This window comes from Dendronephthya gigantea, unplaced genomic scaffold (genome assembly GCF_004324835.1).
Source record: "Dendronephthya gigantea isolate DGI-Jeju-01 unplaced genomic scaffold, DenGig_1.0 000287F, whole genome shotgun sequence".
NCBI classification, from domain to species: Eukaryota; Metazoa; Cnidaria; class Anthozoa; order Malacalcyonacea; family Nephtheidae; genus Dendronephthya; species Dendronephthya gigantea.
Window position 1 is genome coordinate 56317 of NW_021163297.1, and position 72089 is coordinate 128405.

At 37.0% G+C, this 72089-nt stretch overlaps 2 protein-coding genes, 7 long non-coding RNA genes and 1 pseudogene across 9 annotated transcripts; 5 read left to right on the forward strand and 5 right to left on the reverse strand.

The window, feature by feature from the left end:
• The first annotated feature begins 6950 nt into the window (after nt 1-6950).
• On the forward strand, nt 6951-20429 carry LOC114541390. The gene is made up of 4 exons (XM_028561322.1): nt 6951-6998; nt 7099-7391; nt 8738-8817; nt 20164-20429. The coding sequence occupies exons 1-4, from the start codon at nt 6996-6998 to the stop codon at nt 20427-20429; spliced, it is 642 nt and encodes a 213-aa protein (XP_028417123.1). The 5' UTR covers nt 6951-6995.
• Nucleotides 10608-11456, reverse strand: LOC114541393. The gene is made up of 4 exons (XR_003689266.1): nt 11373-11456; nt 11124-11267; nt 10859-10985; nt 10608-10740 (listed from the first exon to the last, which is right to left on the reverse strand). It is a non-coding gene; the product is annotated as an uncharacterized LOC114541393 (long non-coding RNA).
• Nucleotides 10878-11841, forward strand: LOC114541392. Its single transcript, XR_003689265.1, has 3 exons — nt 10878-10980; nt 11380-11467; nt 11756-11841. It is a non-coding gene; the product is annotated as an uncharacterized LOC114541392 (long non-coding RNA).
• LOC114541391 lies at nt 11928-14237 on the forward strand. The gene is made up of 4 exons (XR_003689264.1): nt 11928-11986; nt 12402-12458; nt 12802-12862; nt 13015-14237. It is a non-coding gene; the product is annotated as an uncharacterized LOC114541391 (long non-coding RNA).
• LOC114541394 lies at nt 11996-12586 on the reverse strand. The gene is made up of 3 exons (XR_003689267.1): nt 12501-12586; nt 12311-12403; nt 11996-12066 (listed from the first exon to the last, which is right to left on the reverse strand). It is a non-coding gene; the product is annotated as an uncharacterized LOC114541394 (long non-coding RNA).
• An 18501-nt stretch (nt 20430-38930) lies between the features above and the next one.
• LOC114541389 lies at nt 38931-40016 on the reverse strand. Its single transcript, XR_003689263.1, has 3 exons — nt 39982-40016; nt 39507-39612; nt 38931-38947 (listed from the first exon to the last, which is right to left on the reverse strand). It is a non-coding gene; the product is annotated as an uncharacterized LOC114541389 (long non-coding RNA).
• Nucleotides 40017-40271: 255 nt separating this feature from the next.
• Nucleotides 40272-43396, reverse strand: LOC114541387. The gene is made up of 4 exons (XR_003689261.1): nt 43236-43396; nt 42573-42692; nt 40585-40706; nt 40272-40387 (listed from the first exon to the last, which is right to left on the reverse strand). It is a non-coding gene; the product is annotated as an uncharacterized LOC114541387 (long non-coding RNA).
• Nucleotides 43397-46069: 2673 nt separating this feature from the next.
• Nucleotides 46070-47961, forward strand: LOC114541382. The gene is made up of 5 exons (XM_028561315.1): nt 46070-46147; nt 46428-46822; nt 47202-47312; nt 47547-47758; nt 47928-47961. Exons 2-5 carry the CDS (start codon nt 46805-46807, stop codon nt 47959-47961), a joined length of 375 nt encoding a protein of 124 aa, XP_028417116.1. The 5' UTR covers nt 46070-46147; nt 46428-46804.
• Nucleotides 47962-56420: 8459 nt separating this feature from the next.
• On the forward strand, nt 56421-57693 carry LOC114541383 (annotated as a pseudogene).
• An 11280-nt stretch (nt 57694-68973) lies between these two features.
• LOC114541388 lies at nt 68974-71804 on the reverse strand. Its single transcript, XR_003689262.1, has 4 exons — nt 71636-71804; nt 70123-70410; nt 69596-69793; nt 68974-69360 (listed from the first exon to the last, which is right to left on the reverse strand). It is a non-coding gene; the product is annotated as an uncharacterized LOC114541388 (long non-coding RNA).
• Nucleotides 71805-72089: the final 285 nt, after the last annotated feature.

The following is a 72089-nucleotide window of genomic DNA, read 5'->3' on the forward strand; positions in this document are numbered from 1 at the left end:
CTACGTTTCTAAATACATATGCATGCGCAAAAACGAACAGTTTGTAAAGGCTGCTTTCCAGTTACGCGTTTTTTTACACCCGTGCACGCTCGTAAAATTTTAAGTTTTATATAAAGTAATACTAAAACTTGCGGAATGTTAAAGACTTTTGCTTTATTTATTTGATTATAGCACGAGTAACATTTAATTTAAAGTTTTACGTGCATATATGTGCGTAAATAAAACTCGTAACTGGAAAGCAACCTTAACAATTAAGTCAAATATCAACAGGCCATAAATAAGTTGTTGGAACAAGATGTTACAGTAGCGACTTGAACCAAGCTTTTTGAGATTAACAGATTTGTTGCACTTGGCAAAAACGTGTTTTTTACAGGCATGAAGGTTGACAACAGATTGTTATTATATTGTTATATCTGCAGGCTTGTATCGGACAAACAAAGTTGTTAATTCCAAACTGACAACTTGCGACAAGAAGTGGGAAGACAACTTATTGACGGTTTGTTGGCACTTAATTGTTACAAGATGTGAGTTTTTACCTGTGTGTCAAAACGTTGTTACTAGTCTAGCTGTTCATACGCTGTAAACAAGCTGTCTTTTTTGTAGCAATTAAAGATCGTGCTAACAATTGTTGCAACCATAACAATAAAGGATGTTACAAGGCAGCATTTATAGGCATTACAAAGCAATTTTGTTATATATATCAGACTTTCAGAACAACCTCGCAATTTGCAACAAGTCTGCTAATTTTGGCTAATTCCAAACCTGTCAACAACTTGTGAAAAGCAGTGGGAAGACAACTTGTTGACAGCTTTTCAGCAGACTTGTCATAATTAGATGCGAGAGTTTTATGCAGCCGGGTTTTAGTCACATGACAGAACTGAATAGTTTAATTCCCTTCTTTTTATAATTATTTACCTTTGTAGGTAGCTCGAATGTCGAAAGCCACTCTTTGTCTTCCTTAACCACTTCCGTTGTAAACGCCGTTGTTGGTTCACTGGCCGAGATGCAAGACGATATGTTGATGCACGTAGGGGGTGGTGGATTAGCTGTTTCATCGACATGTTCACCATGCGCCGGATTGTCACAAGAAACGAGAGCTCTGTCATTTCTGACAGGTCATCTGCAATGATGGGCGGATCGATAGGAGAGGTCGATGGAAGAGATATTTCCTCAATGGCCTTCCGTAACCTAACAATTTGACCAGCTTTAATGTTACAAGCTTTTAATAAGTCGTCGCTTGTTGCTTGTAACATTTCTAATGTATCCAGCTATAGAAATAAATAATTTGTGCAAAACTAATTTGCCTCATTCGGACTGAGATATTTTGATGACAAAAATTTGTAGCAGGCTTCATGGTGTTTCGTTCAATTGACCTAAGTCGGACTTGGTTGGTAGGTTTAGGGCTCGAACCTATCACGTTTGGAACCTCGAAACGGGAGGGTACGAACCTCTCACTTTGGCTTTGGAACCAAGTCAATCTTCAACTAAGATATATTGTCACGCACATGCCATTTTGCAATTAACCGAGACTGGCAATTTATTAAATATCTATACATATGTTCCTGACGAAAGAGATGGATCGCCAAAGTCGAAGAAAATATTCAATTTGTTTCCAACTTTCTGTTTTATGGTGGGGTTCTTTGCGCGGCTAAGTCGATTTCAGGATTCGTATATGACTCTTGTTTAGCAAGATCCCTTAAATTAAAGAGTATTGAAAGAAGATTCTGTGAATACATTTGATTTGTACATACCATGCATATATATTCATATATTACTACATTATATCGCTGTCAGACGGGCTAAGACTAATTTGAATTTTCCAACAAATCGGCGTATATTTTCAGACCCTTTATCAGGCATTCCTTGAATGTATGTTAGTTAACAGAATTAACTTCCATTTCAAAATAAAATGATTTGCTTCTCCGCGTCAAGTTCCAAAATTCGAAGCGGACAAGCGGGACAACATGCACAAGCTATATATATTACCATAAGCTACGAAACATCGGTACTCGTTTTGACGTCACATCAGCAAACATGGCGGCTATAAAAGTTCGCATTTGATACCGAGGTTTGAGGGCGAAATTAGTCAAATTACTTCACACACAGAAGTCATATATGCATCAAATTGTTTCTAAAAGACTAAATATTTGTTTAGGCTAATAAAAATGAGGTCGAAAATTTCGTTGCAGTAGCACAAAGATCCTGAGAGAATGTACATATTATGTAAATAAAAAAGTGTCCAATATTCCAGGGGCAAATTTAGGATTTTTCATACCTTATTCAAAAAGTTTCAGTCAAGAAATTCGGGGGGGGGAGATGTCGCATTCGTCAGGGGGGTGCAGTTGCAATGTGACCGTTTTCGCCAAATATCAGGGCTTATCAACATGCCTAGGAAACAATCAATGCAATCTCCGACGAAACGTATTTTACGGCAGCATATAGATCGCAAAGTTCTAAATGAATGTTGATATGACGCGATGCTGATGTTCACATCGTAGTTTGTTTTACGGAATTATGCCCCTACGCGGCTACGCAAATAAAGGAAGACAATCTGCGCTGGCTTGCACGGCTGGCTCACATCATGAGAGAATTGTGATTTTCAATAGTTTGTTTGGGCAGTTTGTGTAAATAGACAAAAAATCAATCTGCAAGCAGGCGAAACAGTATTTAAGGCAGTAGATTCTGTAGTTCTATATAGGCACATTTCCAAAGGTAATATGACGCCACGTTATATATAAAACACCTTAGTTCTCATTTTGTTGTCGACTTTAGCCTTTAGTGTAACTCTTCGCCCAGCCGTGCTCGCTGTTCTTATAAGGTTGCACCACACGGTCCAAAGCCTGCTTCCACACAGTATTTGTGCAGTGTAATTGCTCTCGGTATTAAAGCCACTCATATATCGAGCCAAAATAACCGAACAGATTGGATGCTGATGTTTGTCCGAATATTCTTAACCCTCCAAGCAACCTCTAAACCCTCCAAGGTTTTCCGCATTAATTACCATAGGGCTTTACATAGAAATTAGGTGAATTTTGGTTGCTTTTGTAAGGACAACGCGAGTGAAGTCTCTTCGTCGAATCGTCGTCAGAGGCCCCATGGCCATGACTTTGTTTCAATATTAGTACATTACCCGGAATATAGTTATATTCCGAATCATTATCAGGAATATAGTCATATTCAGAGTCAAACGACGTTTAGACATTGTCGATGCAGTGTAGTCAGTGAAAATCAATGATTGTTCAGAATAACCCTAACCCTAACCGTAATTAAGGTACAGCCAGAGATACTATTACATAAGTATATGATCACTCCTATACTGGGTATGAGGGTAACAGACATTTACATTTTCGTGTACATTTATAAATGTATCATCATTCATCGCCATTTTTATTTTATCATTTTTATGAACCAGCTCTAGAAAGACTTCATGTCAGACTTCTGTTATTATACTTCCGTTATTGCAAAATTTATGGCGTCATGTACGTTAGCTGGATATGATCTAACGCCGACCAGGTTCCTCGTACTACGTAACTAGCACCAGTTCACTAACTCACGGTCAACATTTGCAGTTTGCTGGTATTTAGTCATAAAAAAGCTTAAAAATGTACAAAAAATCCTAAAACCAAACCGAATCCTCATTATTAGGCACCTAAACTTTTCATTAAATTGTCAAGTCCAAACTACGTCTTTACTTGATGTTTGTGTGACGTAGTCCTAGGGACGTGTCGCAGTGAAACCTGGTATATATCTTCTGTAGTGCCCGAGTTGGCTTGTCAGAAAAGTTGAAATTTTACGAGGTTATCAATAGGTGAAAAAATCTTTAGTTCGTTGAAATATCCATCCACAGGGTAAAAATGAAACGAAACACAAAACTTAATAACCTTTTTAAGTACTTCCCTTCACTTTTAGCATGTTTTAAAGCGTTTTAGTCACCGGAGAAAATTTTTTTTGCAGTCGTGAAAGGGAAATTCAGACAATGAAAAATAACTTAAAAACAAGAAGAATTACCTCTTCCAAGCGCAGAATTTCGATGATTTCTTCCCTCACACCGTTACTCGTCAGCGCTTGAACAAATTGTTGATCCATTTTATAGGAATAGGACAGAAGAAGACTTTTTTAAACCACTAAACTGAATTTTACTTCGAGCAAAGCAAGCAGCAAGCAAGAAAGGCCGAAGAAAAGCAATCACGTGACCTGTGAATTTGTACTAACCTATACACCCTTAGGATGAATAATTCTCCGATTAGCTCGACTATCAATGATTGTTTCTTAATAAATTTATCGTAAACAATCACAAATACATTATATATTGGAGAAAAAAACCTTTTTCGTTCAGTTTCCTAACTTTCATTGGGTTTGCCCACATATGTTGGTACGGCTGTACTAGCCTACCCTACCCATATACAAGTGTACGATTTCTGAATTGGCGCGAATGTTATAGCTTTGCCTGCTTTGACATTGGCTAGCTAGAGCTCTATATAGTGTTCACTGGCTAGAACTAAATCTGTTCTAGACGAAAAATAAACATGGTCTACCGTTGTAATTTGTGCGTTCACTTCACATCTGTCACTCTTTGCAGATTAATTTCGCACTTGGGTCGTGTCCATCAAAACGACAGCAGCTTCCATGTCCTTTGTGGCATTGATGGATGTCCAAGGACGTATAAAAACTATTATTCCCTTAAGACACACTTTCATACGAAGCATTCCACAATACTGGAGAGGGAAAGGCAAAGAGTGCCCCAACGCAACGAAGATCCAGAAGAAATCAATAACGAGGATCACAACGACGATCATGGTGATAACGACGACGCTGCATTCGACTTTGACCGAGAAGTTGAACAGTGTAGGCGATCCAATGCTTTGGGCATTTTGAAAATAAAGGATGAGGCCAAAATTCCCCAAACGGTGGTGGAGTCAATCGTCAAAAGTACAACACAAGTTGTAAACAACAGTGTCGACGTTATCCAGCATGGGTTACAGCAGTGTTTACAGAATGCTGGTTTACAAATCGACGACATCCCTGGCATTGAAGAGCTGTTTGAAGAGTCCAGTAGCATCCGTGAACCATTTAAGGATTGCCACAATGAAGCATCCCAACTGAAGTACTATAAAGAAAATTTAGGAATGGTGGTGAGTAAAATTATATACAAATACATAATATATACCTCTATAGTGTGTATTAAAAATAATGAATAGCAGAGTAACTTTTTTATGACAGGAAAGAAAAGTATTTGACATGTTGCACACTGTGACAATTTTTATGATAAAATATTCTAGCAAATTAAATAACTCAGTCAATTGATCCCTTATATTTACAGGAGCCTGAAAAGATTGTGTTAGGCAGATACCACAAAAAGGTCAGGAAGGGCAGCAAACTTGTTGATGTTGAAAAAGAAGACAAGGCATACTATGTGCCATTAATAAAGAGCATCCAGCAACTTTTAACCAACGAGGCTGTTGTTGAAGAGGTACATGTTGTGGCAGTGCATGCAATCACTATTGATTCTTAATAAATGTTTCTGGGAGATACATTTTGTCACTTTACCTACAGATTCCTTTTTTGATAATTGAAATTGAAAGCTAATATTTAAACTGATGGCAGATACACCAAAACCTATTTTATAGGCCAGAGCCCTTAAAATTTGAATTTTAAGTGTAAAATTTGAGTAATTATTTCAGTAAATTATTTAGATTAACCATCCTCATAATCGTGATGATGGGTTGATGGCAGATTATTGTGATGGTGAGGAATATCAAGCACATCCATTGTTCAGCCAAAATAGGTATATCACACTGTTGTTGTATTAGTGTTGTACAGAGTGTACAAGTTCATATAGCTTTTCCTAATTTAACCATACATGTAAAAATGGCAAGTGGCTTTATTTGGTAATGTTCAATGTGTGACAATTTTTATGAATATGGGTAACACAAATAACACATAGCCTTAGATCTCAGTGCCTAAATTACTTTTAGTCAGGAATGAAGTCAATCAGTAAAGTACTAAAGATCACAAGTAAAACTTAGAATTTAGTTATTAAAGACAATAGCTCGCGATCAGGCACAGCTGTAAACCTTGACATTGTCTGAAATAAATTACAACTAACCAATTGATTATTTGCAATTTTTATTTTCATGTAGACATACACTTCAAATATTCCTATTCTTTGATGAGTTAGAAGTGTGCAACCCCCTTGGGTCACGAGCAAACACTCACAAAATAGGTAACAGTGACAACATTGGCTAATGTTCATGAAATGTACTTTGTGGGAGAGCATCATTTAATTGTTCACATCAAACAAAATTAAAAAAATTATATTTACTGTACTTACTTATATTTACTGATATTTCCTTAACTCAGGCAACTTCTACTACACACTTGGCAACATATCACCAGATAAACGGTCAAGTCTTGGTGCAATTATGCTGGTAGCCATTGTAAACAGCAAACATCTTAAAGAATACGGTGTTGCAAGTATCCTTAACACAATCATGGAGGACATCAGATTACTTGAGGAGGTACCATACATCTAATATATAATAAAAATTAATAGGTGATGTGCTAGTATGCCCTACAGTATGATTGATGCTTTATGTATAGCAAAATATATATTTTATAATATTTTTAGGTAATGTGCCCCAGTGAATCCTACAGTACTTATTCTTTCCTTTGACAGATGCCAGATTATTTTATTTGTCAATGGGAAAGCTTTGGCACTTTATTGGTTAAATAAATCAATTATACCATCATGATTTATACTGACCACACTGCCACACCACTTTTTTTTCTTGGTAAATTCAAAATTTACAGATATAAATTTACTTATGTAGGGTGTTGAATTTGATGTTTGTGGGGAAAAAAAACAAATCAAGGGAACTATTGCCTATTCATCTGGAGATAACCTTGGCTCCCAACGATTAGGAGGATTTAAGGAAGGATCCCTGGCATACCGAAAATGCAGAGAATGCCTGGGACTTGCTGAGCAAATTCAAACCATGGTACACTTGAAAGTTTTTAATTGACTACGTATACAGTAAAGGATTGACAATTAATTACTGACCTGATCACCTTATTGAAGTGTCAATTGTATAATTTTAGTTCCATGAAGCTGACTTTACTCTTCGAACAAGGGATGGCTATGAGATTCATTGTCGACGCCTTCAACAATCTGAACACTTCAGCGTAACATTTGGTTTAAATAGGAGGTCTGAGCTGAACAACTCCAGATTTTACCATGTTGTCGGTGGATTATCAGCTGATGCAATGCACGATGTTTTGGAGGGTACCCTGCAGTATCATACCAAAGAGATTCTGAAATACTTTATTCTAGAAAAGAAAGCATTCTCTTTGGATGAACTGAATAAGAGAATCACCTCCTTTATTATGGGTATGTGACTAATGTAAAATACTCCAGGTCTGGCATGTTCAAAGGTGGATTAGCCCTAATCCTGGGTTAAAATTTCAAAACCTCAGAGAAGTAAACTCCTATCGATCCAAACAAGATTCTGAAGGAATATTTCCGAATTTATAGACAAGCTGTCAGGAAGTTTGAAGGGAATTTTTAAGTTAACCTCGCTAGTATATTCCACGAGTATGATATTGTTTGGAGACAATCAGAGGTCATTAACCTGCACAGCAATTCGTAAAATTTTGCATTATATCAAGAATTACAACTTTTCATCACGTTACTGCAAGCCAAATGTTGAGCCAAAGGCCTTTTAACAAATATGTCACGATCAAAGGAATTCTTTTCGTGCACGTCATTTTAACGATCCAAATTTGATCAGACTTGTAATGACTATATAGAAATTAGTCTATTTATGAGCATAGTAATGTGAAATTAAATTTTGTAAAAAGTGAATGTTCATTTATACCAATTTTAAGTTTGGGAAAATCAATTTTAATACAATCAACAATAGTCAATATGGCGCGCCGGCGCGTCACGTTCGGTTTCAAATCGGTTTCGGTTTCGGTTTCAAAATTTCTGTAAAACTTAAATGTTTAATATCTAAATACATTTAGCGGACAATATACTGCACAATGTGCATTCGGGAAATAATTTTTAAGCAGTTTGACATTGTAAAAATTGCGTTTGGACAATCGTCCAGCTTGTGATATTTCAATACAAAGACTAAATAAAATTAGATTTTTTGTTACATTTTGTCACAACTTAAGTTGCATCCACCACGTTTAGTTTTCAGCTGCCAAAAAATATACCAGCTGTTACAATGCACATTACTACATTTTTTAAAAGAAATTTCGATTCTTACCTTCTTCTGATGTTTATTTTGCATGTAAATTTGACTGTAAATTCTACGCGAATTACAATAAGCGAGCACATCCGTATAAGCAAAGTACGGCTGTTGAGTGTTGACGTCAGTGACGTGTGCATGAACACGTGGTGCAGTGCACCGGAAAGGTGATCCTGGTAAAATGGAAAAGCCACATTTTAGGCCTGGTTTATACGTCGAAATTCCGTCGGATTTAATTTAAGTCGCATGTTTTCTCCAAAGGGTTGCCCCTCCCAGAATTGAACTTACGCTATGACTTGTAGTATCAAGAAATATTACAGAAGCAACCTTAGCAATATTATGTAACAAACACTACCTAGTATTAACTCAGTATTAAATCTTTTTAGCAACCTGGCATGCATGCATGCAGTAAACTGATCATCGCAGTAAAAACCCCTAGCAGTATAATAGTATTTGGGGAATTAATTGTTCCTACAATGTTTTAGCTACCACAACGATTCTAACAAACCTGCGCCAATTTTGCGGACAAAACTCACATCTGATGATAACAGTCTCAAACAACATGGTAAGATATACAACTTATTATATATTATATCCAACTATTAAATATCCATCTTCGACTCCATATGCATAATACTATAAGCATTTCATTACAAAACATGCAAGAAATATTGTGTAGATTTCAAACTGATTTCAAGAATGTTGATGACATTTGATGTACACGCCTAAAAACGCACGCGTTGATGCACGTTGATATCAACTTGTTCGCGGTTGTTCTCGACAGGATTGAACAATGTTGTGCTGCACCCTGTCAACAAGCTTGTTAACAATATTGTTCGTGCGTGTTAAAACGATGTTGTTCACGGTTGATGGATGAACAAGACCTGAACAAGTTGTTGCAACAGCCCAAATCAATCTGATATCATGCGTGATTTACGATGTCAACAATCGTAAACAATGATGATTCAACATTGCGTAAAACAGCATGATGACAAGCATGTTGAATGATGTTTTAACAGCTCAAAATATGTTGTTCCAACAACATTGTTTTTTCAATCTTTGGCCGGGGGGTGTTCGCCGCCGCCGCTACAGTTCACTGCGCCGCCATGCCTGTGACGGATCGAAAATGAAAAGTATCCGTTTCACCAATGGAATAATGTATTCATTTTAATTTAATAAATACAAAGGTACGACTTTATATTAAACTTTTTAGATAAGCAAAGTAAATTAACTCTAAGTCTCTAACTGCTTGACAAATAAATATTTCTTCCCGTGTATAAAAGCTCCTGCGATTCAAACTTCAAAGTAGTTTATATAAAACAGTTTTTAACTGCTTTAATAAAGTATTAAACAGCTCCATAAAAACAAAGGTCTTATACTCATATGAGTCTGAATTGAGAGATGAAAAAATATTAATTTGAGGATGCATTAGCGGCTTAACTGTCAAATTACTAATTACTGCAATACATTATTTGAAACCACACCCTGTAGTAATAATTCTATATTATGATTACATATATGTTCATACATAGATTCATGAAATATTGAAATATTTAAGGGATTCCCCAAGATAAAACTTGTTCACCAAGTAGTAACAATGATTTGTGTTTGAACAAACTTATATGTTGCTTTACTCACAGCCTCCCTTTCAACTGTCACAGTTGTTTGACTCTCTTTATAACAACATCTTCCTGCAGAGCAATCATGGATGAGGCATACTTGTTCAATAACACACTGAGGTGACAACAATTTCACTTGCCCAGTTAGTTCAACCTTGGGACACTGAAATGCTCCGAATATTTGGTTTTCCAATTCATCTTTGGCGAATCTCACTTCCTCAACTGCCACAACTTCTTGGTCAGGATTTTTGATCTTGATTCCTTTTTTGAAAATACCAATGATGCTGAAATAAGCAGTGATTGATTAATATTTTTTGCGCACATTTTTGGTGAGTTCATTGTTACTTAATTAAGATTATATAAATATGATTGTTGTGAGACATCCACGCATGAGATATCAATGCTTATACTGAACAGGAAAACAATGGTTATAATAAAATTAAAAGTATATATAAGGTGATCGGAATGTAATTACAAAGAATTAAGTCAATTGTAGAGTTTGAGAACGTAAATACATTTGGTTATTCCTATAATATATGTTCAATTATCTTGAATGCATCAGTAAAGCCTTATTGTGGTACTATATAATAACTGCAGGTGTTACTAATGTGTTAACCTTGTAACAATGAATTTGAGGCCTCTAACATTTGTTTCATATACTCATGTTGTATTAATCTTATATGTACCTGATGCTGGTCATCCACATATACAATGGCTGAACCTGAATTAATAAGAGTTTGCCTCTCACTAAGAACAGCTTTAAAGGATGTGACTTCTGTATCATAAGGGAGACCAGCTGCTTCAATTGCGACTTGTTCTAGGCACTCACTCAGAGGCTTTGTCTGCAGTTTCCCTTTGTCATAGTTTCCCTAAAACAAAGAGGCAGTCAATTATTGATGTTTTAAAGTTTTAACTTCATTTCTGTTACAAAATTATAATTTATATATGAACTAAACTACAATATGAAATAAACTACAAATTGTTTACTTTTCTTAAGCATCCAGGGTGATAAATTGCTTTATCTTCCATGCTCTCCTTCTTTGGGATGTTGTCCAAAAATTGTTGCAGCTTTGGTTCTTTTGCCAAGTTTTTGATGCATTCTGATGCTTGTAAGCTAATATGTTATATATAGAGTACATGGAATTAATATTATGCAAGGCACATGGACAAGCTGAAGCAATTCTTGCAAACACATCTGATATCAACTATATATTGCCTATAGCAAACTTGTTTGTTACAAGTATATAGTCACCTGTGGTCTTTTCCCCATGTTCCTCCTCTTAGGACAAAGCGAAGCCTTTCCATCTTAGCAAATTTTGTACATATATCTAAGCTTGATGCATGCCTGTTGCTGTTTATATTTAATCCTCTGATGAAATGATTGAAGGCCTCAAATCTAAAATATCGATTTATTTGGTGTATTAAAAGTTTGTAAACATGTTTATATAATTATATAGGTATACTGTGTTTTTTCAATCTTGTCGTTAATGTGTGGTTTTACCTTTCAGTGCAGAAACCATTTGCTGGCCCCAGGCTTTCAATGTCATCAACAAGATGTAGCAGGAGATGTACTTTAGCCTTCTTTTGAAATTCAGGGTAGGTTCTTGCCACTGCATTTGTAAATTTTTGGACTAGCTGCTTTGCTGCTTCTGAGTTCCTCTTGTCAAATTCACTTGAATATGCTAAGATGAATATCTACAATGAATATTGAACATAGAATAGGTATAAAGATCTTGAGATAGAGAATTTTTGGATTCCATTTTCACAGGATTATGAAGAGTTATCTGCTGCTCAAAAGTGCATTGACAGTCACCAAGGTCTAACAATTAATTCCAAAAGCATATGTTAATTGTTAATATGTTATGTTTCCTATATTCCTTTCAGCACATGTATTATGTATCTGGTGTTATACCTCGCTCAACAATTCCCAGACCAAGAGTTGTTCAAATGGAATGATATCTTGCAGAACAAAGACAGCAACTTGCATCCACAATTTGTAATCTCTTCCAACATATGAGCCATAGTTTCTTGTGATGTTTCCCCTGATTGTGGCTTAAAATGCACTCATGTCAAGTGCTTGAATCTTTGCATGGAGCTGGTTTTTCAATTGCTGAGGTAGGGATTGAATTGTGTTGGATAGCATATACTTAACAGGCCCAAGTAGAATTGTATGCAGTATTTCAATAGGAGTTTTGCTAAATAAAAGCAAAATGTAATTAATAGTACCAATAGAACAGGTGCTATAGAAGTTGCTGCTTATATCCCACAAATTTACAAAAGGGTATTATTACCACCTAAAGAACACCTTCAACTGTAGTATTGTAGACAGTAGTAGTAGTAGACAGTAGTAATGTACTGTCTACAAGTTTTGCAAGGTGAAAATGCCAGTAATCGCACATTTGGGTCGCCACACATTTCGAACCGTATCTGCATACATACTTATTTCCACGAAAGCACTTCAGCTTGTCGAACGCTCCGCCTTGTTCTGTTACTCCGCATTCACTTCTTTTAATTTTTTTCTGGTTTTCAGTTCTAGTGTTGGCAACAAGAATTTTACTGTGGGTAAATACGGTTTCAAATTTCTATGGTAAGTCAAAATTTTAAAATAAACGGGTTTTTATTAACATACGGACAATCTTGTATTTCATGGATCTTCTCTTGAACGTATTCATCACTTCGTATTTCTTGAATTTCTGTTCCATTATCAGATGTTGCCTATGGTGTAATTAAATGTTTTAACCTCGCGCACACATGCATGTATAACATGTAAAATCGTGTATTAAAACGCAAAAGGGCAGAGCCTCTCCCCCATTTATTGCCTCTAGATTTCCGAAACCGCGAATTTCGAGTCACGAATTTGGAAGTTGCTTTTTATCAAGTATATAGAAATTAACGTACCTTTACACTTTCTACAAAATTTGTTTGCACAGCTTCCCAAGTGATGTTCGAATTCTGATGCCCGTGGATTGTCCGCTAACACGCATAATACAGGTGACTTTACCAAAATGTTCTCATTAAAATGCGCGTCGTACATTAATTTACCTTCTTCGAGTTCTGCAACGAAATGAGACAAAAAGACTGAGCATGTAGCACTATTTTTGTCGTTTTAAACCATAATTTGAAATTTTGACTCTACCTTGTAGGTCACAGGCAATGGATTTCCCAAGTGCAACAGACGGAACTACGTTAGATGTGCTAATAAAGTGAATGTTTTCGATTTTTCGAAATTCGTTTCGTGGAAGGCCCGCCAAACTCATCGAGAAACTCTCCAACCGATTCCATTTCTTCGTTGTGTTTCCGCTTGTTTCGTCGCTAAAGACGAGCAACGGAACTGTGGAAGTCGGATTTTTTCCACCGGATTGTATCCTGTCGACGTGTGGTGCAAGAATGTCTTTGGCTTCCTGTGATAAAAAGGTTTTAATAATAAAACGTTATTATACAAAGAACAAGAAACCGCGTATGGATTTACATAAATATATGCTACTGTTTAGGAGTTTATTAGTTGCGCAAACCTGTTCTGATACTTCAGACGCTTGTTCGTTTACATATTTCTGCTTTATTTGACGAGGATGTAGATCAACTTTACATTGGATACTGGAAGTATGGATGGTCACTATCACATCTGGACAAATGCAATAACGTCCATCCCCTTCATCTTGAATATATTCGATTTTTGTCAAAATTTCCGTTTGGTTGCGAATGACCTAAAATTAAACTGACACTATAGAAGTCGCAAGCCGGTTACAAATATAGTTCAGCTGATTCGAGTATGATTATCTTTCCAAAATCGTAGCCCCTTATTCTCTAAAGTTCCTAGGTAAACGTGGAAAGCCAACCTAATATATGGGTCTAAAAAATCGACAACCCATCATCCGTTCCGTGTTCGGAGAGGACTGGAAGCCGGACAATCTTAATGGAATCTGTTTTTAAAGCACTGCACACTTACCTTAGCGAAGAATTTGGTTAGTTTTCCTATATATATATCCCCGTCAGATAAAAATTTCACGATATCTTTCAGATAATACGTCGTTCCGTTCACAGAGATCGATGAGCTTTGAAAGTCTTCGTTTTCCAACCACTTGCGTCCCTGTATCAAAGGGAATACATGTACTGTTCATTCTGCAGTTCAGTGTACGCGTTATCTTGCTTCGTGTGCATGGTATAAAACATTTGGACAAAGTTGTACCCATAGGCGTACGGGAAAGTGAAGCTGGGCTCCCCCTCCTCCTTTTCGGGCAAAACGTGTCTTGTCATTCAGGCAACGACGTTACAACGGTCTATTTAGAGGTATTTCAACAAGTTCAATTTTTACAGGTTTACTACAAATAGCGTAGATTGGATTTGGTTTCGATTCTTACGCATATCCACAGACTGTAAATGATAGCCTTTCAAAGGAAAGTCTGTCACCTGTGGTCTTCTCAGATCATATTTTTATGATGACGTCACGAAATCTATGACGTCATGTCTTCGGACAAATTTAGTCCAGCCCCCGTACGTATGAAAATCTGCCCGTACGCCTATGGTTGTACCTATAAATCTAACCTGTGGCATCTCGTTAATATACGTGTCCGTCTCTTCTGGAAATCTCATAAGCGCACTGGCTCTGGTTGGTATTGCGAGTTGAAGTTGAACGATATCCGAAGGCCGTAACCAGTAATATGGATAGCCGTTGTAATAATCCTAGAAATTGAAATGTTTACCTGTGTTAATAAATGGCCTTAATTGCACTTTGTACATTGGCCTTTTTTTAACGATCTTAGTCGGGCTTTAATCTGTATATAATACAGGAAGACATGGAAACCCAACCGCATCGTGTAATATTTACCTTTTGTGGCTGTAGTAACTCCTCTACTCCCTTAATTTTGAAATTAATCACTGAATTAAGGGAAGGAACATCTACGTGAAGTTTCTTGAATATCATCCACAGAAAATCTAGGTCTGCACGAGACTGAAAGTAGCAATTTAAATAGCAGAATTGACTAGATTATAATGATTACAATTGATGGTATAAATAGCTATTGCATTATTGTTTTCTTTTGCGAACTATTTGGTTATGAAAATGGAGAGCAGTAACTGATGATAAAAAAATGATAAAAAAATTTAACCATGCCAACCAGAAATACGAATATAGTATCGATATTCTAAAAATTTATTTGAAAATTGTTACAAATGTACTTCTTAGCCCCTGTTCTGCCGCCCCTAGAAGCTATGAAATAGGTTCATGTGCAATGCATGCACACTGTTTTAGCATGAAACAAATAATCTTGGAGAGGGAAACCTTGCAACTTATCTGTAGATGAAACTCGCTGCTGTAGTTCGGTGTGTGTTTGACTGGTTGTACGACAAGAATTGATGTTTTACTCCAGACTGAAATAATTAATGGCCGTTTTCAACTACTAAAGACGCATAATACGCCAGGACCAGGGCGCTTATATAGAGGCTTTTATCTATGTGTGCGCCCAACACCAATAACAAGGCGTAAAACACATTATTTTTACATGTGTTTCACGCCTTGTTATTGGTGTTGTTACGCGGCTATTTAGGAAACCTTTCGCGGTGCTGGTGGCTTTTTTTAGTCCTCCATCCGCGGTGGAGCGAATTCAGAAGTACCTGCGATCAGAGTTATGGTAAAGTTAACCCGGCTTTGAAAACTAGAAACACTTCGTCATACACTACATCAGGGCAAAAATCGTCAAATCGCTTTATTCAATTCAATTCTTTGATGATAAATGAAAAATTACCTTCGGTCGGGAAACGTTATGGACGTAGCTGTAAAGCAGAAAAAATATCTCAGACGGAAACGGAAAGTATAAGCCGTTGCCTTGCTCAGATGGTCGTAGCATATTTTCTCTGTCGCTTTCTTCCTCGCTATCGCTTTGCTCCGGCTCAGAGTCGCTCAGGGCGACGTCACTGAAAGTATCGTCGCTTCCACTGTCAGAGTTATTCTCAAAGCTAATATCTTCGCACATTGGTTCTTGCATGAATAAAAATTCCTGTTGACTTGTGGCATATACGTCGGTGGGTTCAAATGTGTCAGAAACCAGCTGGATATTTTGTGTCGTCGTCCTTGTCGCGAGCTGTTTCATACGATGTCCTCTTGAGGTTAAATGGACAGAATACCTATCCCACGACTCAAAATTAACTGCACAGATGTCACAATGATATCGACATGTTCTTTTTTTCATTTTTGCGTTCAAATTAAATCAAGAATTTTTATTTACCAAATTAAATATCCCTTTGTTTTGTTAAATTCCCCGCGACGTGCTTGCCTGGCAAAAAATTTTCCCGCTTCGCATTTAGCGATTTTGATTGGTTGATTTACGTAGGTACTTGTACCTGATTGGTCGAGCCAGTAAAGGACAACAACGCATGGATGCTTTTGCTAAAACATATTTTAAAGCAGAGTTTTTTAAGGCCAAATTTCGCGCCATATTTAATTTGAAAAATGACAACCAATGAATTAAGAGCATTGGGAGCTTCACGCAGGTAAATATAATATTAAATTGACGCGTTTCATCATTATTTCGAATATCTGGTCTTATAATTTCCGAAACACTGTAGGCGAAACAATTTGTTGAACGATGTTGACATTGCCCTCAACGGCAGCACGAGAAACGCACAAAGTCAGAGAGGACCGTATGGCCGTGGGAACTTTCCTGCTAATATATTTGACGGTAAACAATATTACATTTTAATATTTAGTATTTTCTGAAATTGTCTGTACATAGACATAATAGTACTGAATAAACTTTGACATTTTTTTGCCAGATGATTCGAAACGCAAGACCCGAATTTAATGAGAGAGCCGGACACGGAGACGATGATACTAAAGGAATTGAGAGAGCTGAAAGAAATGGTCAAAGACGTGCAGAAACGGCAGGCAACAATGGAGAAGGCAATAAAAATCTGGGCTCCAAGTTTGACAAGCAAGAATTTGACTTGGCCAAATCAAGCCATGCAGTCAGTATTTATTTATAAACAACCATGCATTTTTTGCGTTATATTTGGCACATAAGACTTTATTCTTTTTTTATAATCTACTTACTAAAACTATTATAACAGACAAATGTAACGAAAATATTGGCAAAGGCATACATTCAACTTGGACGGTTTCCCAAGACCAATGAAAGCAAGACTGTAAGTGTGTACATACACACATACATACATATGCATAACAACACTAAATATTTTCAGAAATACACTACATTTTGTTTTATGCAATATTATGATATGATTTTGAATTAAGGAACAACTACGGATTGAGTTCGAGAACTCACCATACGGGCTAAAAATTGAAGAGCTAATGAGCAAGGTTGACAAATTTGAGGGGAAAAAGTTCACATATTGGAGAAGTGAAGAGAGGAGAAGGGTAAAATTTATCAATCCAAAATGCTCTTGATTAAATAAGTGTTTAAATAATAAATTTAGTAAATTAAATGTCTCTCCACCTCAGATACTTGGAATTGGGAACTGGTCAGCCATGGAAAAAGCTTCAATCAAGGAGCTCTCTTCAAAGATTTGTGGGCTGCTAGGTGTGAAGTTCAATGCTACTCTAGAGAGTACAGTGCATCATCACACTGCTCTTGTGGTAAGATTATCACACATAATTTGTACTTCTTGCTTGTTGCAAGATCAAATAATTCCATTCTATATAAAAAGATTATATATGATTAAACAATTACTTTATGGTTTGCATGTTTGGATGGCCTGATCCAATAAAAAAAACTATTAGTTATCTATTTACTAGTATCTAACTACCAGTGCTATAGGATTATGCAATTGGGGAAATAGGTTTGTAAATTAGCATGTAATGGTAACCTTTTTGGCAAAATTTACCATACCATGCAGTGGAGCAAGGTTTTTTGAATTTGACTTTAGAAACTAGGCTTGATGTATGTAGATTAGATTAAATGTACTCAAAAACAACAGCAAAAGAACAGTTTTCTCAACGTTAACTCACCATTATCCTTCCTTTTTTCCAGAAAGTATATGTGGCTGAAACCGGTAGGGATGATTGTGTGAAGGATGATAAGTTTTGGATTAATTTCCAAACATGGAAGGAAAGAAGATATGGTGCAAGAGGGCCTTCTGCATCCGAGTGGGAGGAAATCCTACATGAAGAATGAAGAGGATAAAAACAATTTAAAAAATTTAAAAAATGATGTTTAAGAGTTTCAGAGTTGTAGTTAAAGTCTACAATGTTGATTTGAATTTTGAAAAATATCAGTTATTTAGAAATATAGTAATAATAATAGTAGCAATCAATAGTTGTCAATAAATTTTTCGTTTGCTGCTTAGAGAAGAACATTTTTCATTACCATATTTTAACAATCACTTGCGGCCATCTGACAGTGCGCCATTTGGTCGTCAGAAAAGGATAATTTACAATCCACTATGAGTCTTTGAGAATATTATAAAGTCGGATGTGATAGAATATTATAAAGTGGTAATAAGTCTTGATCGCTACCGCCGTCATCAATATCTCCTTGTAAAGGCTTTGAATTTCAGACTGGCATAGTGGTATACTTGTTTGACGAGGATTCTAATTTCCAACCACGAGGACCTTTTCAAGAGTTTCCAACGATGACATGATTCACATGATCTAAAGTCAATGACCAAGCGACTGATATGAATACATTCTGTTGGATGTTTTAGAATGCGAACGTAAATAGTTTCCAAGTACTCTTAGTTTAAAATAAAACTAAATCTGCCATACAAAGGCGCGTTGAAGTGATTCAAAACAAACTGTCAAATATGATCGAATCAGTACAGTCTCGTCGCGGGTCGCTAACGCCCGCCAAATGCCTGACACATTACACAAGGTCAAGGCGGAAGTCAATAAATATTCAACATTGACAACAATGCTTATAAAGGTTGTTCGAACAGTTGAGAACAACTTGTTGTTTCGTCAATGTTGTTCCCGCTTGTTCGAACATTATTGTTGACGCTTGATGAATAAACAGCGCTGAACAACATTGTTCTGACAGCATTTGTCAAGCATGTTTCATCAACCCTGTTGCAGTTTGTTCCATCATGTTGTTGAACCATTGTTCGTTGATCAAGCGTGAACAAGTTGTTTGAACAATGTTGATAACGATTGTCGGTTGAACAACGTTGTTCAACATTGATAACAGTGTTGTTCAGGCATTGTTCGATAAACAACACCGAACAACCTGATCAATTTTTGGCTGTGTAGCAAGTGATGCGTTTTCACGTTGTACGAAATACTTCATTTAGAGATATTTAGAGATACCTGCCAAAGATCATTGTTACAATGTTGCATTTTCAGGAGTTGTAAGTTCAGTTTTGCGTTTAAAAAATCCGTCAATGCTAGAGAAAAAACGCTCCAATGTCAAATAGCCACAGTCACAAGTATCACATGCATGTACGCTGCATAAACTTACTACCAGGCCTCCTCTTACTTTCGTTTTCTCGGCAAGTAACACGTCTAGGTTCTTCCAATAGGCATGCGTACAGAAAGGTAATGCACTGAACCCACCTTCTTCTCGATATACCGGTTATACCTATAGACCCTTTGCACTGACGTCATAATGATTAAAAGTTGTCCTCCAGAACTTTCCTTGCCTCACCAAAATAATCTTATTGGGGCGGTGAAGGTTGCCAACAACAGCAATTAACAGAGCACAGTTTTCACACAGGGCCGCCGGAAGCAATCAAGGGCGGGGAGGGGGGGGGTGCAAGAGACTCGAAAAAGGGCACTTTAGTTAGGATAGTGCCTCTCTTTTTTATTCTTCAAATAAAGAATGGAAGCTTATGAAATTCAAAGTTGGGCTGCTTTCCGCAATATGAAAAACGAAAATTACGAAATTAAGAACATAGATACGCTAAAATTTACTCAAATTATGAAATTATATGAACATAATTAAATATTTAAAGTTAGACTGATTACATAGATACATTCAATGTCAATTAGTATATAAAAGGCAAGCTGCCCCCGCGGTTTCGGCGCCCCTGCTCGCAAACTAGTCAATATTTCCGTATTTTGCCCAAATTTTACGTTTTTGCAGACATTAATTTGTCATCCAGATAGTGTGACGTCATGTGCAAAGGGTCTTTATACCTATACTCGTCACTGACGTCATGTGCTTAAACCAAAAATCGTAGTAGTTGGAAATGAATATCGCACCCGCCTGGGCTATTATGAATAAACATAAACTAATAAATAAACGCCATGGCTCTGCTAAATGAATAGAAATATCAGAATGTTCCTAATTTATAAATAATTGAAATCGAAGAAGCAGCATAGTTGATTTACATCATTTACTTTTTAGCAAATGAGATGTGGTGTTTAGGTCTATTTTTGCCGCTCCTGGTTGGCGAGTTTATCGACGAAGATGACGACCATTGGACTGCATACTGCACACTACTAGAAATAGTACGTATTGTCTTCTCTCCGCTGGTAAGCAAGGAGCAGATACCGTATCTTCAAGTGCTCATCCAGAATCACCACGAGAGCTTTAAAGCCTTGTATCCTCATGCCTCGATCATTCCAAAAATGCATTACATGATTCACATGCCAAGGACAATGCTACGGTGAGTAAATAATTAACCGTTTCCATTTATATATACGTATAGCCTAAGGAGGTGCATTTATGCATATTCATGTTCGCATACCGTAACAACAGACTGAACAGAGATTCTCTGCTTACGAATCAAATTTGCTTTTGAACGTAAAACATGAATATAAACCCCACCACTAGTCACTACCCCGCTAACTATTGTTCTAGCGATGGTCCAGATGCAGTTGGTGGCCGGTATGCAGCGTGTCATTTCTCACCCTCTCCCCAATTTGTTAAATAAACGTTTTTTTCGTATCCCCCTTTCGTACGTCTTCTTTTCAATCTTGTACCAAAGTGAACTGGAAAATTAAGAATGTAGGACGATTTTTTTAAATTGCAGTTTGGGACCGTTGATACGAATTTGGTGCATGCGATATGAGGCAAAGCACTCATACTTCAAACAGCTGGCAGTCTCGTGTGGCAATTTTATAAACTTGCCCTATCTGTTGGCTAAACGGCACCAAGAGGGCTTGTGTTATCGTCTTAACACACCAGACGGCAGCCACTCAACTTTCCTGGAAAAAGGCAACGAGATTGGTCCAGGTATTTGTGCTAATAGTCACATGCATGCATAACAACACACACTTAATTTTATCACACTAAATTTATCTGTAATCAAAGCGTATGTTGTACAATCATAAAGGAACGAAATGGATTTATATCTTGAAACTAATTTATATGATGAAATTATGTTTAATTACAGGCACTGAAATTCGTGCTGGCAATCTGGAATGCTACAATTTGCTCGAGCAAAGTTATCCTGCTGATCTAGATGATGATACCTTTGTGTATGAGTAAGTATTTTTCATTAGAACAACATTTATTATCCATACCCAACATAGTAAAAATGTATACTTCCATAATGTTATATGCTGCCTGGGTACTAAAATAACTACAATGGCTGTAACCCCAAAAGTAATTAAGACTGTAATTTAACCTCTTGAGTATTGTAAGTCAACCTTACTTCAAATACAGTACGGTATATACTAAATCACAGTATATACAGTATATTAAATCATACTTTTTTGGCGTCTTCGCTGTAGTATTGTGCTCTGGTCACTCAGTTTCATGTCTTTTATCCAAGGGCAAAATGGGTTGTTATTCATGGTACCAAGTACAAAAGAAATGCCATCATACATATCGGTTATGATAATGACGATTTGCCAAAATTTTGGAAAATCCAGAAGATATTAGTTGTTGCCAAAAACCTTGCAGCAATCCAGTTTCTTGTGCAGCCACTGATCACTGTCACGTTTGAAAGCCATCTCCAGTGTTATGAGGTCAACATTCCAGATGATAACGTTGAGATTGAAATTCGACAACACAAGGACTTCACATGCTACATCCCGAAACATCTCTGCCGGCCATATGGTCGCCGAGTTGGCGCCTGGTATGTGTGTATCAGATATGAGCTTGGCACCAACAGTTAGATGAAGAACAACTATGTAAAAATGTAGATAACAATGTAGATATGTAAATAACAATGTAGATATGTAAATAATAATGTAAATATGTAAATAACAATGAAGATATGTAAATAAAAATGTAAATATGTAAATAATAATGTAGATATGTAAATAACAATGTAAATATGTAAATAACAATGAAGATATGTAAATAACAATGAAGATATGTAAATAACAATGTAGATATGTACAATACAGTAAGTGTCAATTGAAAAAACTTAAGCAGGAGTTTGGCCTACTAAGTTGCAATGCACTCCTTACTTATTTTCTTTTTGAGAAATGTCAGACAATTTCACTGTTCAACGAGGAAGCTTTGGAGCTTTAAACAGCTTTGGAGCTTTAAACAGGTTAAACCAATAACCTGAAAAGCTTCCGCCACTAATATAAAATTTGACAACCTCCCCAGTTATTGCCCATTAAGCTAAAATCAGGCGTAGTGTGTCCTATTATCACTTTACTTGTCAGCATCAGACATTTTACTAATCAGTGAGTAAGCTCTTCAGCTTATTGCATCCAATAAGGTTGCATCAAGCCTAAATGTGCTCAATTGTTCACTACTGATTTTTTTTTCTTTGGAGAAATGATGGTAATTTCACTTGTCAACAAGGAAGGTCTGCAGCTTAATATCTTAAATAGCTTTCTGCTAACAAATGAAATCATGTAATCATGAAATCATTTTGGCTGTTCTGGTATGCAACATTTAATATGCAATTGTTGACTGTTGCATGACTAAATGGTTGGGCTGGCCATGCTACTAATGTTAAGTCACTCAGGGTATTATTGTAAAATAGTAGACATAGATATGTAAACAATTGCTCTGCTAATTTTTCAGTATTGAGCACTCTCATTTCTTATATGAAAGGATCATCAGTGTTTGTTATTCATTGGTTCATCATTGATTGCTCCTTCATTATAGGATTTTGTTTGGCCCACTTCGCAGTTGTTTAATATACTAATGTACCAGTTGTTCTAAGAGAGGTTTCTAGAAGTTTCTAGAAGTTTTCAAACTGCTGTTTTAGTTTGTGTATTTCTGCATATCTGTTCATTTAAAACTTCAGTTAAGTAAACTCATGCAGGCAATGCAGGCAAGAAAGATCTCTGAAGAAATACTTCAATATACACACACATAAAAGCTCAGTTTTCTGTGAATTTTAGATTAATTAATGTTAACCCAGTTTTAAAATATAACACAGCTTTGAGCAAACTAAGACCCCAAGGAGTAAATGTGTGGGTTGGAGCAAGTATACAGTATGTTAAACACCTAGAAGGCGGGCTGTATGTGATATACTAGTATACTCTCCTGACAAAGGCCCTCAGATCGAAACGTCGAGAAGTGTTTTGTCTATACCACATTTCATGCTAAGTGTTCGAAGACGCTGCCACGCTGCTCCTTGGTTATATTGGAACTAGATACGAGGTGTTCATACTTAAATCACTATTAAAGAGGTTTATGGGACTTTGTTTTTCCAAGCTAGAAGGTATTTGACACGTGTTTAATAGGGAGTGGTTTTATAATATTGCATATTCCTATAAAAATATTATACGGCATCAATATTAACCAGTTCATAATCAAGAAGATATCTATCTAGTTTACTAGTATAACACAGACCTTCAAATTCTTTGCTTCGATTCTTTCTTGATTCATTCTGTACTTTTATATTATATACAAAAAGATAAAAATGCCTTCTCAACTTCTCAACTGTTCTCAACTATATCACTCAACCAGCAGGATCCAGTGAACTCTATACAACTGGAACGATAACTCCTAACAAACATCTCTATTCAGTTTGTTTACAGTTCAATGGTATGATCATTTTGACACGTCACGTAATTTAACCCCTCAGAAGGTGTTATTTTAATCCCATTTCGCTAAGTCACTATTCGAATTCGCGCACCCAAGATTTAATCCCTCAAATAGTGTTAATTTAATCCCAACGAGGTGTGTTTTTTAACCCCAATATTGGGGTTAAAGTAGTTCAAAATTTTTAATACCCTTAAAAACCCTTTCATAGGGTATTAAAATAACACCTTGAAAATAACAGTGTGTATAGGACATGGAATTACAAGCATAAGAGAGCCTCGGTTGACGAACGAACATCAACTAATCGAGTTTGTTCCGCGTTCATCATGAAACTAGTATATATGTACACAAACATCAGAATCTCAGATTCTGACAAAAGAATAGCGTTGCATAATCGATTTTCGTCGTCTTATGTCTAGAAATTATCATATAAGTCTTTAAACACAAACTTGACCAATCAGAGTCTTAGATTTGGACGTTGCATAAATCAATTTTCGTCGTCGTTTGTCTTGAAATTATCATATAAGTCTTAAGCATATACTTGACAATCAGAGTCTTAGATTCGGACGTGCATAAATGAATATTCGTCTGGTTTCGTCCTTAGATGCAGGTCAACTTTTAGGACAAAGCACTAACTTCACTAACTAAGCACTACTTCAAAATTTTGGCAGCTTACATACCAATAGTTATTAAAAATCGGTTTAGTAAAGCGTATTGATTCATGCGTCCCCGAAGGATATAAAAGCGCATGATTTTAACTTCACTAGTCTTGTCTTTACAGAAATGTGCACGTAGCTGTCAAACTTTCAGTCGTCAGTGCAACGCGCTTTGTCTTAGTCATTCAAATTCCAACGGTAAAAGTCATAGCTTTTCTTTTCATCCAAAAGCGTTTATACTTTATACCCCGCATGATTTGAATGCACCAACTTGAACGATCCGTTCGAACGTAGGATTACTTTGTTTGCTTACTCTGGTCATAAACAACTTGGATTTTGTTTTCAGTCTACATACCTGTACCGTAAAATCCGTAAATGTTCACCATCTGATGCCTCTATATATGTTAGGCTGTGTTTAAACGACAAAATTCAGATGCAACCACATAACAAGCAAAACAAATTCCCATACTCACAGTTTGATGTACAGCGTAAAAAGAAAGCGAACAATTGGGATCCAAGCTATTCACAAACAATCGAAGTTAAAAGTCAAGGTACCCAATGCGAACAAATACCACCAAGTTATGACAGAGCATCGGGAAAATGTAACACTACTCACAATTTGACTTATGACGAATTACTACAGCAATACCTTGTAACACAGAGCACACCCTCGAATGGTTAAAAGATTAAAAGCTTATTTCATCATGCAGATACTGCCCAGTTTGTGATAAGGAAATGAAGTGGACAAAAACATATGATCGCTCTGACGGATACAAGTGGGAATGTAGAAAGCAAACAGCTAAAAAACGGCACAAAATTGAGCGCAGTGTAAGAGAAGAATCTTTGGTTTGAAAAGAGCAAACCTGACGATTCCAGAGATCATAAAGTTAACTTATTGGTGGTGTACTGATTTGACTGAAAATCAGATCAGCAAACAATTAAGGTTAGGATCAGCCACTATAGTCGATTGGTCTAACTTTTGTAGGGAGGTATGCGAAGTTACAATTTTGAAGAACAACCAACCGATAGGAGGACAGGACATTAGAGTGCAAATTGACGAGTCAAAAGTTGGGAAAAGAAAATACCATCGCGGCCATATCGTGGAAGGTCAGTGGGTATTTGGCGGGATTGAAGAGCATTCCAGAAACAGTTTTATGTTTGCTGTGGAAGATCGAAGTGAGAAAACCTTGATACCACTTATAAAAAGGTGGATTAAACCTGGATCGATCATCATATCCGATTGTTGGAAATCGTACACTAACATTGAGAAACACGGTTATTCACATTTAACGGTTAATCACTCGAAACAATTTGTTAACGACCAAGCTAGCTAACACACAACGTAATCCCAACGTTAGCAGAAGGTTGTGGGAATGTCAGGTCAGACCTAACTAAACCACGACATTCCCACGACGTTGTTTTCCCGTCGCGATATTACTATACGTGTTAATAACGTTGTAGCGATGTAGAACTTGGACGTGTGACACAGGTATTTATTTAACGTTTGCGCAACGTCCTTTGTTAACATCGAGACGACGTCAAAGCAAAACGTATTCATAAACCTTCAAAAAATAACGTAGATACAACGTTGCCATTTTCGAATATATATACATATATATATGGACAACCTTTACAGTCACTGCTGAAAAGGTTGTCCATCGTATATACCATTATATGTATGACGTGACTAATTGGTATGCATCAACACGCGTGTGTTTTGTCGGGTAGTTTGAGTGTTTACTCTGGTCCATAACAAAGTGCGCCCGTAACTGCAATAATACGGAAATCACTGCAATAGCCAAGTATCTGCCTCCTAGTAATGATTTTCAATGCATGATAACAACAATGGTTGATGGCATTAAATTGGGTTGTGGGTACTGATATACTGGTTGTTTAAGTTCGTGCAAAGTTTGCAGTTCAGTAATAGGGCATCTTCGTTCATGTACTGCACTATCGTCTTATAGCTGGCTGCATTATGTTATTCGTCGTCTGCCCATTGATTTGAATTGCTCTTGTGAAACAGATCGCCGTGTGACACAGTCACACAGTGATATTATGTGCACTTTGTTATGCACCAGAGTAAACACGCAAACTACCCGACAAAACACAGGCGTGTTGATGCATACCAATTAGTCACGTGATACATATAATGGTATTGTAATATAGGAAACATGATACACGTAATATGCACAATGAACAATGCACAATGGGTTATTGAAAAGGGATATCATGTAGCGATATAGCACAGTATGATTAAGCAGAAAACAGTTAGTTGATACATGAGCACGGGAAGAGCACATATCAAGCACCGAAGCACGAATAAAGAGTTATGAAATATATGTGTGCGTTCTGTGAGTAATTGTAAAGAGCTGTCTCCCCAAACGACCCGACGATCCCGGACGTTAGAAAAGCCTAAAAGAAGCCACACAAAAAGGGTCGTTTTACATTGGTGGAGATTGCGGGCGGATGCGCCGATAATCTGGTGAAGCCTGAAGCAAACCGAGAGAAGTGGTCGGAATCGAAGCGCTGGCGATCCACTGACAAGACAACCAACCGCCGTGGCAAGTGGCGCACTCGACGCGGTCGACGCAAATTATTCTTTGGCAGAGGTACGACAATTTGCTCGTTTTTATTCGCGTGTTTGCTTGAAAAGACAAAGAACCACATGTCGTGTCAGTCCAAACTTTCTACCTCTCATATGTTTCCAATTTGTTGCTAAAACAGTGTTTATGTGTTGTATTTAAACGTTCATGTCGTGCGTTCATGTGTTTTGTTGTGTTTCGTATTGCGTCTAGTTGTAGACAAACCGATTGCGCTTTTTAAAACCGAAATTATAAAAATTTTTTCATTGTGTCTCATCCGGACCGACCCACCACTCGTAGTTACAGTCGTGTTGCTGTCGAGCTTGAGTTTAATTGTTCGTTGGGGAATTCGGTCAATCAGTCAGACATGACTTCGCCCGAGGTTGCGGAAAAGTTATCCGACTTGCTAACGGCCATTGAGAAATCGGTAAGGTCAACTGAGGCTAACCAGCGAACACTAACTGAAACAAACGACTTAGGCATTCGACATCACACCGACCTTGTCAAATTACAGCAGCAACAACAAGCCCAACTGGCAACCTTAATTTCGCAAAATTCCCTGCAAGTAGGATCAGCATTGCATCCGAAACCTTTTTGCGGGAGAACCACAGATGATATATTGTCATTTGTGAGCCACTTTGAGCGATTTTCAACGTTCTGTGGGTGGAACGATGAACAAAAGTTACGAGCAATACCGCTTTATCTCCAGGGCAATGCAAGTTCGTGGTACTCCAGTTTGCCCGAAATGTTTAAGTCGTACCAGGATCTAGTAAAAGCTCTAAAGGACCAATTTAGCAATCCTGCATCCGTCTGGCTTTGGCGACAGCAATTAGCCGCTCGAAAACAAGCCGACACAGAAGCTTTAGCTGATTATGCTTCCGACATAAGGCGCTTATGTAAACGCTTAGATCTAACCGACGGGGAAGCGATGCACCACTTCATCCAAGGTCTACACCCCAACTATAAAAGCCATGTAATTTTAGGACAGCCAAAAAGTTTAGCAGAAGCTGAAAACTTGGCCAATCTAAAGGAGGCTGTGTCGATCAACACTCCAAATGTTGCTCAGCAAAAACTGGAAGTACAACTCCAGTCAGTTGCGAAAAGCTTAGAAGCCCTACCCATTGCCCAGCAAAATACGACAACACCGAATGTGGCCGCATATAGCATGTACCCAAGGCAAACCACTCCTGGTCGACAGGATTATTTCAACAACATAGGCAACATGAATCATTACCAGCAACAACGCAGGCAACACGCATCAGACGTAGGTCTGCTATATAATGCAAATGACATAGCCAAACTAGTTCAGGATGAAGTACGGCGTCAAACACGGTTTTCAGCACACACAAATAGGCCATCAAATACAGGCGTACCTTCGTCACGCAACCGTCGCACTACAGATGGGATACCCATATGTAATAAATGCAACAAGGTGGGCCACATTGCGCGCAACTGTAGAAGTGCGGAGGAACAATTCCCTTCCATGCCACGCCGATTTCCCCCTAGGCAGCCGCCCAGTGTAAATTTACGCCCCGATGCACCGCCATTCGCCGCCCAACAAAGAGCCGGCAACCCATTTCGCCAGCAGGGGGGAAACTAATTGCGGCTTCTCTATACCGGGACGATAGGGAGGCGAAGTATTTAGAAAAGATTAATGAAATTAAATGTCTCGTAACGGATCACCATGATGATAATAACTTTTCTCGTGAAACTAATGATATTCCGGTTGCAACTTTAGTTAATTTGGGAATAGAAGAAAATAAACATGCCGAAACCCCAAGCCCCACAGTACATAAAAAAAATATAGGAACCATACACCCTGATCTTAGGGATATTGATTTTAGTTTATACGCAGACGAAACTGATAGTGTTTTATGCAAGGAAAATCTTCAAGCTAGCCAATCGATACTAGAGTGTGATACATTGACGAAAGGTAATGCCGAAAATTCGAAAGTGACCGAGTCACAATATGTAAATGTACCTCAACATGTTGATATTGATGTTAGACAATCATTTTTTTCTGAGCATCGTACCATAGATGTACCAGTTTGCGATGACCAAGTAGACTTATCCCCATATGAAGACAAAGGAAATGAAATACAAGATCGCGACATTAATTTTAATCCGGATCTGGAAGGACTAGTATTTTCCGTTTCTAACAGAAGTGACAATTATACTGACAAGCCTGTTCCTGAATTCCCTGTTGCATGCTCTATCGCCGTTCCTTTTGAGATACGTAATAATTGCATTGAAATAATTGCCCTCAGCGTTCCAACCCTTCATCGACCTTAGCCACACCGATCTTACAGGGGAACAACGAACTAAATTAAATCAACTATTGCATGAAAATCGTGACGTGTTTGCAGTTACCGACGATGAGTTAGGTCACACCTCCCTTGTCCTACACCACATCGACACAGGTAATGCTCAACCTATCCGGCAACAACCATACCGTGTTTCACCAACAGTGCGTAATTGTATTGATGAACATGTAGGGAAAATGCTCGATCAAGGCATAATACAACCTTCGGTTAGCCCTTGGGCTGCACCCGTGGTGCTCGTTAAGAAAAAAGACGGCAGTGAACGATTTTGTGTGGACTATCGCAAATTAAATAGCGTTACGCGACGGGATTCGCATCCAATTCCTCACGTCCAGGATACCCTAGACTGCCTGCACGGTACTTGTTACTTCTCTTGCATGGATCTTCGTTCGGGATATTGGCAAGTTGAAGTTGATGACGAGTCTAAACCGAAAACAGCTTTCGCTACTCATAGTGGTTTGTTCGAATTCCGGAAAATGCCGTTTGGTTTAGCAAATGCCCCCTCTACATTTCAACGTTTAATGCATGCGATTCTCCGTGGTCTTCATTATCAAATTTGCCTTGTGTATTTAGATGACATAATAATTTTTTCGCGAACATTTGAGGACCATCTGACCAATTTAAGCGATGTGTTTAGCAGACTTCGAAGGGCGAACGTTAGACTTAAACCCAGCAAGTGTTCTTTTGCGTGTTCTAGTGTGGAGTACCTTGGACACGTCGTGTCACGCGACGGCATTACACCTGATCCAAATAAGATTCGCGCTATTAAAGAGTTTCCCGTCCCACGTAGCACACGCGACGTGCGCAGCTTTTTGGGGTTAGCGAATTATTACAGGCGATTCATAAAGAATTTTGCAACAATAGCCTCACCGTTGAATCAACTTACCCATAAGAATGTTCGTTTTGATTGGACTGCCGCTTGTGATCACGCATTTCATGAATTAAAATCATCGCTTATTTCAGCACCTATTTTAGCCTATCCGGATTTTTCGTTACCTTTCGAATTACATACCGACGCATCTTCCACGGGCATTGGTTACGCTCTTTGCCAAACCCAAGCTGGTTTGAACCGTGCCATAGCATACGGTGGTCGTGACCTGAATGCTGCCGAGCGCAACTATAGTACCACCGAGCAAGAAGCGTTAGACATCGTTGAAGCCATCAAGAAATTCCGCAATTACCTTTACGATCGCAAGTTTACCATCTACACCGATCATCATGCCCTCCGTTAGCTAATGTCTATTAAAGATCCCAATGGTCGACTTGCGCGTTGGGCTTTGCTTATCCAACAATACGACTTCACGATTGTCTATAAAGCCGGCAAGCTCAACTCGGATGCTGATGCACTATCAAGGCGATCCTACGCTACGATTTCAACACTCAGTGCATACGACTTCGCCGGGGTGCCCATCGATCAGATTCGAAAACTCCAACACGATGACGCTGAACTCGCCGATCTTATTGCCTATCTCGAGACCAGCGAATTACCCACGAATCAAAACCGCGCGCGTTCCTTTCTATTACAAGGCGACAAATTTTACCTGGATGAAAACGGCTTACTCTTTCGTCTCTGGACGCCCGGAAAACGTAGAAGGCATGACATTTGCTCACAATTAGTCATTCCGGAGGCACTAAAACACGAAATTTTGATCTGGGCCCATGACGATATTACCGCTGGTCACCTTGGACCTCACAAGACATATGGGAAGATCTGTACACGATACTATTGGCGTAACATGTATCGGGATATCGAGCGATGGTGTAAGAGTTGTGTAGATTGTGCTATGAAGAAGTCACCTCGCAACCGGCACAAAGCCCCTGTCCTACCAATCCCCGTCGAAAACGCATTTGATCGCGTTGCCGTAGATTGTTTAGGACCTTTCCCTGTCTCTAATGCTGGAAATCGATATGTTGTCGTATTCACAGAGTATTTGACTCGGTGGCCTGAAGCTTTCGCAGTACCGAACATAGATGCTCATACCATCGCATCACTCCTGATCAACAACATTCTCGCGCGTCATGGTGCACCACGTACCCTCCTGTCAGACCGCGGCACTAATTTCCTTTCTGCTTTGGTCCGTGCGGTATGCGACCTCCTCAATACAAAGAAGGTAAACACGACAGCTTATCATCCCAAACGGATGGCATTGTGGAACGTTTCAACCATACCCTTTGTCAATCAATTTCCATGTATGTAAGCCAGGACCAAAAAGATTGGGATTCACACATACCAGCAGTTCTGTTTGGTTACCGCGTTAGCCCTCACGATACAACCGGCGAGAGTCCGTTTTATCTACTGTATGGCCGCGAACCTAGACTCCCTGTCGATGTCAGTCTTCTCCCACCATGCAACAAGTCAAACTCCGTCAACGAACATCGGGCGCGTATTGTACAAACTTTGGAAGAAGCTCACGCCATAGCCCGCGAAAATATTCAACGCGCCCGGCAAAACATGAAAGAGGTCTATGATCGTTCGGCGCGTGAACCAAAGTTCATTATTGGTGATCGAGTCTGGGTATATACCCCGAAAACGAAAAAGGGTCTCTCACGAAAACTCATGCATCACTGGCATGGGCCATTTCGGATCGTAGAAAAGTGTTCGCCTGTCCATTTCAAACTAAGAACGTGCGACAATCGACTTGTCTCGGTAACTGTACACGCAAACCGCATGAAACCCTTCCATAATCCCGATCTCCGCCCACTGAACGCTCCTAGCAACGATGTGTCCGCCGAGCTTCCTATACCTGCGGATGAACTGCCTGAGGATAGTTTTGCCCAACCTAGTGCCATAGTACAACCCACTGCAATGCAAACTGTTTCGTCTGATACGTCAGCCGCGACTGACAATGTATACAAGATCGAGAAAATTGTAAGACAACGCACGCGTAAGGGTAAGAAACAATATCTGGTAAAATGGGAAGGGTATAGCCCAAAACATAACTCTTGGGTAGACGAACATGACATTTTACATACCGATACGAACGAAACAGACTCGCTGAATGATGGATAACTCAATATGCTCTAGTATGTCGGTTGACTGCATGTTCATGCGATTTCGGCGAAAACTTCATTTCTCATGATGCTGTTTGCCGTTTTCCCCAGCGAATGATTAAGTTCAATAGATCAACTCCTTCCCTCTGGGCACGTTATAATTGGGTTTTGAAGCACGATGGGGTCAGTCTTGTTTGTACTTTGTACCTAATGTCCTACATGCACACACAATACATAAATAGGCTTTTCTATGTGATGTACATGCATGTTATTTATGTTGATTGTTTCTGTATGTTTTGTTGTTGTCCGTTCCATGACACGACTAAGTTCTTCTTTGGTTCATGTCAAAATTCGAGTGCCATTGCGAATATTTGAGTAGTTGCCTGTCCTTGCCACAAAAGACATTTGGTGAACGAAAAAGCCTTCGCAAGAGACGATGACGTCATCCCGAAAGACATGCAGCTGCTGAGAGATCAACCCATGAACAGAACAGTGACTGATGTTACACATGAGTACAACTACCTGGACTTAAAAAGAAATCTACGTCACACCCGTGGGAACAAACTGACTCTAATAATTAATGTTAAGAGAAAAACAATCGTTATATTCATTTAGTTTACCATGAAAACCAAGAGGTTTTTCACCTAAAGGAGGGAGATATGTAATATAGGAAACATGATACACGTAATATGCACAATGAACAATGCACAATGGGTTATTGAAAAGGGATATCATGTAGCGATATAGCACAGTATGATTAAGCAGAAAACAGTTAGTTGATACATGAGCACGGGAAGAGCACATATCAAGCACCGAAGCACGAATAAAGAGTTATGAAATATATGTGTGCGTTCTGTGAGTAATTGTAAAGAGCTGTCTCCCCAAACGACCCGACGATTCCGGACGTTAGAAGAGCCTAAAAGAAGCCACACAAAAAGGGTCGTTTTACAGTATATACGATGGACAACCTTTTCAGCAGTGACTGTATATATATATATATATATATATATATATATATATATATATATTTATATATATATATATATATATATATATATATTATATATATATATATATATATATATATAATATATATATATATATATATATATATATATATATCATAGTGACACGTGATATCTGTTTGAACTTTGAACGCGTGTTCGTCTTTGATCGTCTCTTCCCGCTGTAAAATTTTTACTGTTTGAAGCGTGTTCCGTCGTTCTGTCTTAGCTATTGCTGGAGTCATACATATTATTTACAGAAGATTTTGTTAAGGATATTGTCGCTTGATTTTAAAGTAAGTATAATTATGTTGCCTATATACAGAGAATACTAGATTTATAAGACTTATAAATATTTATACCAAGACGATCATATACGTTTATAGCTCTCACTAATTATCATATATTTAATATTGCGAAAGTATAGCGATTTTAGAGGTTCTATCAAAGAACGTTTGTGTAGGATATAAGCCCAAAAGCACGGGATTATATTCTTACTAGCTAGTAATTTAATGTGTATGAAAATATTTACATATATTGCGAGGAAAGATTTTTAGGCATGTTAATATTTGCATTCAAGATGGCCGCCATATGGTGGTTTTCATCATCCTTTATAAACAGTTATCGTTTCATTAAACGGCTTTATATAGAAAATTAAATCATAGTTTAAACTTTAATTGAAGAAAAGAGATATTACACCTTTCCAAAAATACGGATGGGCATGTTTTAAGAAGGATTGAAATCGGTTGAGTTCAATCCATCAATAATTGCCAGTTTGGTCTGATTCAATCAAGTATAAATAATTTATGTTACTCTAGTACATTAGATAAGGTGTAAATTGTCTCTCTTTTATCTTTTTATATGTTTAATAATTGAAGAGCTTATTCAAAAAAAGTAAATTGATCATCCACTGTTAAAGTCATACAGTCATACATGATATAGTCATAAATGTATCATGTACAGTATGTAAGAAAAATGTTTGCCGTGCTCAAATTTGCTTATTTTAAGTTATTTACCTCTAAAATGCTCCACTTAAATCTTTTTCATTAATTATCAAATTGCTTTTTAAGGTAATTGAAAAAATACAGTATGTGTAAAAGCATGAGAGTTGACACACATTCTACAATTTCCCGGCAAGCAGGAGCAGGCCCTTTATATATGGGCCTACATGTACATAGGCCTACATGTAGTATGGCACTGTGATACCTGTGTGCACTTAAAGTTTGAACTTGATATTTAAAGTTCAATGTTTGTGCAACACAACCCATTTGCCCAGCTGTGACCACAAATTTATGGTATAGATTTTGGAGTTTGCAGGTTTGATAATTAATCAATCTTGTTAAAACTGAAACAAATTTTGTTGCACCATAATATATAGATCCTTCATAAGAATGCACCATAATAGATCCTACAGCATGACTACATCATATACTTGGCATTTTTTATTATTCTGAATACTGTAACATTAATATTGAATAGTTGTATGACTAATATATTTTAAAATATTGGTATTTGATTCAAGTAATTACTGGTGAATAATATATTTAAGAATAAGTTTTAAGTTTGTCAGCAGTTTTGTTGCACCCACAAACTGTGTTGAATTTTCATGGGTGTAGTTGACATAGTCATTTTAATTAAACAGGGAATATAGAGAAATACATTCAAAGAGAAGTGGAATCATGAGTAATTGTCACACAGAAGTCGATTTTGCAATTAGAACTGCTCAATATTATGTTATATTCATATTGTATATTTTGCATGTATACCTACATTTATGATAGACTTAATTAACTTTCATATTTCTAAATATCACTGCAAAGTTTCAACTGCAGGTAGTTTCTCAAACCAAAAAAAAGCAATGAGTGATTATATCCTGTTGTTTATTGCAGCTTCATAAAAGAAAGCAAACCGAGCTCAGTATAGGAAGAAGTGGACTGCGTCAGCTCGTAGTTTAAAACGTACTGGTGCTCCTATTCCAGTTGAAGTTGATGATACTGAATTATTTGAACTACCTTTTGATTCAGCACCCCCGAACCATGACACTGGAACTGTGTCAGATGATCATGACCTCCAGCCTGTTAAACGTATCTGCACCTCTGTTGAGGAAAATCACTTAAGCAATCATGATAGGTTAAATTTGGATGAGACTTGGCATGATAACTCTATTTCTTCATCAGATTCTGAGAATGATAATTTGTTAGATGATTCGCTTGCTGAAGGCTTAACCAATTGGGCTAATAGGAACGCGTTCCAAATTATTTTCAACAATTCCAAACTACCAAATCCATAAAAAAAATCCTTCATTTTGCAGAATTTGACTAATTTTTCTGCACAGTTTAACCCATAATACAAAATAGGTATAATTTTCCTTTAATTTCAGAAGAAAAAGCGGTTTTTGAGGTAAATTTGAAAAAATTTTTTCTTGCAATTTTGCAGAATGGAAAATTCACTGTTTAATTTAGTAGTAGTTTAGTAGATTTTTGCAAACTGTATATATTTCCAACTTTAAATCAATGAATATATGAAAATTTAGAGAAAAGATTAATTTTCCCTTTTCTAAACTATATTTTCTCAAAACGGAAAACTATGTTTAAAAGAACAGCAAAAATAAAATGGTTAAATTATTACAAAAAACAACTGAATTTCAGATACCCATTTACTTGCATACACATACTTGCACAGGCGCAATTATAAAAAAATTGGAAAAATGATTACAAAATGTGACTCCGAATTTCGGACACCCATTTTGTCCTCAATAAAGTAAATAATCATGGCAAAATGATGCCAAAAATGGACTCCGAATTTCAGACACCCAATTTGCTAATGCAATGGGACATTTATAACAAAATGGCAGAATGATTATCAAAATGGACTCCGAATTTCGGACACTCATTTTGTTTGCAATAAAGTAAATAATTATGAAAAATAGCAAAATGATGACAAAAATGGACTCCGAATTTCAGACACCCAATTTGCTAATGCAATGGGACATTTATAACAAAATGGCAGAATGATTATCGAAATGGACTCCGAATTTCGGACACCCATTTTGTTTGCAATAAAGTAAATAGTTATGAAAAAATGGCAAAATGATGACAAAAATGGACTCCGAATTTCAGACACACATTTTGTTTACAATAAGGCAATTGTATGAAAAGGGCAGAATGGTTGCCAAAATGGACTCCGAATTTTGGACACCTATTTGTTTGCAACAAAGTAAATAATTATAACAAAAAGGCAACATGATTAATACAAAAAGGAACCCTAAATTTCAGGCATTTACATCTTGTTCCAAATGGAATCATATAGTAATAGGAAATTGATTAGTAATAGGAGAGTCAACAAATCTTAAACAACTATTTTATATTGGAATAATTATTAAAAAAAAGACTACCTAAAAACCTCAACAATTTGCAGAAGTGTGTTTCCATAAAGCAGCGCCATAGTAAATTGTTATATATTTATTGTATAATATTTGACAAATTCAGTAGTGCACAATGTATTAAAACTTACATCACATGCATTCAGTACACCACTTGCTCTTTTGCTCCACAGTCCACGCACATAAAGAATAAAATCCCTGCCTACCTAAACTACAACACACTGATATTACATGATAAACACACAACAGACAGGGTCGGATTGAAACAAATTTATAGTAAAAATTGCAACTAAATATATCCACATCAGTTCATCAGATCTAATATATTTAGATCAGATCTAATATATTCAGAGATCCAGGCCACAAAATAAATATGTGTTTGAATTGTGTTTTGTGTATTTTAAAAACATGTATGGCGAAGAAGGCAAACAAAGTTTTACAAATAAAGGTTTTTTTTAAAATATTACTGAATGTTTCTTTGGTTTCGCCAACTCGAAGCTTAGAAGGTTGTCCTATACTGAAATTATCAAGATCTGATAGGTGAATCAGTACAGCCATATGCATCAAATACCGGTAAGTGAGCACGAGTCTTCTGCATATAAAATAACATTTATTGATTTATAAGATCATAGGGCAGCCCAAAAAAGCGTGTTGATGACAATAAATAAACCGAGTAAATACTGTATACGCAAGTGTTGCAACACTATATTTTGTTTAGGTTATAAATCGAGTCATGGCAATATCTAATGCTCATTGATACACAGTAACAATACTCCTTATGCATTAGGACATCAAATGCTTCATAAATACCAGAATTTCCTGCAAGAATTATAATAACACATATTGCAATTCTCTCAGGGAATGCTGCTCTTAGTGTTCATACAGAAATAATTGACATCCTATTAAGTCCATATAGGTCTATTAGTTTTTGAAGCCTGAAGGCAAGGTGTTTACAAGCCCATATCCACTGAGCAGAAGGCAAAGTAGATATGAGCTGTGGCGACTAGTGTAAATTCTGTATTGAGAATGGTTAAATATACAAATGTTTCTCACAAATACATTTTGGTACTTCATAAGGTTCTCATATAAAAAATATTGGTGCACAGTATAGTTCCTTTTCCCTCTAATGGTTAGGCTTTTTTTTTGTGATCTCTGTACCATTTTTTAATAAATTTTCTGGTGTTTTCCAGCAAATGATTTTTGTCATCAAGTTCGAACGCACATATTATAATAGCCGCTTTGGGAATGGTATCCACCCATGGTGTTGGCCCATCTTTACTATTCACAATGTGGGGTTCCCAAGCAGTGCTATAACTTCCCTTCCAGTATTGTAAACCCAATGACTGGCCTTTTTTTGTAGTTGGATATATTTACTGCAACAAACACATCAGGTTTCAAAGCAGCTAAGTAATTATCATCCATATTTATGCCCCGGGAAGCTGGAGCTTGATATGAGCCAGTATATATCTAGGAAAATAAATGTAAAATATAGAATAATTTGTATATTTGCTATGCCAACTGCATAAGATTAGGGTTCCATTGATCAGCATGCTTATACTAAAGGAGTTGCCATTTCAGTGCTAAAACTTTTTATGTTGTTATAAAAGCTTATTAGTTAATGCTTCACAAATGTATCAATCCAATCCCATTAAAATATTTTTGTTTACCTCTTCTAGTTGTTCTAGCTCCTTCTCTCTCAAAGCAGATAGCTGTGCTGGTATTTCAGCTGTCTCAACAGGTTCAGCATTTGGTCTTCTAACATGATTTTTCAGTGAAAATATTGGAAACGTATTATCAATTGTAGCATCATTGTTGCCTGTTGTCTGAAAAAATGATTCCCACCATTCTTGTGCTGTTGAGGGCAATACAGAAAACCATTTTTGCATGTCAACTGCAAGCTTAGGTAAGTCTGCCTTTGCAAAATCTGCTGGTATTTGGACTGGCAGGTCCATAGGAGTTGACTATTTATAAAATGAAATAAAACAATAACTTATAGTGCCTTGAAGCAATTTTGAGTACTTTGTGATAGTTGTGGTACTTTGGGAGAAATTTTAGAATACTGGTACCTTTAATAAAGAAATAGGACCCATCCATTCATCATCACTCCACTTTCTGTAATACATTACGGCTTTGTTTTTTTCATTTCTCACAAATTTAAAGCAGTGTGGCTTGACATGATTGTGTAAGTCCTCACTGTGACCATCCAACCACTTCTTGATATCATAAATGCATGATAAACACTCAGATTCTGGGTATGGCTTGTTACAGCATTCTTTAAATGCTTTTCTTATATCTAAAAAAAAGAAAAAGAAAATATTCAGAAAAAAACAATTAATGGCTTATTAATATTTATCTGTTGGCTGATTGCTTCTTTTATTGGTGCAAAAAATCAATGTATGCACTGTAAGCTGATGATTCACAAACAAAAAGCAAGCACATGCAAAAGCCCGAATTCAATAGTTTTTTAATTTAACCATGATAACATTCACTAAATGTCAGATACTATGACAAAAAGTTGAACTTTGAAACAATGCTTAAAAACAATGATCTTAAATTACTCAAATATAAAAGAATTTTTTACATTGTAAACGGCAATTTTGGTAATCAATCAATTTTGGTAATCAGCTTATCTCTGTTATTTTGTCACACTGTATGTCAGCAGAATAGAACAAAATCTAATTGTATGGTAATCGTTTGTGTACAGTATCAGACAGAGGGTGCATGGTCAAATCCATGTTGAACATATACAGTGTATATGCCTTTCTATTTTAACATGTGAACAATATATATACTACACCAAGGATTTACTATGTCAGATGATTTTATGTAAGTACTTGTCTGTTAAGACTTACCATTTACTGTATATACATCAAGAAATTTAAGATGCTTTGAAAAACAGCCAAATAATGCATCAATGTCTTCATGCGTATGGCCAACTGGTAGAAAGTTGCCCTTTATCTGAAAAATTAAAGGTTACATGCAATATTACTTTAACTTGTATATATACTGTATGAAACATAATTGAGATTCCTGTTGTGAAAAATTACTCCTTTGAAAAACTTGTACATTATTAGTACAAGTACAAAAAAGCACACATGATCTAATTGATCATTAGCTCAAGCTATTTTCTAAGCTTCACATACATTTTTAGCTGCAATAATAAAGATATTGTTATTTTGAACCCACTAGACTATCAATCACTCATTACAGCACCAGGCAAAACTTCAAAAAACATATAGATGGGCCCACACAGTAAACCCTTTGTGGCTGTGACTAAATTGTCTGGCTTTGTTTTAAAGGTATCTCATATTCGTATTTTAACTATACCTTGTCAAACACCGACCATTCCACCAAAAGAGATAGTAAAGTTAAAACATATTTGTTTTTGTTTTCACGCCAGCAGTTGTCCAGTTGGAGATTAAGTATGTGGTAAACCATAGCGATCATTGAACAGTGCAAGAAGTTTGATGAGAATGTTCATTGTTAGATTGCTGTCATGTTTCCATTGAAAAAGGTCAAACATACCATGGAATAATTTTCCCATGGGACACAACCCACTATGCATTATAGTTCCAACAAGATGTGTTGCAGGTTTGCAGTTGATTTGCAGACTCTTCGAAGATTTGGTACATCAGTTTTGGATTGATCCATACCATCCAATATGATTGTTAGATACTTTGAAGGACTCCGCCGTGCTTTGTACCGATGAAGATGATATTTTCTTCGTTCATTCCTGGTAAGAATTATTATTGAATTGTTTATACAGGATATATACTGGCTATCAACAGAGAGGTTAAGAATGCCCTGTTACCTAATACCACAGTATAATCACGCAGGTGCTGGACAAAAACCCAAAACGCAGGCAAAATAATTAGTAGACAAACAAATAATATTTGTAGAAATTTTACTCTCATTATTCTGTTTACTTACATAACACGTTCAATGTGTTCATCCAGAAGTTCTTGAATGGCCTTTCTTTTAGCTTTATTCATTGTTGCCTCTAGTTGCTTTTTATAATTTGTGCAGTGGTCACATTTGGTAAACCGGTTTTCCTGCAATAAAACAATATTTGGTATATTTATTACCACCAACTGACATGTCTAATACCAATTTGAAAATTTTGCCAAATGAAAATTTATTTTCCAAATGAAAATTTTTTGCCAAATGAAAATCTTATTGAAAAAATACATATTTTGCTAGTGGGGTGGGGATACAGAAGCTTTAAGGTTAGCTCACATGTTGAACATGTTTTATGGTTGGTAAGTTTACGTAAAACTTTGCAATGTCCAGTATACTCACACATAGCCTGCTATCAGGCGCGGTTTCATGGTTTTAGTGGTGAAAATTACAATGCCCATTTAAAATCTGTATATTATGACCCTAATGTAATTGTTACCTTTGGTATTGAGACATGTTTAAATTCTTTCTCCATGATGCTATAAAATTGTGACCTACTGATGGTATCTTCAGAATCCAGGTCACTTAACATTTTCTGGTACAAAGCCAATTTTGTAAAGCAGGATGGTAAATGAACTTTTCCACTATCTGGTTGTTGGTCACCAATTGAGTTAACCAGAAATCTCAGCCATGCTATACATTCTGCCATCTTTGTTGTGGGCCTTTTCAATCCACTGTTTCCATGGACGTACACTTCTGAACCATTTTTAAAATCAAGATATATCTTCTGGAATCTTTGTAGCTTTATGTCATGGACTTTTATCCAAGCTTGCTTACAGACTTGTGTTCCTTTTATTCTGAACACAGTTGTTTTCCCTTTTTCTGCGTTGTGAGTGGTTGACGTGTTATCTTTTAGATAATTGAGAATATAATTTCTTTCATCGACTATACTTTCAAGTGAGATAAATTCACGTCTAACACTGTCGATATCTTTAAATGGCACAATTTTTAAGCAGTCAAGATCACAGCAGTCAGACTCGATGATTCCAAGACTATTTGCTTGTTTTTCTTGTTTGTTCCTTTATAAGAAGTTTAAGACATTGACAGTTAAATTTGAGAATATTTAAGTCGTAAGTTTAAACTTATTTATTTTTGAGCAAGAATGATCCTTTTTGTATCGCTTTATCGAGCGATTGAAACAACTTATTATCATGCGCGTTCTTTTGATGTATTGATCCATTAAGATGATGTTTGTCACTAGTATTATAATTAATGTTACACAGCTCGCATAGTTTTCCTTTTACACTCGGATGAGTTGAAATTGCTTTTAAAACTTTTGGACAAGCAAAGGGAGTGTTGTGACAGTTAAAGTCCAGTTCCGGCCAGTCTTTCATTTCAACCACAAGCGGTCTATACTTTCCAGTTGCATCTTCAACCTTAATATATTTACCCCGCAATTCCCATACAGTTGCATTCCTGCGGTTGTCAATTTTTTTGTCACTGTTATTACTAGTGAAATTTCTACCTTTTTATTACCACTGTTCTTCCGATTGCCGATGTGTTTGTTACAATTCACGGAAAATTTTATCAAATCGTTTAGGGTAAGCACTGGTTGCGTGGATTTCCAACTATTTTTTGTGGTGTGGTTTTGATTGCCAATTGCACTATTTTCTTTCCACGGCTGTATTGCACATTTTTAAGCATTACTTCTTTGCTGCAGGCAGAATATTTTTTTCTGTTATGATGTGGGTAACTCTGTTTGACAGGAATGTCTCAACGTGTGCTTGGTGATAGTTTAGCAAATTTACGAGCCGGTCGTATTCCGAACAGTTTTTCAGAACATCAACAAAAACTACTTTTCGTTCAAACCAACATTCATTGTCATCAGATACTGAAATATGAATACAGCAATATGCCTTAAAACTGTAGGTGCGCATGCATGCATTTTTGTTTCCAAAGCACGGAATTGCTTTAAATTTAATAGTGAACAAGTAACAACTAAAGTCTAAAATGGTTCTTACCTTCAGAATCACCCTCGTAGTTTAAACTTCGCTTTGTTTTTCGTTGTCCGCTGCTTTCTTGTGCGCATGTAGACGGGGTGTCACAATGGAGCATTCTCCTACGTTTAACAGGCGATTGGGCTAAAATGTAAAATCATTGACACTGTTGATTAAATGCCGCAAATTTATTATAGACTTCGAATCAGGCTATAGCTGAAAGTTTAAGGATGTTTCTCATAATTATTTTATTGTTTTCTTGTTTGTATATGCGCGCGCGACGCTAGTTAAAACTTGGAAGCGCATGTAAGGCCGACGGTCGACAAATTGTATTATTATATACCACTTGTCAAAGTTTGGTGTTCGTAGCATTTCATTGAATAATTTACTGCTATTTATTAATAATTTATTTATTGTGGTATGCTAAAAACACAAGTCACGAGTCTATCGAAAATTGGTTAGTTGCTAATCGATGTCGCATACTCCAAATTTCATATTTCAACTCGCCACAAAAGACAAACGGCAAGTCTTATCATTGCGTCAAGTCTTATTGAAACCTAAGAGACGTAACTTGCCCTTTTTTGCGCCGCACTTTATTTATAATTTCAACTAAAATACAGTTATTATATCTATTATGAAATTTTAGGTATAGTTAAAATTAAAAATAAAATTTAAATATTTTCTTACATTTAGAAGGGCTGTTGTCTGGTGATGGGCTAGCAGGCGATGAGTTTCCTTCGAGTGTTGAGTAGGATCGCAGAGACAGTGGAGAAGTCATAAAAATACGAGGAGTGTTGGCGACTAGCAGAAAATGGAGAACAAAATAAATTATTACAACGCTTGTCCAAATACAGGTGAATATATATTTCTAATCTCAATCTATTTAGACACGTAGAAATGTAACATATCATACCGTTCAGCGGACTTAGTGTGTTTTCGTTGTCACTGCTGCTAAATCCAATTCCAACAGGCGAAGAGTACAGGCTAGATAACTGTGAGTGAACAGGAGTCGTACAATCCCCAGGAGAGCTCGTCACTAAATATCATCATAAAAATTGTGTAGATATAGACTATAGTTCATGTACTATATTCAAGTATACAGATTGCTTATTTGTGATCTCTTACAACTTTGCGGACTCCTCGTGTTCTCATGGTCACTGCTGAATCCAATACCGATAGGCGAACTGCCTTCTATTTCTCTCTCTCGAAGAGTTTCAATAGTGGACGGCGACACCGGTTCTGGCGAGGATGAAAATCCAAACCCGCAAGGCGACGACATAACTATACAATTATGCGTTTTGGTCTTTTACCGCATTCTTCAAAATATTTCTGACAAGCTTAGTTACGAAGTTAGGAAGCAGCCGGTTTTCACTAAGATCAGTTTACACCCTTCTAAGTTTTTAAATGTTTTCCGTTATTATGATTTTTGTCGCTAATTAGTATAAACGTTTTTGATTGGTTGAGTTTTGAACCTTTTAACAATGAAAAATTCCTCAGTTACCTACGGCTTTGTGTTCTCGAACGCTGATTCGTTGAGCCGCGAAGACGCTATCACCTTGTATGACGCTATCACCTTGTATGACGCTATCACCTTGTATGACGCTAGAAAACCTTGCCAAAATATACTCTATTTCCTCTGCCAAAGACACCAGCAGTTTTGTTCAGCAAGGTTTATTCAGCAGTCAACAAACAGTATTTTAAAAAATGCCTTCTTTCAAATGGTCAATTCGAGTAAATGAGGACAAAGCGTACGTGTTTGTCAACGGTATTCGGCATTCCAAAAATAGTGTAGAATATTTGCATGTTCTGCGCGCTGAAGTGGGAAAATTTAAGAATCGCGTGACTGTAAAGGTATGATTTTTAATATTTTGAGTTTCTCACTGTGATTAATATAAAGATAATATTATATATTAAAGGGTATATATTTGGTATTATATACTGTGGTATTGGTCTCTACCTGCTGAAATGAGATGCTGCGTGCACCAGCGACCTTTTGAGTCCTAGTTTTACATGTTTGTTGTAACGAATTAATAACCATATTGGCACTAGTTGTATAAAAATACAGTAAAGCGATTTTTAAAATACTCTTCCCCACTCACTATAGTCCAGCGCCTAACTGCGCTTTCTGGGGTGTCATTGCCTTGAAAAAATCTGATACCTTCAATATCTGATATAGTTTAACTACAAGTAAAATCTCCTACCGAGGTTCACTTAGCTTTCGTTTAGCGTTCACAAGTCATATACCAAAACGCACACCGTAACATAATCGCATGAAATTTAAATTTCATTATGAAGTATACACCATCAAAATTAATATGGCTAAAGCCAAGGTTTAGTAATAATGGACTGTTATAGTTTATAAAACTCCATATTGAGCAGTCTGACTGAAATATAAAGTTTTATAGTTTTACAATGTTTAGCAGATTTCTATCTTGAGGTTGCAAAGTATAAATGATAGAATTCTGACAGTCTATGATAATGCTCGTGCTAGCTTTTCTAAAAAAGGAATGGCGCCTCGGCCCTCAGAAACCACCTATTTTACGACGGGGCGATAATGATTCGAGTTTGAGACTATAAGTGCATTGTAATTGATCAGGGCGTATATAAGATAGGGCCATAGATTAAAAAATGAATGATAGGCGGTGAAACGGCGATTTGGGCCGTGATCTACGTATGATGCGTGGGACCCCCCGAACTGATCTCGCTAATCTCGCTACTCTGACCTCGCGCGACCTCATGTTGTCTGAACAGTCTTATATTATGACAAGGTACGTCATAGCGCGAGGTCAGCGAGATCAGTTCTGGGCCGCCTATGGATAAACAAATATCAATTTCTACATTTAAGCCTTAAAATAACACAAATAGCTTTCAGTTAGTTGGAATTTTACATGCGTAAATTCTACGTCGTGAAAGATTAGTGATTAAAGTTTTAGGAAAATGATTCAGTGTCAAACACAAAGTCAGCTTTTTTAAAATTAATTTAAAACCCTTGGTCCAAGGGTTGGAAACTTAGTCCTAGCATTTGTCTCTGTAAAATTTTTACACAGAAATATTGCTAGTGTGTTATAAACTGGGCACTACACAATGAATGAGCGCGTTATGGATGATAGTTTCACCTATTAGATGCTTCAAATAATGATGCCAGCTATCCGTACATTATATTAATACTGTATTTTGATTGATTCTATGTAAAAATTATTATTTTATTCATATCTTATAGTTGATTTTCGTTCGAGGGGCAGATGGCAAAAGAGAACACTGTTTCTTCTCCACAGGGAAATATGACTGGTCAGCAAGCAATAGGCTTTTCCGTGAAATTGTTGCGACTGAAAATGAGCAACAATGGGCTGCAAAATGCAATGAAGCCATTGAAAAGTTAGAAAAGCAAGATTGCGCTAATGATGGTCAAGATCAACAAAATCAAGGTGGATCCAAGGATTCCGAGCATGTTTCAATCACTAATGAAGATTAAGCTATAAATTTAAAAGGGATCTTCATCTCTTGTGGAACAGCTGAGTACTCCCTAACCAAGAAAAAGTGTCAAGATGAAGAGGCCAAAGAATTACAATACCAAACAAGAGCAAAAGAATGCGAAGTTGGTATGTAGAAATTAAATATATACATATGATATTTTTTGTTGAACACTAAACCACAATGAATGTTAATTAATTTTTTACAGAAATTATCAAGTTTAAATTAAGGCTTAAATTATCAAGTCATTTTCTTAATTAAAATCCCTGCTACACAATTACTTCTTTCAATATGACCAGCTTTTTTTGCCCAATGGTTTCCTTTTTACCATTCTAGCTTACTCAAGTTGTATAAGTGCACCTTCATTTGGCAGTAATATCATGCATGTCTTTTCATAACTTTGAATAGATGAGCAATTCTATGTTCCGGTTGGCAATATTGAACTACCTCCAGCAGACAGAATGATCAGGAAAGTGGATGAAATATTTTTGGCCCAATTAAAGGCAAATATGGAAAGTAACCCCAATGGCTCATATGAACCTCTTTACTTGTTGGTAAAAGGTCTGAACAGAAAGGAGAACTTTTCAAAATCAGATGTCAGCAGCTATCAGTATGAGGTACTTGGTGGTACGCATAACTTGTTGGCAACAAAGCAACTTTTAGAGAAGCACCCTGATAGTGAAGAGTATAAGGGAAGATATGCAAGAATATTTGTTGGGTTAACAAATTTTTAAGCTTTATGGCTGGCGTCAAGGCATAATAAGACTGGGTGTTTCCGTCATTAAATGACATTCAAAGATGAGGCAAGTTCTGTAGAAAGGCAATTCTAATATTGTTAAATATTAAGAGGGAGTGGTTGTTTGTTATAGTTTAACAGTCAGTCAACAAGTTACTTAAGGAACCCATTAGTGTCACAGTAGTAATGAGTACCCAACTTCTTAACTTATTCAACTTTGCTTTGTCAAATACCAGAAATTTTTCTCAAGTACATACCAAAATTGTCAATGGTAAATTATTGGTTATAGTGGTCTGAGTTACTTACGATAATAATTAGCAGTAATCTGCCACAGGCAATTGCAGTAGAAACTAAAATTATTAATTGCAGCAGCAATCATTTGGGTGATTTACCAGTCAGTGGGTTAAAAAAGCTGTGATCACAAACATTTTTTTATTCTGCTGTAGGTGGAAGTTGCTCACAGGCAGTTGGAGATCATTGGTACAAAAAATGAGAACAATGATTTAGTTCCTAGTCAGCAATGGAGAGACAGATGTTCCCACATATTAGGAAAGACAGTGAGTAAACTTTTTAGTTTATTCAATTTGTAATATATTGTGAACACCAGGTGATTTTGCTTGCCAGTGAAAGTCTTGCCACCAGTGAATGGGTTATCAAAAGAAAGCAGATGTAATTATAATCTGTACTAAACCTAAACCTGTTTAATGAAATAATTTTAAATTAACTTGCTGATCAATAAAGCACTTACACTGAGTAATTAATATTCTTGTTAAATGTTGTACTTTTTTTAGAAGAAAAATCTTTCTGATGTATTTCTTGTTGCTGCTCTCCCAGAAGATGGTTATCAGTCATTCCTTGAGATGTGCCGAAAATATGAAAAAGGTCTTCTGAAAGACCAGCGAGCAATGGCAAAGGACCTACAAGAAAGCCGAGGTTCAAGCCATCATACATCAAATGCTTATTTGGCCTCGACGTTTCAGATCGTGTTGCTCTGTTGGGTCAGGTAAAGATATTTCTTCCATTTTTAGGCGTAAGATGCCCCTTAGCTTATTTTTTTGCCTCTGTGATCTGTTAAAAATTTTATTTACTAATTAACCACTTAGTTTATTAAAATATAATTGTGCCCTTTAAATTAAATCCAATCATCATTCTAAATCTGTTGTTTTTTTTAGGTTGCTGACCAAAGTAACAGTCTGGATGAACTGAAATTATGTGCAAGGAGTGCAAAGTACTGAAGCCTGTCCAAAAAGTGATTTCTTCATTTCTTGGATGTAAATGGGAATTGCTTAGTGCAAAATGGGAGAGAAAGTCAGCGTTGACCAGTTAAGGAAATTTACAGTAAGTATACAGTATGTATATGTATTGTATCAGGCAGTTTGATATTTTGATCCAGGTTTGTAGAATGGAAAATATCCGCTCTTCTCTCTATGCTGAGGTTGAGTATTTGAACTGACTTCTAAATTAATAATTCAAACTACTAGAAACATTTCAAACTACTAGTAGCTTGAAAATAAACATTAAATCAGCCCTGCTACATGTTCCTTGGGAGATTTCAATTTTCAATTCTGCTACCTATTTGATGACCATTTTAGTCTGCAAACATTTTCCTGTGTTTCGCACATTCAGTAGAGCTGTGTTTCTATTTACTAGGGAAAAGATGAAACCAACCTTATTTTCAGACAATACTTGGAATATCTGCAAAAGAGTCTGACCATCGAGGAATCAGACCAGCCACTAGTTGTATCACCCAATGTATTTCTGATGGACCAGGGAACAAGGGGCGTTGTCCACATGTGTGTTGACCCACTGGGACTGCAGCAAGGGTCATACGGGCAAGAAAAAGGATTTTCATTAGCCTTATGTAAGCTTTCACCACATCAAGTACAGTATAGTGATGTAACATTGACCTAATGTACCAATAGTACTGTATATGTACAACTGTGATAATTGTGAAAAAGGTGTATACTGAACATACTTTCTTTTTCACAATGATTTTTTTAGGAAAATGATGTGACAACATTTGCTGCAGGTTTGCTGGATAGTGGACCGTTTAAATTTTGGTGTGTGCCACATTTTCAACGTAGCAATAATGGGGGATATCCATCAATTAATGGAAATAAAAAAATGGATCGAGGAACACCGTGGAATCTGCCAACTTGGTTTTGCATGTGTTAAAGGAGTTAAACCAGCAGGTATATATTAGCATATTAACGGGCAATGTAAATAGTAAGATTTTAATGTTCACGTTTACGGCAAAGGGATAACCGTGTCTGTCGTAGAGAATTTATGCCTCAATTTTAATTAGCAAATGCCCGAAGCTCTATCATCTAATAATTGGCCCCAAAATACTATCTTCAATAGTTTGTCGATTGCAGCTAGCCGCATGTCTGGTGTAATTGTCAATCGTAAGGTCCTTAATCACTTTGTTTAATCCACCTTTTGGGTTTCTGCTCACCATAGATTATTTTGTTAAAGCATCCTGGTATTTTCTAGAGGTTCTCGCGATGCAATGTTTTTAGATTTTATTTTTGTAACAAAATTTAGTTGAACTTGTCTGCGTTTGTTATTTCTGCCATTCAACTGTAAAATTAGAAGTTCAAATTCACGTACACTCGAAAATACGTCAAATTTACACGCATAAAAGCATACCTACTGTAAACTGTAACCGTATTTTGCAATGCATACAACAAAATTAACTTACGCATTGTTCCTGCATTTTACAGGTCCTAGCGTTGGTATGGTACGGGCTGTAGAGGGGTTTCTCCTCTACCATGCGGCGCCTGGGCAACGGCTGCTGCAAGATCATTTTAATTTCACTGCCTGCACTGAGAATTTTATTATTGTAAGTCAAGAGCACAAGGAGTTGCAGGTGTGGCATTCTGTAGTTGAAATGTTCAGTAGACCAGGCGATTGGATTCTTGACGTAAATACGCCACAAGGTATGCAATTATACCAGTACTGATGAAATACTAATAATTTTATTATGCACTGTTCACATTGTTGCTGCCGACTAGTTACAATGAATTATCTGGAAACAACTGGTGTAATCGTGTTGTTAATCGTTGATACAAAAAAATAATTTAACTTAACCGCTTTTACTGTGAAGTTTCATTTTACACTGTTCTGATGGGTGGCGGATTCAAAGGACATAGTCAATCATCTAGTCAGTGGTGAAGGTCATTTCTGTTCGTAGTGGTTTATTCAACTATCTCAGCGCTTTGAACTTTATTTAGACAATTTCTTTTGTCTTATTTAAATGTTAATTAGGCTTTTCGTCAAGTTGACCAAAATTTGGAGAAACTTTCTTGTTAATGCAAAATTGAAACCTTTCAATATGGGAGCTAAAATGATAAGGTTGATTAGCTGTGTCCCATTATGCAACTTTACACTATCATTGGATCACTAGCTTTCTTCCTTCAGGTTTATTCACCTATTCGCGCAGCATATTTTAAAAAAGTTTCCCATAAAAAACATAATTAAATATTATGCAGTATAACATTCCAACTAAATTGATCTATTTTTATGACTGTTTCAGTTGCTGGAGCTGCTGCAGCCATGAAGGAAGGCAGGAATGTTTTATGCTTAACACCAAATGAAGAAGAAGCAAGAAACGTATTGCGCAAAATTTTGTGATTTGAAAAACTAATTATATAATTCTATATACATGATTCTTTGCATTTGACTTTAGTATTTTGGTTGTGATGTGAAGGTCTGCAGGTAAACTAAATTTTGGCAGACTCAAGTCGCTTTATGTTCTGGAATTCAGCTGCCCAATTTTTCACTGGTCGGTTTCGCTGCATGCATTGTCGGTTGATAAATAAGATTTTGACAGAATCAAGCCGTTTTTGGTGTCTGCTGTTGAAAACCCATAAAACGTTGATCGCGGACTAAAATTTGGCTCTAAAATCTCATCTCTGCTTAGATGTGTTTCATTTTTGAATTATGCACATATGATTTAAAGAAACAGTCAAACCAATATTTTTCTGAAATTGGGCTACACTCTGAAAAAGTGCTTTTTATTTCAGTACACGATCGGTGACAGTACAAACTGATATTCAGCCTTTAATCTCGATTCATTTAATTGTTTATATCAGATTTGTGACAAACTCACGCCGTTTATGGCGTCTGAAATTTAGCTTCTCAGTTTATCGCTTGTCGGTTAACATAAGATTTTGAATTTTTGGCAGGCTGAAACCATTTTAGGTGTTTGAAATTCAGATACCTTATTCATCTCAGGTCGGTTAAAATATACGATTTTGGCAGACTCAAACCGTTTAGGTGTCTGAAATTCAGATACCTTAATTTATCTGAGGTTGGTTAATATATAAGATTTTGGCAGACTCAAACCGTTTTAGGTGTCTGAAATTCAGATACCTTGTTTATCTCAGGTCGGTTAAAATATGCGATTTTAGCAGACTCAAACCGTTTTAGGTGTCTGAAATTCAGCTTCCAAATTTATCGCTTGTCGGTTAACATTAAAATATTTTGAATTTTGGCAGACTCAAACCGTTTTAGGTGTCTGAATATCAGATACCTTGTTTATCTCAGGTCGGTTAAAATATGCCATTTTGCAGACTCAAACCGTTTTAGGTGTCTGAAATTCAGCTTCCAAATTTATCGCTTGTCGGTTAACATTAAAATATTTTGAATTTTGGCAGACTCAAACCATTTTAGCTGTGTGAAATTTAGACACCCTATTTATCTCAGGTTGGTTAATATACACAATCTTGGCAGATTAGAGCCGTTTTAGATGTCTGAAATTCAGCTTCCCCATTTATCATTTGTCGGTAATATATCAGATTTTGGCAAACTCAGATTTGTTTTAGGTGTCTGAAATTCAGATATCTTATTTATCTCAGGTCGCAGTTGATAGAATGATGTCTCGTTTAGTTCAATACGTTGTTTTTGGCAGAGTCCCTAAAAACTGTCTGCAAAAACGCCAATTTGATTTCATAAATGAAAATCTTTCAATTTTTTGGTTTTTTTCATCAATTTTGCGGAAAAAAAAATAGTTTGGAATTATTGAAAATAGTTTGGAACGCGTTTAGGTTTATGATAAAACATAATGCACTTGATGGTCTTCTTTCTGTGTTGAAAGAGAATGGGCATCCAAACTTGCCTCTTACTGCTCGTGCCTTGCTGCACACATCCAGAAATATAACCATTCAGGAAAAGTCTGGATTGGAATATGTTTATTTTCCTCTTGCTAATCAATTGTTGAAACACTTTAAGAAATATCCTTCAGATGTAATTGCTAGGACTAATTCTCTTGAAATTTCTTTGAATGTTGATGGTCTTCCATTATTAAGAGTTCAAGGAAGTGTTTATGGCCAGTATTATGTGCCATTGTAAATATCACACCTGTAGTTGTTTTCCCAGTGGTTTTAACCTGTGGTAATTCCAAACCAGATGATTTGCATTTTTTGGAAGACCTAATTAGAGATTTGAATAATCTTCTACAGAATGGGCTCCAAGACGGTGAAACTGTTCTTTCAGTTTGTTTAAAATGTGTAGTTTGTGATGCCCCCGCTAGAGCCCTTGTAAAAGGCACAAAGTTGTGTTCTGGCTATTTTGGGTGTGATAAATGTGCACAGAAGGGCATATGGGTTGGTCGTGTTGTGTACTCTCTGATTAGAAATGTTGAGTTGCGGACAGATCTTTCTTTTAGAGAACAAGTGCATGAAGGGCATCATAATGGTGTTATTCCCTTCAGTAAATTGCCAGTTGATATGATTAAGAAATTTCCGATGGACTACATGCATCAATTGTGTCTGGGCGTCATGAAGAAATTGCTTCTGCTATGGTTACGAGGAAAGCGAGAAGTTAAGATATCGGCTGGCCAGGCGGAGTCTATCAGTACTAAATTGATAGAGGTCAAGTCTTCCATACCCAGCACATTTGTACGTAAGCCACAGAGCTTAGCAGAAATTGATCGGTGGAAGGCCACTGAGTTTCGGCAATTTCTTTTGTATACTGGAAAAATTGTTTTATCCGGTATCCTAAGACCAGATTTATATGAGCACTTCTTATCTCTTAGCGTTGCTAGCTGCATTTTGGTGTGCCCTATGTTAGCTAAGTCTTACAGGGAATATGCAAAGCAACTCATAGAATACTTTGTTGAGCAAGGCAAATGTTTGTATGGTGATGAGTTTTGGGTATATAATGTGCATAGTATGGTTCATTTGGCAGATGTGGTTGAAGAGTTTGAAAGTTTAGACGCGTGTAGTTCTTTCCCATTTGAAAACTACATGCAAAAGTTGAAACGTCTTGTGCGATCAGGGAAGAGTCCAATTGCACAGATTGCAAAACGCATGAGTGAACACTCTGGCCCCATTGAACTTGTAGATGAGGATGCAGTCATTGTAAAAATCCAGATAATGTTTTTATTTTGTCTGAATCATCATGTTGTGAAGTAGTAGATAAGACTGGCAATCATGATCACAATGGGGATGAATTATTTCAATGCCGAGTTTATAGCAAAACTGAATCCATCTTCATGACTCCATGTGATTCATGCCTCATTGGTGCTTACAAGGCTAACCAACGCTTGACAAATATGAGACTACTGCCTTCCACAGATCTCAAGAGAAAAGCCATAAAGATTAATCTTGGCCCTGACAAAATTATATTCATGGCTATATTGCACACAAAATACTAACAGCACTCTGCACTGAAGGTACTTGTTTTAATTATAATTCTGCACCTCTAAAATCCAAAAAAATTATGCAATTTGTTTAATTATTGTTTCTGTTATAGATGGCAAACAACATATATGCTGTCGTTGAATTTATAGAGGAACAATTAGTGGAAATTGTTGCAACATGTTGCATTGAGACAATTGATTGTGTAAGTAGTTAGAATTTGTTGAATTTTGTTCACTTGCAGAATAGTTCTTTGTGCACCCAACATAAAACATTTGGGTGTTACCCAGTTTCCTTTTTCTAAATTGTGATAATTGCTGGCTAGATTTGGTTGTGAAAACAGGGTACATGTATCATGCCAAATTTTTGACTTGCTAACACCCTGAATAGACCATTCCATGATGATCTTATGTTGCTAAATACTCTAGTTTAACAGCATTTTTGTTTACAAAACTTGTCATTCTAGGAATTATACTGCTACTGGCCACGAAATAATGCATCTCATAAATTAAGGAAGCTCGAGATTCCAGACAAAGAAACTTGGATTGCTTATAAAGTCAGAGTTTTCTCATATACAGGTTTGTTTTTAATAGCTTTGAAAATTGTGTTGGGAGCTCTTTGAAGGTTCCAACCATTACAGTAATGGCACTTTTTAACACTTTATCTGGACACCTGCCCTAAATTGCCAATTAGAGTTTTATATGCCATGTTTTATTATTATTAGATTCAGTAGCAAAGCACAAAAGATTTTGAAAAGGCTGAAGAAACATCAAATGTTGAATCCGATTCAGATTCTGGCCATGCAAAAAAAAAGAAGGCGCACAAAAGCCAGTTTATTTCAATGTTCAGAAGGCAGTGATAGTAAGTTCTTTGGTATTGGTCAACAGGCTACTGTAGTTGAAATGTTGAGGGCATTAGGTTTGTATTTCTTGCATAGTAAAGATGGGATTTTTGCCCTGAGAAAAAGTGTTCTCAATCATGACCAGGTGGTGTATAGCACTTATATTGTTCTGCAACTGAGGTTATAGTTGTTTCTCTCATTTACATTTTAGCGGATGAAGTTATCTCAAAAAATGGGAAAAAGAGTCAGCCCCTACATCATCTTTCCCAGTTATTACACCATTGCTCCCTGGTGCACCGAGCTTTTCATCAATCCATCGAATGAATGAGTCTGGCCATGGCTCAGAGAAAGGGTTTGTCAACCTTCGATGTGAGCAATAGTGTTATGTGTAATTAAATATGACAGTGCAAATCACATATTGTTTTGATAATTCGCAAAATCGTCTTTCTGATGCCTGATATTTTGAAAGTAGTTAAATAGGGTCATACTTTTTAGTTAAAACGTTTTTATTGCTGTTGTATTAATTTATGCTTTGTTGATATTCAGAAATTTTTAGTGCCCTGAGCAATCCTCTCACTGATGCATCTAGGACCAGTTTAAGTTCTGGTGTACAGAATGTCTATGGAAGTAAGAATGTTCCATTTGATTTTCTAGCTTTTACTGTACAGTGTATGTACGTGTATTGAGTCATTAATTCATATGCGAATTGTGAAATATATTTGCTTTTGCTAGACCAGCCTGAGGCTATTTTTTATCAAATAGCTGCTGAAACTCCTGAAGGCAACAGGAATTCATGTGAAAGAAGCCAGCATTACAGTATGTGTACTTGATTTCATTATGCTTTACCAAAGAGAAATATTTTATGTAGTGGTAGTCTTTCTCAAACAGTTACTAAAAAAGAAATCACTATTTCAAATCTGGACATAGCTGGAAGGAATAAAAATTGTGCTCAACTTAATGTTGCATATCTTATGCCTACTGAACACTTTCTTGCTGCAATAACGGGTCATGTTGTGAAGCCATGATAAAATTTTAAATGTTTTTATTATTAAAAAATAAAGGAAGTTAATGTTATACGGGTCTTCGTATCGTAGTGTCGCGGGTCCTAGGACGCTTGTCCGGTCGGCTACTTGCCCCCTCCGGTGAGTACAAATATGAGCCCAGTTTGCCTGATCGAGTTGTTAGTTGCTTGCGTGACCCATCCCGCCCCTTTCCCTAACGACTTCACGCGATGTTGTGAACTCTACGGGAGAAGCGTCTTATTAATCTCGCTGGGGTTTGTTTTTTTTTTGTTAGTTTGTTTTGCAGGATTAAGCACAGTTTCTTTCACACCCGTTTTGGTTGTGGAATGGGTGTTTGGGGTAAAGGTAAATTCATTAATGATCGCCACATTTACAGCTATTTTTTTTTTGTGTGTGTGTGTGTACTTTGATGTTCGTATCGTTTATTCCACGGTTTCACTTCAGTGACTCACGTGTGACAGTTTGACGGGATGGAGGAGGTACCGTTAAAATAGCATGGTTCGTTGAGTTATTATCTGCGCCGAAAACCGCAAACTCAAAAGAAACACCGTTCACCCCTAGCCCGACGTTTCGCTCGGATACCGTCTCCATCCCTACCGATCGGCAGTGGGCAAAAAATAGTGTAAGAGCTGGTGTGCTATCGTACTGATGTGAGCCTTAGGATCCGTTAGAACGTTAAGTACTATTTAAAACACAGTGTTTTATCACATATATAACACGAGACAAAGCTGAGTGTTTTATATGTCATAAAACATGGTCAGTGTGCATATGGGTACTATATATTCTAGAACATTGCGCTATATTGTTCAGAGTCATATTTATAACTTTTTGCATTTTCAGTAATTTTCTTCTCAATTGTCAGGTTCTGGTGCACTACAGACTCTTTTGAAACACCAAAATCAGGCAATCGCAACTCTCTACATCAGGATCACGACAGTAAGTTGGCGTGGTTTCTTTAGAGTCCATGAGATCTTGTCTGATTTTTTGTTTTGAGGATATGTTGTTCAATTATATGCACGTAATGTAATAATTTAATATTAGTAGAATCATACTAGCATACTATCGCAAATGCTGAAATTCGATGGCTACTCTACTCGCTATCTAATTGTTGATAGATAGCGAGTAGCGAAACATTCGTATTTCTGGCGTATTTTTTAAAAAATGGCCTCCGGCTCGCGGTTTTCTGAGGTTTCTGAGGATGAACTTGATTGTTACTTGAGAAGGCAATTCCAGAGAAGACTAAAGCAGCCACAAAATACGGGGTCAAGATATTTAAAGGTAAAAAGTTCAATTAAATTAACTAAACAAGCAATTGAGGTTGAGTCGTTCGCATTTTAATAACGATGTCAAACAAATACAAAAACAACAAATTAAATAAACCAAAAACAACCTTTTTCCTTAAGAATGGTTTGCAAGTCAAAACAAGTTCAGCACTCCTATCGAGGAGGCAGTCGAAAGCAGAGCTAAATAGATGTCTGCAGCTGTTTTATGCCTGTGTTCGGCAGAAAAATGGGACGTGTTTTAAAGTTCTTCACTAAAAGCTATTCGAGCTGCACTCGACCGCTACCTGAGACAACAACCAAACAACAAACCTTGGTCGATAGTTGGCAACCCGGAGTTCAGTTGGCAAATAAACACTCAACGCTATTTGTGTCAATATGAAGGGGGGAAAATAAGTTCGGTAACCCATAAAAATCCCATAACGAAAGAGCAACTACAACAACTTTTCAAGACCGGGCAACTCGGCAAAGCTGAAACAACAAACCCGTCTCAACTACTCCGAACTGCATGGTTTTACGTTACACTATACTTTGGAAAAAGGGGGCGAGAAAACTAGCGAAAACTGTTGAAGCAAATGCTAGTTCTTCGGGAAACTCCAGGCAAACGAAAGTACTACGAACTTCGAAAGGACCTACCTGGAACAATGTTGGCGACCAAAAATCATCAAGGAGGTCTCGATGACAGTGCTGACGAGTCAGATGGGAAAATGTTTGAAACCCCAGATTCTCTTCGCTGTCCCGTAAAAACACTGGAAAACTATCTGAAACACCTCAACCCGAACGTAGAAAGTCTTTTTCAGCGACCAAGACCAGAATCTGTGAAATTTAACCCAGATATTGACGAGGTTTGGTTTTGTCAAGCGCCAGCTGGTGAAGCGATGCTGGTTAACATGATGAAAGTTATGAGCAAAAATGCAGGAATCGAGCCGTATCTGACCAACCACTGTGTCCGTGCAACATCTGTTACCGTTCTTTCGGACAGTAATGTCGAGGCAAGGCACATAAAATCTGTTACCGGTCATAAGTCAGACCAATCGATCGAGTCTTACAGCGTTCGCCCGTCCGTCCTTCGCCAGAAAGAAAATATGTCCAACATATTAAGCCGTTTTATTAACGAAGACAACGAAGACGAAGCCTCCACTCTTCGATGGTGAATTGGCGATCCAATATTTTGACGAAAAAACATCAGTGTCAAACCGAAGTGTTCAAAATATTCATCCAAACTACTTCAACCCAACACAGCCTTACACTTTTAACAACTGCTCGGTTTCAATCGTCAACAACTATCGTTGAAAAGCCTTACACCAAAATGCAAGGATTTCTTCTTTGAATGATTTATATACTTATACCCAAGCCAGTTTCACTTTTTTATAAGTTTTCCTTGATAAATTCTTGCATGGCTGTTTGTTTACGACTTGTCTGAAATAATTATTTATCTAACTGTTCGAAGACGTGCATGCAAGCATGCATGCCTCGTGACGTTGACGTTACGTATTATTATTGATAACGTGTTAATTATTTATTTAATGAAGAAATAAATTAATAAATTATTTTGTCGAATATTTTAATTGTGCTTGATCTCTGATTCTACTAAAACAATTAGATTACTTGCTCTCAATTTCCATGAGGTGATAGTTGATTCGGGCTTCGCCCTCATCAACTATCACCTCATAGAAATCTCGAGCTCGTAATCTAATTGTTAATTATGTGCATGTATGTTTTCTGGTGTGGCCAGTCATTTCCCAATATCAAGAAAGCTGGTCATCCATTCCTAACAAAGTTACATAATTAATAGTATAAATACATTTAAAATGTCATTAGGCTTTCAAAGATCTGTTCTGACGAAGCTTGATATAATGCTTGAAAAACAAGAAGAAGCATTATCAATTTTGCGGGTAGTACTTGGTGCCACAAGAGGTGTTAGTGGAAATGAAATGCTTGAGGATATTATTCCCAATCCTCTGGACTCAGTTGAGGAATTGGAAAACCTTAATGATCGACTTGCAGATGAAGATGCTAGGAAAAAAATGGTAATGAGCATACTGCAGACACCCTGGGTTGCCATTTGTTCTGCCACGTACTGTTTTTGTTCACGATAAATTAATTAATATAAATATTTTACTTTTAGTTACAATTCTTCCTTGCTCTGTGTAGGCATAACCATGGTGTTAGCACAAGAAGAATCCTGGCTAAGCTCGGAACAAACAAGCTGTGGTCATTATATAGTCTGAAGGGGAGAAAAGCAAAGCGGGCATTTAAAGAACTTGCTGTTTCGAAAATTGTTATCAGTAAGTATAGCATAGTATATTTGTAAATTATTGTTTGGCGCATGATATTTGTGCCAGGCTTTACCAGGAAATAATGAATTATAATATATTCTTTTTGGTGATGAATGTACCCATGTACTGTACAGGTGCTTTAGTGCTAATCCACCTTTCGAACAACTGGCTCATTGCTATTAACCCTTTCTGATAATTAGCTATAATTGTTTTTTTTGTTCAATTATAGAGGCCGTCTATGTGTTCACAAAGGTGTAAGTGAAATAGACATCGAGGAACAAATTGCAGAGTATTTGAAGCATGCTCCACAAAAATCCGGTGGCTCTAGATACAAGATAACTATAACTCACTCTAATTGCTAGAGTACGAGGCAACAAACTGCAAGTTTAAGTGATTATAGAACAATAGTTAATCGTATCATGAATTACCTTCTATTTAACAGTCGTAAAGTACCTAAACTATATTAATCAAAATTATCTTTTCCGATTCATACTAAAATTTTGTTTTCACTCTACACAATACCCCTGCCCATAAACACTACATACATCAAACGCATGATGTACGCAAGAAACAGCGTAAAGTCATAAAAAGTAAACCATATAAATTGTTAAAGTAATTAATTTCTATGTAAATATTTTTACAATAAATGTATTTTTAAACTAACATTATTTGTATTTATTCACCACTTTGTATAAAGTCACATACAAGCATGTCATTCCATTCTCTGCTATCTGTAAACATGTTTGCAATGGTTGACATTGGAATATGCCTACACCGATACAAAGCAAAGAATAACGTATACTGTCCACTCACGTCCAAGTTGGGTGCTTGCAAAACCCTTGTGTTCCAACTAAATGTACTGCAATGTTTCTCCAAAAACCGAGTAAAGTGTTAAATGTAGAATCCTGGCGCTTTCGCGTACGAGTCCCAAAACTCTCCTCGCCCATCTTCTGTGACAAACAAGGCACACCAATGACTTCCGGGTTTGTTACTCTGATCAGTATTGACCACGAAACCTTCTGGCCTTCTTCTTATTAAACCAGGTAAACGATCGTATGGTAAAACGTCTGTAAAGACGGTCTTTGTAAACAAGACACTTTTAATATATTCAAAATCTGTAAGGTATTCATGTTCAGTTAGTGAAGTCACACAGCACGTTCCTGTTCGCGTCAGTTTCGATAAGACTTTGAAATTCACCAAGCACCACAATATTTATAGCCGCCTCCAAAGCCGTTCCAAACTGAAATTCGATCAAGACATTTCCGTTTTCTAATTGGTTGTGCATGATCACGAAGGCACAGGTCTGGAGTGAGATCGAACACAAACAGTGTAAAACCGTCTGCATATTCTTCACGAGTTATACCATTGCCCTGATTCTCAAACATTTTATGTGTCCCAGCATACAGTGTTTTGGAATGCCGAAATGTAGTTACTTCCTCTTGCACTTGCAAATTTTATTGAAATGGTTTTCCAGGTAGGTTTTCACCGTTTACATTCAGCCCAAAATTTGTGATGTCGTAGTTCTTGAAGTTGAACGGATTCTTTGAATAACTACCATGAACGCACCTGCATCGACCATACCAATAACGACACAATTTGGTAGAATACCTTGAAATATGTTGGGTTGATTTCCCGACATGTTTCCTCGGGGTGCAGTGACACAACTTTACATTCGACGCGATTGATTGGATATTTGGCCGTCGTATGCTGTAGGGCTTGGGAATGGTTTATTATTACACTGGCGATATGTTGACGCGTCGCACGCGAAATACACATTCTTCAATAACTACTTTCAAACTTGGGTCCTCAGCAGATGAGACTGAACAAAATGGGTTTCGTGATCTAACCAGTTTAATCTTTATTGGAACAGCCCCGAGAATATAGCGCTCTTGTGCGAATAGATCCGAATGTAGTCTCCCTTCCATAGCAACAGATCTACTCCCACGAGTATGTGTATGACATTCTTTTAGACCTGTATTCACATCTGCTTGACGAGCTAGCGGGTTGACATTGTCCATTTTTCCCGTACTATCTTTGTGAAATAAAGCAGAGGTGAGATGAGAATCCTTGGCAACTTTGCTAAAGTTCAGGATAGTTTCCATATAAGCTTGGTAAGGAAAGGCCGTACTGGACGGGGTTACCAATTTGTTGTTTAGGAACACTTCTACTTGTGAGAACAGTGCATGCTTCCAGACGTTCACAGGACCGACCTGGACATCTTGAGCAACATTTGCACCGTCTGGCATTGTAATCTTTGCCTTAACGTGCAGGTAATTGTTTGCTAAATCAATATAAACTCCGGAGTTTGCTGCGCAAAGGAATTCAATTGTGTCAGAGGCTGTTATGCTTGTGACAGGATCAATATCCTCCCAAAATCCTTTTTCCATTTCTACTTGCGTCGGTGGTACAGAAAATAATTCAAGTTCAGATTTGGAACACATACACGAATCTTTATGAATTGTTTCTACGACTTGAGCCATGCCACTTTGGTTTATAGTTATCAAGAGATGTTTTCTGGTTCTTGGCTCGAGAAGAAATGATAGGTTTATCTTGTGCTGATCTTTTTAAACCTTTTTTCTGTCCACTACCAGTCATCAATTCCTTGACAGCTTTATCAGTGACATCAGTGACAGCTTGTTTCCCACGGGCTTTTATTGACTTCGAAATATTCTTTCCTTGAAGTACATCCTGACCTACTTCTGTCGCTGCTTGTATTGCCCTTTTACCCACCGCTTTTGCTCCTTGCTTGAAAAGTGGAATAGCAAACCTCGCAATGCTCTTGAAAATTCCACCAAAACCATAACCTCTGCATGCGTGCACCACCAAATCCCGCAATATTACCACCTCGTTAATTATTTAAATAATGTTCTTTTAGTAGTTTTTGATCAACAACTAGTCTTCCCTGCATCTTATAATAAAGTACTGTGATCGCTTTTGTCTAAAGTGAAGTGTCACGATCGACTTTCCAAACTCAAATGAGACATTTTCGTTGCGGTCGTTCTTTATATTGACTTCAATCGTTTCAAAAGAGTTCACTTTCACAGGAACGTATTGTAAATTTCGAAAACTGTCGTGAACGGTCTTTCCATACTCGCCTTCGATATTTACAATTCTTAAAAGCAGAACTTTAACATTGCCTACAAACTGCGCATCTACAATGTCCGTATAGATATACATTGAAGAAAATCCGGCATTTATATCAGCTACAAAAGGGCTTGTCGTTTTCTTTTTGATCACGATGTCTTCGCCAAACCCTAGCGTCGCAGCTATGTCACCAGTCATCCACACCCAAGCCCCGTGTTTAACATCAACGCTTACTTTGCGAGTGTTACGATTATAAGTGAATTTTATTTTTGTTTGACCTTCCTTAGTCATGGATGCATTCATCGCTTTAACAAGGTCTGCGACGGTTGCAAAATGTGTGTCTTTTAACAAACCAGTTTCATGCTTGTCCACATGATAAATAAATGACTGTTGCACTCCCTGTCTTAGTGTACTCCATGTGTGTGGGTAATGAAGTCCAACCAGCGCGACCTTTCACTGCCCGGGTAAAATGATCATTTCTTGCGGAACTTTTTTAGTCCCTAAAGCTCTGGATGTATGAAGGGCTTTTCAAAGAGAAACATACATATATAGCGGGACTGTTTGTCCCTTGCGGGACTTTTTTAGTCCCTAAAGCTCTGGATGTGTGAAGGACTTTTCAGAGAGAAACATACAATAATAGCGGATTGTTTACCCCTTGCGGGACTTTTTTAGTCCCTAAAGCTCTGGATGCATGAAGGGCTTTTCAAAGAGAAACATATAGCGGGACTGTTTGTCCCTTGTGGGACTTTTTTAGTCCCTAAAGGGACAAACAGATCACCAACAGATTACCCACACACATGGAGTACACTAAGACAGGGAGTGCAACAGTCATTTATTTATCATGTGGACAAGCATGAAACTTGTTTGTTAAAAGACACACATTTTGCAACCGTCGCAGACCTTGTTAAAGCGATGAATGCATCCATGACTAAGGAAGGTCAAACAAAAATAAATTCACTTATAATCGTAACACTCGCAAAGTAAGCGTTGATGTTAAACACAGGGCTTGGGTGTGGATGACTGGTGACATAGCTGCGATGCCAGGGTTTGGCGAAGACATCGTGATCAAAAAGAAAACGACAAGCCCTTTGTGGCTGATATAAATGCCAGATTTTTCTTCAATGTATATCTATACGGACATTGTATAGCGCAGTTTGTAGGCGATGTTAAAGTTCCGCTTTTAAGAATTGTAAATATCGAAGGCGAGTAGGAAAGACCGTTCACGCCAGTTTTCGAAATTTACAATACGTTCCTGTGAAAGTGAACTCTTTTGAAACGATTGAAGTCAATATAAGGAACGACCGCAACGAAAATGTCTCATTTGAGTTTGGAAAGTCGATCGTGACACTTCACTTTAGACAAAAGCGATCACAGTACTTTATTTGAAGATGCGGGGAAGACTAGTTGTTGATCAAAACTACTAAAAGAACATTATTTAAATAACAACGAGGTGGTAATATTGCGGGATTTCGTAGTGCACGCATGCAGAGAAGTGATGGTATTGGTGGAATTTTCAAGAGCATTGCGAGGTTTGCTATTCCACTTTTCAGTCAATAAAAGTCCGTGGGAACAAGCTGTCACTGATGTCGCCGATAAAGCTGTCAAGGAATTGATGACTGGTAGTGGACAGAAAAAAGGTTTAAAAAGATCAGCACAAGATAAACCTAACATCTTCTCAAGCCAAGAAGCAGAAAACATCTCTGATAACTATAAACCAAAGTGGCATGGCTCAAGTCGTTGAAACAATTCATAAAGATTTGTGTATGTGTTCAAATCTGAACTGAATTATTTTCTGTACCACCGACGCAAGTAGAAATGGAAAAAGGATTTTTGGGAGGATATTGATCCTGTCACAAGCATAACAGCCTCTGACACAATTGAATTCCTTTGCGCAGCAAACTCCGGAGTTTATATCGATTTAGCAAACAGTTACCTGCACGTTAAAGCAAAGATTACAATGCCAGACGGTGCAAATGTTGCTCAAGATGTCCAGGTCGGTCCTGTGAACCTCTGGATGCATGCACTGTTCTCACAAGTAGAAGTGTTCCTAAACAACAAATTGGTAACCCCGTCCAGTACGGCCTTTCCTTACCAAGCTTATATGGAAACTATCCTGAACTTTAGCACGGATGCCAAAGATTCTCATCTCACCACTGCTTTATTTTACAAAGATAGTGCGGAAAAAATGGACAATGTCAACCCGCTAGCTCGTCAAGCAGATGTGAATACAGGTCTAAAAGAACGTCATACACATACTCGTGGGAGTAGATCTGTTGCTATGGAAGGGAGACTACATTCGGATCTATTCGCACAAGAGCGCTATATTCTCGGGGCTGTTCCAATAAAGATTAAACTGGTTAGATCACGAAACCCATTTTGTTTAGTCTCATCTGCTGAGGACCTAAGTTTCAAAGTAGTTATTGGAGAATGTGTATTTTGTGTGCGACGCGTCAACATATCGCCAAGTGTAATAATAAACCATTCCCAAGCCCTACAGCATACGACGGCCAAATATCCAATCAATCGCGTCGAATGTAAAGTTGTCACTGCACCCCGAGGAAACATGTCGGGAAATCAACCCAACATATTTCAAGGTATTCTACCAAATCGTGTCGTTATTGGTATGGTCGATGCAGATGCGTTCAATGGTAGTTATTCAAAGAATCCGTTCAACTTCAAGAACTACGACATCACAAATTTTGGGCTGAGTGTAAACGGTGAAAACCTACCTGGAAAACCATTTCAACTAAAATTTGCGAGTGCAAGAGGAAGTAACTACATTTCGGCATTCCAAACACTGTACGCTGGGACACATAAAATGTTTGAGAATCAGGGCAATGGTATAACTCGTGAAGAATATGCAGACGGTTTTACACTGTTTGTGTTCGATCTCACTCCAGACCTGTGCCTTGGTGATCATGCACAACAATTAGAAAGGGAAATGTCTCGATCGAATGTCAGTTAGGAACGGCCTTGGAGGCGACTATAAATATTGTGGTGCTTGGTGAATTTCAAAGTCTTATCGAAACTGACGCGAACAGGAACGTGCTGTGTGACTTCACTAACTGAACATGAATACGTTACAAATTTTGAAAATATTAAAAAGTGACTCGTTTACAAAGACCGTCTTTACAGACGTTTTACCATCCGATCGTTTACCTGGTTTAATAAGAAGAAGGCCAGAAGGTTTCGTGGTCAATACTGATCAGAGTAACAAACCCGGAAGTCATTGGTGTGCCTTGTTTGTCACAGAAGATGGGCGAGGAGTGTTTTGGTTAGTTAGTTTAGTTTAAAAATACATTTATTGTAAAAAATATTTACAATGAAATAAATTATTTTAACAATTTATATGGTTTACTTTTTATGACTTTACGCTGTTTCTTGCGTACATCATGCGTTTGATGTATGTAGTGTTTATGGGCAGGGGTATTGTGTAGAGTGAAAACAAAATTTTAGTGTGAATCGGAAAAGATAGTTTTGTTTAATATAGTTTAGGTACTTTACACTATTAAATAGATGGTAATTCATGATACGATTAACTATTGTTCTATAATCACTTAAACTTGCGGTTTGTTGTATTTTGATGAAATGTGCAATCATCAATAAGTAGAAATTAATCTAGCAGAAACATCTGTTCACGTGTCAGCATACAGTCGGTGACTTCTATCCACCAGTCATTATCATAGATCGTACACCATGCGTCCGGAGTGGCACATTTAAATACTCGATTGGTTTTTTGACGTTCATATGGTAACCGTATTTCTTGTGTCGCATAGGTGTTTTGTTTGAATAAACACGAAACACTTTACTTTTCCCTTCGAAGTTATGATTGCGTTTTGTGCGGAATCCAACTTTGAAACATGAGGAAGAAACGTTTTGTTAACAGTGTCTTTAGATTTATTTCATCCTCTATCAGAAACTCAGTCACCCACATTAGCTTTTCAGATATTTGCCTTTCAGTGTCGAAGTCATTCCGAGTCTCCGATAACGTTAAGAGTACAGTTTTAATGGCAAGCCTTTGAGAGTCTGCACACGTTCCATCATCACCCAAAGGTTATGTATAACTGAACCGCGCGAGTATAGGCTAACATTTTTTTATTCCCAACTCGATCTGTGTTTTCTCGGGCAATTTTTGTTCGATGTGTGATATTTATTAGCAAGCTACTCTTTGTTTGGAGGGGAACATGTTCAGGTTCGTCCTGTCATTAAAACCTATTACCAGTAATGTATGCATAAACGCGTTTAGACAAAGTCATCAACTGACAATGTGTGTAAACAAATGCCTGTGCGCACATCATCGCACGTGGGAGTAGCGCACACCGTAGCGCTCACAAATTACCTTTTGTGAACAATATGTTTGATACGAGAAGGATCTTCTCGCAAACCTGAACATTCCCTCCATCAATTTGGAGTGTTTTGGATGCCCAAAAGCGCAAATACTGATAAAAAATCTAGTATGGCTGGAGACCTGCGGGAAGCATTTGGCAGCGACGCATATCAACATTGTCCTAACTCCTATTAAAGTAGAAGCGTACGGTTATGGCTGGAAAGAGACAAATGTAATAACAAACAAAACCGCCGTTTAAGAAAAAACAAACACTCAACAATTGCGTATAAGGGCGGGCACTACGAGAAGGATCTCCTCGCAAACCTGAACATTCCCTCCATCAATTTGGAGTGTTTTGGATGCCGAAAGCGCAAATACTGATAAAAAATCTAGTATGGCTGGAGACCTGCGGGAAGCATTTGGCAGCGACGCATATCAACATTGTCCTAACTCCTAAAGTTGAAGTAGAAGTGTACGGTTATGGCTGGAAAGAGACAAATGTAATAACAAACAAAACCGCCGTTAAAAAACAAACACTCAACAATTGCGTATAAGGGCGGGCACTACGAGAAGGATCTCCTCGCAAACCTGAACATTTCCTCCATCAATTTGGAGTGTTTTGGATGCCGAAAGCGCAAATACTGATAAAAAATCTAGTATGGCTGGAGACCTGTGGGAAGCATTTGGCAGCCGACGCATATCAACATTGTCCTAAAGTTGAAGTAGAAGCGTACGGGTTATGGCTGGAGAGACAAATGTAATCACAAGCAAAAATAAAAAACCTGTTCCCTTCAGATTATTTAGGAAATGAACTCTTAAAATGAACAAACAGTCCTAGTAGGATTGAAAGAAACATTCTCATAATATCATGTAATAAAATAAACAGTCCTAATGCTATGGAGAGAAACATACTATGAAAATGTTGACATACTAAACGTGTATTACCTGACAAATAAAATATTTTTCTCGCAAATCCTTACTGTGTACTTAATTACGGTTCAATAACCTCACACTCTCACCCTGCGTGGAGACCACGCATAACTTCGGGAAAATCAGCCTCTGAATACTAATTACCCTTCAGTTCTACCCTTTGAATACTAATTACCCGTTCTATACTTTGAATACTAATTACTTCCGTTATTGTATGGGGGGTTACCTACTCCCCCCTTCTAGTTCAAATAACATGAATTTTAATCCTTCAGATATCTTTGCAATCCTAAGCGTAGTTCATGTCATTTTCAAATGTACATGTTAGAAATGCAACTCGGAACATTATGACAAAGTTATTTCGTTAAAGTCAGCATCGGGAAGGATTTCAAGGTTATCGAAATGGCCTCTGTAATGGCTTCCATTCTAGTTCAAGTAACATGAATTTTAATCCTTTAGATATCTTTGCAATCCAAAGCGTAGTTCATGTCAATTTCAAAATGTACATGTGAGAAATGCAACTGGGAGCACTATGAGACATTTATTTCGTTTAAAAGTCAAACATCCGCGCAGGATTTCAAGGTTATCGAAATGGCCTCTGTAATGGCTTCCCTTCTAGTTCAAATAACATGAATTTTAATCCTTCATATATCTTTGCAATCCTAAGCGTAGTTCATGTCATTTTCAAATGTACATGTTAGAAATGCAACTCGGAACATTATGACAAAGTTATTTCGTTTAAAAGTCAAGCATCGGCGAAGGATTTCAAGGTTATCGAAATGGCCTCTGTAATGGCTTCCTTACTAGTTCAAATAACATGAATTTTAATCCGTCAGATATCTTTGCAATCCTAAGCATAGTTTATGTCATTTTCAAATGTACATGTTAGAAATGCAACTGGGAACATTATGAAACAGTTATTTCGTTTAAAAATCAAACATCCGCGAAGGATTTCAAGGTTATCGAAATGGCCTCTGTACCCAGCTAACACACAACGTAATCCCAACGTTAGCGGAAGGTTGCGGGAACGTCAGGTCAGACCTAACTAAACCACGACATTCCCACGACGTTGTTTTCCCGTCGCGATATTACTATACGTGTTAATAACGTTGTAGCGACGTAGAACTTGGACGTGTGACACAGGTATTTATTTAACGTTTGTGCAACGTCCTTTGTTAACGTCGAGACGACGTCAAAGCAAAACGTATTCATAAACCTTCAAATAACGTAGATACAACGTTGCCATTTTCGAATATATATATATAATATATTATATATATATATATATCATAGTGACACGTGATATCTGTTTGAACTTTGAACGCGTGTTCGTCTTTGATCGTCTCTTCCCGCTGTAAAATTTTTACTGTTTGAAGCGTGTTCTGTCGTTCTGTCTTGGCTACACTGTTATTTTTAGGGAGTTATTTTAACACCAAAAAAGGGGTCAAAAAAAAAGGTTCAAAATGAGTAGCTTTTTGGAGTAACAAATAACTCCACTTCTGGTGTTATAATTTAACACCGCTTTTGGAGTTAATTTAACTCCAATTCTGAACTTAAAACATAACTCCATTTTTGGAGTTAAACACATTTAACACCGTTTTAGGTGTTAGGCCGGTTTGCTACTATATAGGTAAATTACTTCGATCGAAGGAAATTTTTCGCTTGATTTTCTTTTCAATTGTGATCTATCCAGTAAATCTGCCTCGGTTTAATTTCACAATTGAAAAGATAAATAAATTGAGCGAAATATTCCGTTCCATCGAAGATTTCTACCTATAATACCGATCGAGTCAACAAACAATGCAGCACAAATATCGTTATTATATTATTATAATATTGAATACATGAGATCAATTACATTTCTGTTTGAGTACAGCAAGTCAACTACGCATTAAAGGAATTGCTTCTATAGTATAGCTCTTTAATACTTTTTATTTACACTTTAACACACATGCACATTTGCAAAAAATTTAGAAAATGTTTTTAAGTGGAGTACCATGCATGCCTAAAACATAATGGTATAGTCATTAAGACACTGGTTGTTCAGTTCTACTAGAGTTCTACTAAGCTAAGACTCACTCTACCAAGATGATGACCTGGCTGTATAAGCAATACTGATCCACGTTTCTTCTTTTACAATTTTCCTCGTAGTAAAATTTTCGGAGGTTTCCTGTTGTGCCAATTGCACGAAACGAGTCTTCAATCTACGAACAAATAGAAAAATTGCATGTATATGAGTGTAAATTCGAGTAGTGTGCTTTGTATGCATATAACAGAGCACATTGTTCAACAGACCTTCAAAATCTATATGTTCTATGTGATCCACAATGCAAACATACTCAAACAAATAAGCAGAAACATGTGAGTATAAGGAAGGAATAATTTCAAGTAACTTAGGCTTAGCTAATATAAAAAGAATAGGAAAAAAATTCCACATACCTAGATTTACTGCATCATGGTAAGTTGCTTCGTCCATTGAGAATTGAACAGTTATTTTGGGGTTGTTTTCAACATCGTTTCGCTAGGTTAGGGCCTGGTTAGGGCTTTCTTGTATTGAAATTTGTGTTTGAGTTTCCCATTGGCATTGCTTCTTCTACCCTCTACCGGGCATTGTGGACTTCTGTCCTTCTACTGCTTCTAAAGATACGAATTCGAATTGTTATAGACTATTAAAATATCCCAGGAACTTTAAGGTAAATATCGGAGGCTCGCGATATCATGTATTCATGCTGATCAGAAACAAAAAAATACTTCGCCGTCAGTTTTGCGACTGAAAAACTCTTTTGGCAACAGCCCCACAGAAAAAATAAATCGACCAGCATCAAAAATTATAGAAACAACTATTTGAAAAACATTTTAGAATCAAACTATAAGAATCTTGCAATAAATTTGTCTGTTTTTGCAGGCCAAGTTAACACAATAAAAAGGCGGGAAGACTAAATGCAAGAAAAACTTCAAATATTTACCTTAAAATAGCTCGCACTAGTCGCCAAATCCAGCTTTTCGCATCCAAAATCGCAAGTCCTCTACTAAGTTTACAATTTTCGAATGAAAAGTACCGAGAAAGAGAACTTTTTACGGAGCAAGCGAGGGCTTCGTGTGTACTTTGCAAATATTTCGCCAAGAAAGACCCGGCCACTGAGCTGTATAAAGACCTGAAGTCTTAGCATAGGTGTCCCTGGCAATTCAACCCACATCATGAGGTTTTCTTTTTCTTGATTAGTTGACTCAGTTTGTCTTGATTTTAAAATCAACTGTCAAAATTTAAAATGAAAGTTAATGTTAGGATACTATCAGTAATGTTTTTTGCTTTATTAATTTATGAACATATTCTGTGGTACCTAACAAACACTTATTTCTTCAGTTTAATTAATCTATGATTTGATGTTGTTGGTGATTTTGTATAAATGTTATTGAGGTCTCCAAGTGGGACAATGGAAAAGACATATAAATTAATTATTTTTCATACATGAAAATTTAACTTTCATGAGCCCTCAAGAATATTAATTCAAAAGGTCAAATTTTTTAAAATTGATTTCTGATTAAAACCTGCCTTGCAATACATATTGTGTATAATTATAGCTCTAAATTATCTGCACAGTTTAATGCTTGATTCACATGATCTGCACTGTTCAATGCATGGTTCTTTGACAGATAATATTAACAAAATAGTTTTTTCAAAAAATTGTATTTATAGCCTTATGAATATATATAGCTTCATAATCATATATAACATGTTTAAGGGTCAGTTTTGAGAGATGTATTACTTAAAATTTTGTAGCATAAAAGACCACATTTGATATGGAAGACTGCAAATCACCAAGCTTTTAAATGCCACTTAACTCTCACATATATATGTTATCCAAAAATGCACCAATCAAATGTTTATAGCACTTCTTGGTTGTGTAAATAGCTAATGTGCATTTGAGCATTACACTCAAATATTGACCACCTTTCAGACAATTATTAAAAAGAACCAGGAATGGATATTACAATGTCCCATATTACCTGGTTATTTTAAGGTGATCCTGAATATAAAAATAAAGAAGATTCATTGCAAAATAATTAACAAAAAACAGGAAAATTTTATTATTTGATTTATTATAAACTGAAATAAACAAGCATGCTTGGATTTCTTGCACATAAAGAGGTTAAAAATAGTTTTATTGAATAATTCATGAATAAATCATGTTTTAAAGTACCAAAAATATAAACCTGGGGAATTCGCATTTCCATAAATATATCAAATGAGCTCTTTTATATAGTTTGTTTGAAAATTTGATTTCGAAAAAACTTCAATTAAGGCCTTCCAGGCTAGAACTACAAGACCGTAAGTTATGATATTTTTAATGCGCTGAATACCTTATAATAATGCGCTATACGATGTATAACGATCGGTTGTCAATGCTTTACTCCAGCCGATCGACCATGTATTTCGCTATTTAATGATTGATTCTATGACATTTATCGTTATAAAACCAGAACTATCCGAGGCAATCTTTTCATCACGTATTCTGATGTAGTAAATGATTTCAATACAAGATTTTGTTCAATTTCAATAAAAATTATCATTAACGCGATGTGCATCACCAATCTTCACTCCTTGTTTTCAAATCTCCATTATGAATATATAATGAGAGGAATTTAACTCCAAAATGGAGTTAATTTCTTAACCCCTCTAGATGGGATTATTTTTGCATACTAATCAACGTTCGAAGACCTCGTTACTCCACCGAGGAGTTAATATAACTCTAAAAGTGGTGTCAAAATAGCACCAAAATTTAACACCCCGAAAAATGAAATTTGGGGGTGTTAAAATAACTCCCTGAAAATAACAGTGTATTGCTGGAGTCATACGTATTATTTACAGAAGATTTTGTTACGGATATTGTCGCTTGATTTTAAGTAAGTATAATTATGTTACCTATATACA

Coding starts and splice junctions, on each gene's coding strand:
- LOC114541390 (XM_028561322.1), top strand. Junction 7,392..8,737: donor ACCTCCTTTATTATGGGTAT/GTGACTAATGTA, acceptor ACAATGTTTTAG/CTACCACAACGATTCTAACA. Junction 8,818..20,163: donor TAACAGTCTCAAACAACATG/GTAAGATATACA, acceptor TTTACTTTTTAG/CAAATGAGATGTGGTGTTTA.
- LOC114541382 (XM_028561315.1), top strand. Junction 47,313..47,546: donor CCCACATATTAGGAAAGACA/GTGAGTAAACTT, acceptor TACTTTTTTTAG/AAGAAAAATCTTTCTGATGT. Junction 47,759..47,927: donor GTGTTGCTCTGTTGGGTCAG/GTAAAGATATTT, acceptor TGTTTTTTTTAG/GTTGCTGACCAAAGTAACAG.